The 60,948-nt window shown below is 31.7% G+C and overlaps 3 protein-coding genes across 7 annotated transcripts in view; all 3 read right to left on the minus strand.

Moving 5' to 3' along the window:
• The window catches only part of LOC134718818 (L-xylulose reductase-like), a 7,197-nt gene extending 1,596 nt beyond the window's left edge, over positions 1-5,601 (minus strand). Inside the window, exons 1-6 of one of the 2 annotated variants that reach the window (XM_063581565.1) lie at positions 5,475-5,601; positions 3,427-3,524; positions 3,107-3,261; positions 2,016-2,058; positions 1,474-1,638; positions 1-81 (exon numbers count right to left, since the gene is read on the minus strand). The exon at positions 1-81 is cut by the window's left edge and continues 37 nt beyond it. In XM_063581565.1, the coding sequence (XP_063437635.1) occupies positions 1-81; positions 1,474-1,638; positions 2,016-2,058; positions 3,107-3,261; positions 3,427-3,524; positions 5,475-5,526 (594 nt within the window). In that variant the 5' untranslated portion in view covers positions 5,527-5,601. The remainder of the gene's footprint in view (positions 82-1,473; positions 1,639-2,015; positions 2,059-3,106; positions 3,262-3,426; positions 3,525-5,474) is intronic. The other variant, XM_063581566.1, reaches the window with a different exon arrangement.
• A 4,235-nt stretch (positions 5,602-9,836) lies between these two features.
• Positions 9,837-38,855, minus strand: LOC134718819 (L-xylulose reductase-like). Of its 4 annotated transcripts, XM_063581570.1 has the most exons (8): positions 26,472-26,703; positions 22,644-22,741; positions 19,956-20,110; positions 16,165-16,207; positions 15,175-15,339; positions 14,272-14,389; positions 12,006-12,140; positions 10,964-11,076 (listed from the first exon to the last, which is right to left on the minus strand). In XM_063581570.1, the coding sequence occupies exons 1-7, from the start codon at positions 26,521-26,523 to the stop codon at positions 12,013-12,015; spliced, it is 759 nt and encodes a 252-aa protein (XP_063437640.1). In that variant the 5' UTR covers positions 26,524-26,703; the 3' UTR covers positions 10,964-11,076; positions 12,006-12,012. The 4 variants fall into 4 exon arrangements, with proteins under 4 accessions (XP_063437639.1, XP_063437638.1, XP_063437640.1 ...); XM_063581569.1 differs by lacking the exons at positions 12,006-12,140; positions 15,175-15,339; positions 16,165-16,207; ... (1 more) ...; positions 22,644-22,741; positions 26,472-26,703 and adding exons at positions 34,101-34,265; positions 34,962-35,004; positions 36,445-36,599; positions 37,424-37,521; positions 38,770-38,855 and having other exon boundaries at positions 9,837-11,076; XM_063581568.1 differs by lacking the exon at positions 12,006-12,140 and having other exon boundaries at positions 9,837-11,076; positions 26,472-26,699.
• A 2,142-nt stretch (positions 38,856-40,997) lies between these two features.
• LOC134717911 (L-xylulose reductase-like) lies at positions 40,998-49,330 on the minus strand. Its single transcript, XM_063580410.1, has 7 exons — positions 49,224-49,330; positions 47,251-47,348; positions 45,894-46,048; positions 45,264-45,306; positions 44,447-44,611; positions 43,439-43,556; positions 40,998-41,122 (listed from the first exon to the last, which is right to left on the minus strand). The coding sequence occupies exons 1-7, from the start codon at positions 49,273-49,275 to the stop codon at positions 40,998-41,000; spliced, it is 756 nt and encodes a 251-aa protein (XP_063436480.1). The 5' UTR covers positions 49,276-49,330.
• Between the last annotated feature and the right edge of the window lie 11,618 nt (positions 49,331-60,948).

Raw genomic sequence — 60,948 nt, forward strand, 5'->3', positions numbered from 1 at the left:
ATCTCTTTGTTCTTGTGAGGCCAAAATCATCGCACCCAGCGGTGTAAGTACTCCACCTGGACTACAACTGTTCACACGAATCTTGCAATATAAAAAATCCGTAGAAAATCAAATAAGAAAATAAAGCTAGTACTTCATTCATTTTTAATGCCCGGTATTAAAATTTAAATCAATAAAGCTAATAGCCAAGACACATTTAGCACTTAAATCGCTTATTGAAGCAAGGGTAGCAGAGCGGTCTAAGTAGTCGAACTAACATGTCACTAGCCAGTCAATGCAGAGTTTGTGAGGCCGAATCCCGCATAGGGCAGGTGCACTCAACTCGGAGTGTCAGTTTTTCTATCCGGCTTCCTCCACAAAAATAAACTGACTAATTAACACAATAGTGTTGAATTTAGCGTGAAACGCTAATTAATTAACGAATCAGTCTGTAAGCGCCTGTTCCAGGTCAGGAGCCTCTGGCCTTTTTTAGTCTTGTCGGATTTTTAGTGTTTTGTGTATAAGTCGGAGTTTAGTATGACGTCCAATATCACTGTAGTAGTATACATATCTGTTTGGGGGCCTGCTGAAGGACGACTCCATGTGCGTGAGTGTATTGCTGCATTGAAGACCTATTGGTGACCTTCTGCTGTTGTCTGTTATATGGTCGGGTTGGGGTCTCTTTGACACATTCCCTATTTTCATTCTCAATTTTATTTGCCTTTCAAACTGCGTTTCGGTGTTGTGTCGGTGTTATCCTCTTATATTTAATGCGTTTCCCTCGGTTTTAGTTTGTTACACCGATTTTGTGTTTTGTCCATGGATTTATGAGTTTTGAACAGCGGTATACTACTGTTGCCTTTATTTGGCACAGCTTTTTTGGAATTTTGGATCCTGGATGCTCTTCAATTTTGTACTTGTGTAGCTTTATAAATATTTCTATTTGAGCATCACTGATGAGTTTTATGTAGCCGAAACGCGCGTCTGGCGTACTAAATTATAATCCTGGTACCTTTGATAACTTTTTGACTCAAACACAATTAGTGAGTTTATCATAGAATAAATACTCGTTCTAAATCAAAAGTTTGGTATCTTTGATTTTTTTTGTTTCATACAAAGCTTCTTATGAAAACTAGACATGCGGTGGGCGTTTACTAGCTTCTTTTTGAAAACGAGGTTTTAAGAAGTTTGAAACTTGAGCAGTAACCAATTGTAGCAATTTGTAAGTATTTCAGACCCTTCACTGACATTCTACAATAAATGCAACGTTCGAATATACATTTGATAATTAGTGCACTTAGTTGTTATTTAAGAGTTCATATATTGTAGAAATCTTTAAAATTTGCAATTCAATTACTGATTCTGTAAATAACATAATAAACATATTTATAACTTTCAAAAGAAAGTAGTTAAAGTTTACCTAGTATCCAAAGTATACCTAAGTTTACATACTATCCAAAGTTTACCTAAGTTTACCTATTATCCAAAGTTTACCTTAAAAGGTACACACTCTAATGCCATAGACTTTGTAAGCATATCTATGGCTGCTTTTGTGGAACAATACATAGGGAAACCAGGCGCAGTAAGAATACCGGAGATACTTGAAATATTCACAATGGCGCCGCTTCCTTTCCGTGAAATAATTCCTTTGGCGACGATCTGTAAAGACGCAAATATTGCAACATGCATGATGAAAATTGCTCAGTAGCATAATTAATGTATGACAAAAAGTAAACCGTTGTGAAAATATTAAAATACTTAAATAACAGGTGTGTTTTACATATTTATCACATAGTAAAACGCATTCACTGTACCCACCCGAAAAATGATTGAAATGAATTAGATTTTGAATAATATGGTAACGATTTTCGTGGTTAGATATCACGTGTTTAAAGATATAAAAATCCCGATTGTAAATGATATAAAAGATAAGAAGATGTGGTAAGATTGCCAATGAAACCATCCTTCGTTATATACCAATTGGAGAAGGGTAAATTTTCAAATGTATATAACTATATTATGTATTTATGTAATACCTGAGATATGTTCAATGCTGCCTTAAAGTTGACATCAAAATGTCTGCAAATGAAAAATAAATCATGTCAAGAGATTTCACCTTATATGTTCAATGTGCTATTATATAACAGTTTATTAGGCAATAATTCTCCAATGCAAAACAAAAAATATACAATATTCCAAGTTCTAACTGTTGTTATACTAGTAGTCACATATTCTTAATCACTAACTTGTTAATCAACTTTCTTTGCTGCAACTCTCCAAGATAATTTCAAGTGGAAATAGAAAAGGGAAAAGACCAGCTAATAAGTAGATGAATATATATCTTCTCCTTCTCTGGACAAAATAATATGTCTCGATACTCATCGGTCGGTTGCAATATTTTGCATATTGAAATTATAATGATTGATGTTTGCTTCACGACCGTGGGCACATAAATATTGTTTAAGGACGAACATAAATTAATGGTAAAGAAAATGATAAGTCTTAATAGAATCCGTTCGGGCGGAAGAACGTAGAAATTTGAACTTACACTGAGAGAAAAAAATTATTGAAGGATGTTTACTTCCAACGAAGGCATTTGAATATTCCGAGCGAGAAGGAGATGTTCTAAAAGATCATTTGTCTCAGTCTTTTTAACGGTTTATATAACCATCCTAAAATGTTGCCCTGTTTGTTGTATATTTAGTAAGTCAACCTATATGTACCTATATGGATCAATACAACCACAATGAACCATGAAACATCGAGGTAAAATTTGCATAAACACGCGTTCATACATTTCTTTATAAATTACATAGAAGGACAAAAGACGCCAATCGATGAGAAAAAGTGATGCTTGTAATCTTTTAATTATAAGTACATTGCAAAATTTAAACACTGTAATTGTAAAAAGATGTGTATTGTCCTTTTGTGGAGTTTTCATTCGTTTGGTAATGTTGCTTTCTTTTTTTCGACTTTTTGTTTTTAATTGTCAAATCCCCTCCTCCTCCTTCTACATGTTCAATATAACACAGACCTTTAAGCAATAACTAAAGAAATACTCTTTGATAATGTGCCAACAATAATAAAAACAACCCGTTATATAAATTGCATACGTTTCACAACTTACTCGTCTGTGAACTCTTCTGATGCTTCAAGAACAGATTTATGCCTCACAATTCCAGCATTATTTACTAAGAGGTCTACTCGTCCTACGTCTTCAATTACTTTTCTTGTATTTTTCCAGTTTCCAATATCTAAACATCTTGTTTCAATTGCTGAATCCTTCAAAGAGAAAGGAACTAGTTTTATTGACATAAGCTGTAGACATTTGAACGTGTCAGTGCAATTTAATCTGTCGATAATTATATCTTTAAATATGGCATATAATTTAACTTAAAAAATGCATTCCAAAAAATTACTAATAGTGATTTTAGCAAGTTTTCTTACCTCTTCCTTTAAGCTGTCAAGATCTGCTTCTGTCCTGCTAACAGCAAACACTTTAGCTCCAAGCTCTGATAATTTAATAGCTATGCATCGTCCGATACCTATCATATGAAGGAGAACATAAATAGATTAATAATATGTCAAAGTTAACACGACTGATGAAAAAGCTCTTATTTTATTTTTTTGAAGATCATATCGTATGACATGTATAAAGACATATGGTCACATCGACATCCTCAGATCGCGAACAAGACGCATAGCGGTTAAACGCCCTTCTGGTGGGGTAGGATGTATTAACATTATATTTAACACAAATTAAAAACGCTCCGATTTCAGATATCCATGCTCATTCGCATTTAATAATTATTGCAATTTTTTAATTGAGGTCAATGAACGAACACAGCGTATTGTAATCAATTCAATTAGGTTCGTTGTTCAATCTTAACTTTATCTGGGTGAAAACACTTTTTTAAAAGTCAAAATATGGGTAAAGCAGTCTTCATCGTGTAACAATTTTAAAAGGATCAATTTAAGGAACATATAAACACCTATCTACAAACCACTTCATTGATTCACGTGTAGTTGAAAGAACGCGGTGTATTGTAAACAATTTAAGTAATATAATTGTACAATGTTAACTGATTCCATTTGCGACATTAGATATATGATTTTTCATGTAACGGTTTATATCTATTTAAAAAAACATGTCTGAAAGTTTGTGGTCATCAAATCGACTGCACCAGAAATTGTTTTGTTAAATAAAATTAAATTAAAACAATTATTGTGGCATTTTGGTTAAGAGAATGTCTTGTTTTCCTATATTGTGATTATATCATTTACATAAAGTATCGTTTTTTTCTACATGTGAAGTTGGTGTTGTTGAATTGATTTTAGAAAAAATAATTTGGTTCAAGGTTCTTACTTGAATTTTTTCTCGTCATTATTTCATATCATATTATAAATAAAACTTAAAAATTAGTATTTAACAAATTGTTCAATATTACCTTTAAATTTATTTTAAGGTCTAAAGTAGTAATGTGTGGTACTAAGTATTTATGTTATACTAATAAATAAAGTTAACGTAAAATAATTGGTAAATAAAGGCAATAGTAGTATACCGGTTTTCAAAAATCACAAACCATGTGTGTTAATAATTTTCTTTCAAAGATGTGTATTTAACTTATCACGCTTAACGAATGAATAATTTTGACTTCACTATTCTTTATTAATATGATGTTAATACCTTTATGATTATTGAATGAGAAATGTAGTTTATAACTTTAGCGATGTATATCTAAATGAAAGTAGTGCTGACAAAAATGTATTTATATATTTAATTATATACTGGCACGTAAAGTCCCCAGTAGTAAATATAAATACAGGTTCACATAATAGATACCCATACCCATACAGGTTCAAGTAAAGGTCAAGTCTTGCGTAAAGTGTCTATTTCAGTGAATGCAAACATTGATAATAATACATTTATAAGATAAAAATGAATTGTAATATTGCCTATTATATTTCTATATTACATAATCTGTGATACTTCGTTCTGTCTTTTTATAAAATACTTGATCATGAATAAACAAACAATGATATTCAGGTAACATTTAAGATCACAAACCTTTAAGTGTAAAGACATAAAATTGAGAATGGAAATGGGGAATGTGTCAAAGAGACAACAACCCGACCAAATAAAAAAACAACAGCAGAAGGTCACCAACAGGTCTTCAATGTAGCGAGAAATTCCCGCACCCGGAGGCGTCCTTCAGCTGGCCCCTAAACAAATATATACTAGTTCAGTGATAATGAACGACATACTAATTTCCAAATTGTACACAAGAAACTAAAATTAAAATAATACAAGACTAACAAAGGCCAGAGGCTCCTGACTTGGGACAGGCGCAAAAATGCGCCGGGGTTAAACATGTTTGTGAGAATGTTTTATTTTTTGGGTTGAAGAGTACTCAGTTATTAGTAGTATTATATCTCCTTAAACTTTATCAAAACAAACACATAGGAAATAGTGTTAAAGAATATTTGCCACATACCTTTACCAGCACCTGTAACGAGAGCAATTCTACCTGTGAAGTTGATGTTCATTTTGTTTCAAAGACGTGATCAGCTAAACTATTTGCACTTGCATAAATGCATAAACCATGACATACAGGTGATACAGTAAAGTGATCATTCATATGTGATAGATTCGCACTATTTTTTTAAATTTAGAGAGATTTTATTAACATTTTATAAACTTGTGTGCTTAATTTTACTTGTTTTTACACTCTTCTTTTACATTTAGAGAAACTAAATCTACATTTTATAAATTAGTGTGCTAAACTTTACCTTTTTTCATTAAAAGATGTCTCAATTATATAAAATAAAGTTGTCATGCTACTTTTGTTGACATTATTGCCAAATAAAATAATTTAAAAAAAGCCAATTGAAAGACAAACAATTCTTACAAAACACTTATAGAATATAAACAATTAGGCAACACTGCTAATCATGATAACCGATGTGAAGTGAAATACTTGAAGGTAGACGAAATAAAGTTTTTGATTATCTGAATGATACGGAGGAATTGTCACCATATATAACGATTCAGGAATAAGTCCAATAGTGAGTGGAAAACAAAATAAGAGGAACATTTGATAGATGAAAATGGTCAACATATGACCAGAACGTGGCAGAACAAAACAAAACATAGGCTTAATAAATTCAAAATAAACACTAAAGCGACTATTTTCCAACCTATCATATTTCTGTTAATGGAACTATTGGCCACATTCATCACCACCGGGATGAAATTGGTAACATGTGCATTAAGTTCAAAAGACGTAAGTGGCAAAGAAAAATATGTTCGTATAATGGAATGTAGCATTTACTCCTTATTCGTTCTATTAAATCGTTCATTTTAAAATACAGTCGTATTTGCTACTAGAACACGTGTGTATATCGCGTGTAAAAGGAGAGTCACGAAAAAATACATGTAAACCTAAACAAATGATTTCAAAGACATTCATCTAGACCTGTGTGCTTCAACATTGGCAATATTCTCAAATTGTAGACTAGAATAGGGGAGATGCAAAAAATAAATCATAAAAAAGGTGATTTCAGACAATAACGTCTATTTTAAAAGAATTGTCTAGCCATGTTTGTAAAGTAGTTAATTTTGACATTTCTTGACTGTTTGTGGAGTCCGGTGCTGTCGTTAAGGGAAGGTGTTCGTTGTGATTCTGCGGTTTACATGTTACTAATGTACTATTATATTATTTGTTATTACGTTTCCTTGTGCTGATTTTTCCTGCGTTTGTTTGTTTGTACTCTATTCCTGTCACGTAGTGTTGTCATTGAGCGATATTTTTTTACCTTGCCATTTAAGCGGGATGTTTGGCTTGCCATACAATCAGGTTCAATTCACCATTTTTTCAAGATACTGACTGTACCAAGTCAGAAATATGCATTCGTTTGATGTGTTTTGGCTTTCGATTTTGCCATTTCATTGGTGACTTTCCGTTTTGAATTTTCCTAGGAGTTCGATTTATTTGATATTTTACTTTTTACAACCAAAATGGGTCAACAGGTAGCCAATTTGGAAGTTAAATGTCTGCCCCGTTCCAACATTTCCTTATTTTTACATGACGAAAAATACCAAGATTTTGTCAAAATGCACTAAAGCTGCAGTTTGGTCTATTTTATTAAACATTTAAATTTTGGTTTACATAAGGGACCTGTTCGATAATACTGAGCATCTTTCACATTAATATATAAATTGGTAATTTTTGTATTCTTGTCTTTAATTTTTGCTCATGTGTTCTGTTTATATATGCCATTTTGTTTTTCTTAGTTATTTGTTTTATAGTAGTTAGAATTATAACACAGTATTGACTGATGTGCCCAAAACTTTCGATATTTTTACCTTTTAAATATTATGTTCGTTTCATTTACTAATTATTGTCAATGTAATGGAATTTTATGAACTTGTTATGCAAGCGAGAGGTTTTGTTAGCTAAAAACCAGGTTTATCTGACAATTGTTTTTTTATTAAAATTTCCTGTACCAAGGCAAGAATATGGCAGCGGTTATCAAATAGTCCATTTCTATGTATGTTGGCGTTTGTTTTTTTTTTTTGCGCTTCAGTGTTTCTGTTGTTCCGTTCTTATCCTCTTATTGTTTGAAACCCGAATTTGTTGTCTCTCAGTCGATTTATGACTTTTGAACAGCAGTTAACCACTGGTGCCTTTATTTTACGGTTTTATATTCAAGGTACTGGACAGACCTTGCATATGTTTGCCTATGTTCTGTGTTCTATGTCTAGTCATGTTCGTCATAATGGTTAGTAGGCAGGATGATGGGAAAGATAACAAACCATATACCTTCATGATGATTGTGATCAGGCTTGGTACCAGTTGACCAAGTAGTTTCAAAGTAGATGTTTAATAAAGTTACTTGACAACATATGAATACAAAGGAAGTTAGACAACGGAGGCAAAGTTGATTAAAACAGATCACAATAGCCCTATGTTAATTTCAGTCGAAAGCTCCACGTCTTTTAATGTTGAGCTATCAATAATTCTATTTAAATGCAGTTTCTTCCAATTGATGAATAATTTTTAAATATCTAATTACTTTTCCATATCATAATGGCACACACAAAAACTTTACTAAACATATGTTCACTGATAAGTTAAATAGATTATGCGCTACAAAAGTGTCTTTATCTCTAATTTGTCTTTACACTTTAATTTAGTGTTCTTATTTCTAATCTTTCTTTAAATTTAGATATGGACAAACTATCATTTTCGAGATGTTGTATCATTAATAAGTTGTTAAATATTTTTGCATTTTGAGTGTTTAATTTTGTTTAATAAAAAAAAATATATTCAAAAAATTATTTACTATTACCCGAGAAACAACGAAAAATGGTATAGTCCAGATAGCCCAATTTGGTAAAGTTACAAAATGTGTTAGGGTGGAAACTGCTGTACGCGGTTTTATAATAAATCTATCTTCTTGTGTCAAAAAAGAAAAATGTAAGTTTCAAAATATACTAACTATGAATCTTAAACGATTTAATAGGATAAGGCGAAAGATACCGAGGGTTACTAAAACTCATGCATTTGCTTTTTTTTTAACATCATACAGTCTCAAACAGACTGACAATGTGATGGCGAAAAATTAAAAACGACCATATTCTCATATAACAGGAGCATTCAAACTTTCTTGAACCTTTATTCCGGCCGGTCTCTATAAGAGGACATACCTAATGGATATATTGTTAATTTGTTTTTGTCTTTGACATGCAGGAACTATTTCAATTGGAGGTTAAACAACCAATCATCCATCAATATAATCATAAGTTTCATTTGCTGCATGTCGGCCAGGTTTTACATTTTTATTGTTTAAAGCACTTGCCAGATGCCCTTTTTGAAACTCTGCTTGAGCTCTTGAATAACATCTTGAAACTAGCCACCGTTGTGCCTGTTCTGAAGCCAACCATTCATTCGGATTCAATTAATTACCGACCAATGATTCTTCAAGTCGCGTCTGTAAAACGCTTGAACGGATGTTCAATGATTGTCTTCTTTGGTTCCTGGATTCAAATAAGCTAGTACCCAACATTCAATGCGGTTCTCTTGATAATCTGGCTCGGTTCGAATCGGAACCGTTTATTTCTAATGGTTTCAGGAAAAATGAGCATCTGGTTTCGGACTTTTCAGATTTGCAAAAACCTACGACACCACATATACGTCAAATAAGAAAACGTAGTATCAATGAAGCGTTCATTTCATAGAAGAACTAAAACGTAAGTAATATTTTATTTTTGCTGTAATTGAATACATGAATCCGGTAAGGTTACGTGTGATAACTAAAATGAATCAAATGTTTACTGTGCCAGAGTGATATTTGTGGTAATCAAATATGATTCGTATTAGTTCAATACAGTTTTAGTCATATATTTAATTATTTGCTAATCATATTTGATACAGCCATGCTTTTCACTCTTTAGTATTCAGGTTTACACTTTCCTTTATTGGACCTCAGTTATTTTCCTGTACTGAACCTTATTCAGTTTTGGAGGGAAAGTACAGGTCATTATATTGGTCACTTGTGAGTTGTTTAGGTATTCTTTATTGATTATGTTGTTTCATTTAATTTTCTAGTGACAGTGTTGTTACTTACCTGTTTTATTTGCCTTGGTGACATTTTGACAATATTGGATATTGGATATTATATATATATTTTATATTTCTGTTGGAATTTATTATTCTTTTCTACAGGTCACTTATACTATAATTTCTAACAAGAACTAATATATATTGATGGTGTAACATATTGAATAAAAGATGAATGAATGAGTTGAATGAGAGTATATGCAGATGAAGTGATGAAAATTAATAACATACATATTAAAATATTAACCTTTATTAGTCAAACATATTTGGTAAATGTCAAATAGAATAAATCATTTAAAACAGTATATAAACTTCATAATTTTATTTACACTTAAAAGTACATTAGTAAAAAGGGAGAAGGTTTGGTACCATTAAAACGTTTAATCCAGCTGCAAATATTTGCATCTGTCCTAAGTCAGGAATCTGATGTACAGAACTTGTCGTTTGTTTATGTAATTTATACGTGTTTCTCGTTTCTATTAGACCGTTGGGCTTCCCGTTTGAATGATTTAACACTAGTAATTTTGGGCCCTTTATAGTTTTCTGTTTGATGTGAGCCAAGGCTCCGTGTTGAAGGCCGTACATTGACCTATAATGGATTACTTTTATAAATTGTTATTTGGATGGAGAGTTGTCTCATGGCACTCACACCACATCTTCCTATCCTATAAGTACAGAGATCTGATACTAAGATGGAAATTTTATTGAGTACAGTGTGTTTTACTCAATGTAAGAGTAATGTCCAGGTCAGTGGTCTGATGAATGTTATGGTAATTGTATTCAGATTATGATATTGAATTGGTTACGATAGGAATCAAGTAGATGGTTCTACGCATATGGTAAGGAATGTGTAATGGTCTTCAACTTCTTACTTTATTTGGCCTTTTAAACATTTTTAGATTCGAGTGTCACTGATGATGTAGACGCGCGTCTGGCTTAAATATAAAATTTTGATCCTGGTATCTATGATGAGTTTATTTACATGTTTTACTTTGTAATTGTCTTGTATATTTGTAACTGTATAGTGTTATAGTGTTTATATGTAATTTTGGAACACTAACATTGCGATTGATAGTGCTCATGCTTATGTATAATACTTTAGAGCGCATGGTTATTTGTGCATTTCACTTTAATATAAGGACAATAATATCATTGGAATATATTTGACTTATTCCCCTTTGTCTATAAGTCTGTTTTATGTTGTTATGTGTTGTCTATGTAATGTGTATTTTATTATTGTTATATATGTTGTAGGGTTAATAATATGCAGTCAGTGTTAATAACATCACTATGAAGAACCCCACACAGTCCATTTGTAATTATTGAGCCTTTTGGACCTGCTATTTTAACTTCTGGATAGGGTTAGGTGATATATGTATCATGTTTCCTCCGTCCACGGGCACCAATGCACCATTTATCATAGATGCATAGTCACTGAGCAGGAATGCAACTGTATTTGCAACTTCATCTTGTTCTGAAAAAAAAAGATGTTCAAAATTAAAGAGGAATCACAACATGTATAAGTGTAAAGCAAAATTATATCCGGGTGAAATTTGATCCGGCGGAAAAAATGTCACAGTAGTTGTTGTTATTTTTTTATCCGGAGGAAAATATTTCCCTGGGATATTTTAGTTAACTCATTGAATAGTTATTAGAAAAAACTTATCCTTTAAAAATACTATGAAATAATAATAGTGTATTCGAAATAAAGAGAAATTGTTAAAAAAAAAATAAAAGTATTATAATGGGAAATAATTTCACAAATTATCATTGAAAACATTTCCTGAAATATTCAAGTCAATTAATCATCCTTTTAAATGAAAATTATCTCGAAACATAGGGAAGAAAACCAGAAGTAATTTCAATGATCGGAATTTTGAAAATTATATCATGATTAAATAAGGTAAGTGAAATGCATGTAAAAGTGAGTTGTTTTCAGATCTTAGTACACATATAAATTTAAAAGTAAGGTAGAAATATAGTTGCATTACTGTAGTTAACAGTAATAGAAGAATTTTATTATGATGATATTTTTAACTATATTAATAGTTTTGTCTGGGGACAGAGATGTAGTTGTTGATTATATGGAAATCAGATAAATCATAGCATAACATTATATTGGAACAAAAGCATGTTTAACAGCTGGATAGTATTTAACTGTGAAATGTTATCTGTCTTATTAAATCATGTTGTAAGTCATCTTTTTATATAAATGAATATATAAAAAATAAGATTCAAGGAAAAATTTTACTATGAAATAATTTCAGAAATATATTATATTAATATATTTAGAATATAAGTTGCTCGTAATTACCTCCCTTTGATAAATTATGCAAATTTGTTCTACCTTTGTGAAACATTTTATAATTATAGTCAGGTATATATTGATTGTGAGTAACTTACATAGTAGTTAATGGGACTCTATTTCACACAGTTCTGTGAAATAAAGTACGTCAAATATATACCGGTACATACTATCCGCATAACACAGATAGATTTTCACTCCTCTGGAAATAAATAACATGTGACATACCATGCCTGGAAAATAATTACCGGGACAAATATCCTCAGGATAAAATATCACAGAGGAAGAAATAAACCGTTACATAAGCACCCTACAAAGTTCATAGTAAAATTCCCATGTTCCTTTAAATTTACGCTATTATGATTATTTAAAAAAAATTGCCATAATTCACCACAGAGTTTTTGTTAGAATAAGTATGATCCAAGGCCATACTGGGAACAAAATTTGAACTCGCATTCACATCCGTGTATAAGATATGAGCCATTTTGTACCCTATTGGCTTTATTAACCATTTGGTACCATTCAAATTAAAGAAATATAAAAAAATGTGATATGATTGCCAATGAGACAACTCTTCAATAGAGACCAAATGACACATAAATTAAAAACTATTGAGCAAAGCTCAAACTGCATAGTAAGCTATAAAAGGCCCCGTAAAGACAAGTGTAAAACAATGCAAACGAAAAAACTGACGGCATAATTTATGAACAATAAAATGAACGGAAAACAAATATGTAACACATCAACAAACGACAACCACTGTATTACAGGTTCCTGACTTGGGACAGCACATACAAAGCAGAATGCGAAGGATTGAACATGTTAACGGGATCCCAACCATCCCCTAACCCTGGACAGTGGTGTAACGGTACAACATAAGAACGACGAACTATCAAAATCAGTTTATAAAAGTTTACCGCATAAGATGGATACAATTAGATATACATATAACAAAAAACATAATAGACGGGGCCGGATAATATTTAAATGTAACAAAACATTCATGCAAATTTCTAATATATAACTTTTAGATAAATTAATAAAGTACAGTCACTGAATTACCTAAGTTTCAATGATTGTTTACATTTCATATATCCCTGGAACTAGAGATAATTTATTCTACCAACAGAAGAAAGTCTGCTTTTTATCTGGATTTTGACCTTGATTTTTGACACAGATGGACGATTTCCATCTGGAATCTATGACAAACGTGATGATTTAAACTTTCCAATTTTCAAGTCCCAAGACTCAGCACAATCTATCTGTTCACACTAAACGAGTTTCCTTCGTTATCTAATAGATATATATACTTGTTTTATTTTGTAATGGTTATCGACTGCAAAAGGCACAACAATAAAGTTAGTCCTTTTTTTTAATTACAAGTGTACCTATTCTGCTCTTTGTGACGATCCTGCATCCATTGTGTTTGTATAGTGAAATAAGTATATAAACTCATCATAGATACCAGGACTAAATTTAGTATATAGGCCAGACGCGTGTTTCGTCTACAAAAGACTCATCAGTGACGCTCGAATAAAAAAAAGTTAAAAAGGCCAAATGAAGTACGAAGTTAAAAAGCATTGAGGACCAAAATTCCTAAAAGTTTTGCCAAATACAGATGAGCTAATCTATGCCTGAGATAGAAAAGCCTTAGTATTTAAAAAAAATCTAAAATTTGTAACAGTAAATTTATAAATATAACCATATCAATGAGAATTCGTGTCAGCACAAAAAGTACTGACTACTGGGCTTGTGATATAGTGGTGTTTTGACGTTATGAATTTGATTGGAGTTCGCAATTTTTTGTAATTTTACTTTTTAAAGATTTTATACATATAGTATTTACTTATACATATTCCAATTTTACAAAATAATTTATCTCATCGTTGACTTTACATTTAGTGAATAGCATTCGTTAGCTGTCCAGAACCTTATTTATAATACTGATTTATGTCATGCCTTTATATTTTCAGGGTAGAATATTAAAGTGTATATTAAAGATGCGAGTATTCCACATCTCTCCTTTTTGTAAAATTATATCGATCTGTATTAAAACAAAAAAATAAATGTTACCTTTAAAAAAATATTTTAGTTTGTGCTTTTTTTTTTGCATTTAAATCTTAATAATGTCAGATTTTCATAAAACAAAATGGCTATATCTGACAAAACCTTTTGGAATTTTGGTTCCTCAAATCTCTTCAGTTTCGTACTTTATTAGGCCTTTTAAACGTGTTTGATTCGAGTATCACTGATGAGTCGTTTGTTCACAAATCGTACGTCTGGAGTATAACATTTTAATCCTTGATTCTATGAGTGTGAATACCGGAAATGTTTACAGAACATATAGAGCTAAATATAAACTACCTATGAATCGTCCCATCGGTATTCTTCCTGTAACAGAATCTTTAAGTTCCTGGGAGGAAAAAATCTTCTTGTTCATGGCTGTTAATACTGCGCCTGGGCTACAGCTGTTTACTCGAATCTGTCAATATAAGAATTCCATAGAAAATCGAAGCTTCGACAAAAAAAAGTAAATTCATTATCATTCAAGCTATGACCAGAAGTAAAATATTTCAAACAAAGAAAGCTATTTGCCCAACATTAACCGATGTTTATTAATAGTTCATGCACACTTCAGTCAATAATGAAGATCTTTGGCCTCACAATTGTTTTGATTCAAGCGCTCCTAGCGATTTTTTTTATAAAGGCGCTTTCTGAATTTAAAGTCTGATATCTTTAAAGAGTTTAGTTCCTACAAAGCTGCAAATGAAAACTAGGCTTGCAATGACCATTTAATTTGGTTTTTAAAAGAGCTTTAAACTTGAAAAGCAACCAAGTGTAGCAATTGATAAATATGTCGGATCCTTCATCGAAAATTCACACTAAATGCAATCAACTTACCATAAATATCAATGACTTATCAGTGCAATAAAGAGGTTTTTCTTATAGCAGTCGTAAATTACTTTATCCGTATTTGGCACAACTTTTGGGAATTTTGGATCCTCCATGCTCTTCAACTTTGTACTTGTTTGGCTTTAAAAATATTTTGATATGAGCGTCACTGATGAGTCTTATGTAGACGAAACGTGCGTCTGGGGTACTAAATTATAATTCTGGTACCTTTGATAACTAATTATATATACCTGTATATACTAATAACCTTTAAACTTTGTACTTTAATTACTTATTTCAAAAAAAATATAGTCAACATGCTCATGGCGTACAAATGGAAGTTATTCGGGTATATACCAATTAAGCAAAGTTTACCTTGAAAGGTCCAAACTCTAATGCCATAGACTTTGTGAGCATATCAATGGCTGCCTTCGTGCTGCAATAAACAGGACAACCAGGCATAGTTATAATACCGCAGATACTTGAAATATTCACAATTGCCCCACTTCCTTTCCGTGAAATAATTCCTTTGGCGACGATCTGAAATGACGCGAATATTTTAATATGCATGGTTCAAACTTGAACAAATTGTTATATTAATTTGAATGATTAACGACAAAAAGTGTATCGTTTTAAAAATGTTGAAAGTTACATTTTTTTTAAAAATGAAGTATACGGTTAAATGCATTCACTGCACCTAACTTAAAATGTTTTAAATGAATTAGATTTTTAATTATATAGATACGGCTTTCATAGTTAAGTTTAGGGATGTTTGCTTGTCTTATTTTGGAATTTCTGTTAGATTTTCGAAATCCTCTGCTTTTATCCATTTGAATGCCTAAAAAAATGCCCATGAACCCCTATTTTAAAAAAAAAATCTTTTACATGAATAATTATGAGCCATTTGTAAAAGTCTTATAAAATCTTATTTATTTTTTTAATAGTTTTTGCGACCTCTAACTGGTCAATAAAGCTATGACAAATCAAGAGAGTACATTTTCTTGCCAACATTCCATTGGCTTATATCTTGAAAACAAGCACATTGACCCCTATATTTTCTTTGCTTTTTTACTCCTCAATTAATCTCCAATCAATATAGACTAGTTTTATGGAAAGTTATTTATTTTGAAACTAAGCAGCGAACTTCCTTAAGGCGTTCGAGATATGAAAGTCATAATGTGCAAATGATATGAAAGTCTCCTGACTTGAGACGGGAACGTACAGAATATGGCGGGTTAAACATGTTAGCAGGCGCCGAGTCCTCCCCCTTACCTGGGACAGTGGTCTTACAGTACAACATAAAAAGAGAAGAGTACATTTCCAAGTGTATAGTGCTTTAGCGAGTTAAATGTATTTATATTATACCTGAGATATGTTCAAAGCTGCCTTAACATTCACTTGAAAATGTCTACAATAAAAAAAAAGCATGTTAAAAGATTACACTTTATATGTACAATGTGCTATTTAATGAAATTTCATAAGGCAATAATTGCAATATATATGACTACACTTTACAATATGTCACATTCTATCTGAAGTTCATGTTATTTTAAAACGTTACATCCCCTTTATTATCGATCAACTTTCTAGGCTGCAACTCTTTAGGATAATTTCAATTGTAAATATGAAAGGGAAAAGAGTTAATGAGTGGATATAGTTTTGTCCTCTACTCTTACCTCCTCCCTGGCGAACAAAATGTTTGGATACCAAAATAAGGAAGGCGAATAATATCAAAGGAACATTCAAACTCATAAGTAAAAAATAAATGACAACGCCATGGCTAAAAAAGAAAAAGATCAACAGACAAAAAATAGTCAGAAATTGTTGTAGGAGTATGACACTCTCTATAAACGTGGCATTGGGTTAACCTACCTTATTCTTACCGGAAGTTGTTGCGTACTTGTACATCATGCACAGCCAAACGGACGCTACACATTGGCAAGGGTTTTACTACCGGTCAAAAGAAGAGCAAAGTGACAATATTTCTATTCTCAAGTCACCCTTCGGGAGCTAATTTGAAATAAAAGTTACCAATAATCAATTCATTCAACAAAATAACAGAAGGGTGCTGTTTCAGATCAAATGGTCAAGTTTTAGATACTTGTATATTCATCTTCCCTTTTTAGATGTAATTTGTATAATATAATATTTATCCCCTTTAAAGCAAATGTAAAAGACTACATGCTAGTCAAATTCAGAATCGCACACCTGGCAAGTATATATCGAACAATTAAGGATATTCAGTAGCGGCAGCCATCATTTTTATACACTGATTATGATTTTTGACAAGATTTCAGTCAGAACCGCAAGCATGCTATTTGTTAATATATGGTGAAGTAATTTAAGGACAAAAGCACCTCTAGGAAGTCAATTAAGGAGTTTCATCCTTTGATTATCTCACATATCTTGTCATGTCGATAATCTTCGTTCTCTTCATCTATTATACTTTCAAGATATAGCCAAAAACGTAAACGGGCTAACAATAATTTAACGCCCTATTACTTCCATATAAAATCGATTGATATTTCTGTAATGTTAACATACTTAGATATCTAATTTTGCTGATGATTTATGGTTTTCACTATTGTCACAATAGTTTGACAAAAGTTGAAACAAGTCGCCACTAAAGGACAGAAATTTATACATTGTCAAGTAGGTCATCGACAGTTTCGTACATTATGGTCATTTGTAGGTCTGTCATATTGATTATTTTGCTTGACATGCCTCTCTATATTTTTTTTTATTATTTTTGCTGTACAAGTCTTTCTATACCAATGATTATTTTTGCTTTACATGCCTCTCTATATATATTTTTTTAATTATTTTCGCTGTACAAGTCTTTCTGTATCAATGATTATTTTTGCTTTACATGCCTCTCTATTTTTTTTTATTTTTTTTTGCTGTACAAGTCTTTCTATATCAATGCCTATTTTTGCTTTACATGTCTCTCTATATTTTTTATTTTTTTTTGCTGTACAAGTCTTTATATATCAATGATTTACATGTCTCTCTTTATATTTAATTGTTTTTGCTGTATAAGTCTTTCTTTATCAATGTGGTTTTTTTTGCTTTACATGCCTCTTTATATTTGATTATTTTAGCTGTACAAGTCTTTCTATATCTATGATCATATTTGCTCTTCATGTCTGTAATCTATTTTGTTGTCCAGTTCTTTCTACATCTCTGACCCTTTTCATGATCATCGAAAAAAAGAGGAGCAAGAACTTCAAATGAGAGCAATTGACAATTCCGAGCAAATAGAAACGTTTTAAATGAGACTTTGTCTCCTTCTCTTATACATGTCCTATATAACCTACCTTAAATGTTGTCTTTTTTGTTATATATAAAAAAAAAGATGTGGCATGATCGCCAATGAGACAACTATCCACAAAAGACCAAAATGACACAAACATTAACAATTATAGGTCACCGTACGGCCTTTAACAATGAGCAAAGCCCCTATATGTTTATCAAGTATAGCCATAGTTGTTCATATGGATGAAATATAAACAGATGCGCCATAAAACATCGAGGTAAAATGTTTATATGTGACCAGCCACGACATATCAAGGCTTATTGAGGTAGAACATCATTGTGAGAAAAACGCCGTTAACTATATGTTACCAGCCACTTCCAGGCTTGGGAGGGTCTAAAATTAGTTTTTTTGTATATTTATCTAGAATATTCCGAAACAAAACTCTTTGTCATGTTTTTATGACATATTCGTTGTAATAGCAATGAAACGAGTCATTTCGAATACCGGTATGAAAATGAGACTGTTCTATGATGACTTTTATTTATTGAAGGCACTAATTTATAAAACACAAAATTATTGTATGTATTGGCTCTTAGTGATGTTTAATAGCGTGTTTGAAAAAAAAATCAAAGACTTCAATTTACTACAATACAAACAATTCCTAGCACTATTTTAGAACATGCAATTTATACTTGTTGAATGAAGTAACACTGTAGTTTAAAATTTGTCAAAGTAAGCTTTAAGAATTCTTTTTTTTAATTTAGATTTATTATGCATGTCCCTTAACATAGTATGCGATGCGTAACAGTTTATAAGTAGGTGTTCTCATATATATTTATTTGATACGGTGCATTTATTATGGATATATTTCAGACTTCATTTATAAAAGAAATTTTTAAAGCAGAGCATTTTTTGTTTGTTTGTAGCTCTATTTTAGTACATGAACTTAAACTTGTTGAAATGAAGTTCATTTAAAATTTGTCAAAGTAAGCTTTAAGAATTCCTTTTTTAATTTCGATTTATTATGCATGTCTCTAAACATAGTATGCGACGCGTAACAGTTTATAAGTAGGTGTTCTCATATATGCATTTGATACGGTGCATTTATTATGGATATATTTCAGACTTCATTTATGAATGAAATTTTTAAAAGCAAAACATTTTTTGTTTGTTTGTAGCTCTATTTTAGTACATGCACTTAAACTTGTTGAAATGAAGTTAATTTAAAATTTGTCAAAGTAAGCTTTAAGAATTTTTTTTTAATTTAGATTTATTATGTATGTATCTTTACATAGTATTCGACGCGTAAAAGTTTATAAGTAGAAGTTCTCTTGATACGGTGCATTTATTATGAATATATTTCAGACTTCATTTATGAAAGATAATATATAGAGCAGAAATTTGATTTTTGTTTTGTATTAATTTAAAATGTAGATTCAATTTCACTTCAAACGATAAAGTAAAACTTTTTCAAAACTTATAGATCTATATGATGTATAGTTCGGCGTCCGCAAAAAAGGAGCAAAGGAAAGTGTTTATTATGACTCTTCTTCACAAATACGTATTTCATTGAATCTCGATAATTATCATGTTTATAATTTTTCAAACAATGACTTTCTACCTCCTTAAGCCTGGACGAGCGATTTTAATTAATGACTTCGTAAGACGACGGACGCGAAGTGATTGAACTACAAAAAACACACATTGATATCTTTGCCCATTCTTTGATTGTTGGGTGTCCTGTCGTTGAGTCGATCTAAATTATTTTGTCAATGGTGTAGTTTTTTTGTCGACTTTTGGTCTTTGATTGTCACACCCTCCCGTTTTTAAGTTTTTAATATAAAACAGACTTTAAACAATTTATTATGGAAGACTCTATAATGATTCGTCTATAACTTACTCGTCAATGAGCTCTTCTGTTGTTTCAAGAACAGATTTGTACCTAATAATTGCAGCATTATTTACTAAGAGATCTACTTTTCCTACGTCTTCAATCACTTTCCTTGTGTTGTTCCAGTTTCCAATATCTAAACATCGTGTTTCAATCGATGGATCCTATAAAAAAAAAAATACAAGTTCTCAGTATAATAAACATGTTCTTACATTTGCTGTCGTTCATAAAATCTGTATTGACAATGTATTTCACTTGAAATTGAAAGAGTCCTAAAAATAATAGGCAAGCTCTCGACATTTGTTACGTGTCTGTTCATATTTATATCTTTAAATATGGCATATACACTTAACTTCTATATAAGAAAAAAACTTTAATTTACACATCACTAGATTGTAAGATGTAAGTACGGGACTGCAACATAGATAATGCTAATTTCTTTTTGGCATTATGAGCTGTAACAATATCAAATTAATTTTCATTGTGCCAATATTTGCCTCCATACATTTAGCAAGAATATTTAAATGACACTACCATAATAAACAAAACTACCTAGAAACAAACCACTGGCATTTTCATTTATTCAAAAAGGGTCTTAGAATGAACTTTCGGTTTGTTCATACAACGCTGTATAACTAACACAAAAAAAACTAAAAGAGAAGCGATATAAATCAATGGCACATTCAAACTCATCGAACAATAAACTGAAAACGCCACGGTAAAAATCATTAAAGACCAGAAAACAAACAACTGTATACAGAATACAACAAAGTAACTAAAGACTGAGCAACACGAACCCCACCAGAAACCGGGGGTAATATGAGGTGCTTTGGAAGGGTAACAAGGTCCTACTCCATATCTAGCGCACTTCGTATTGCTCGTCTTTTAACAAACCCGATAATAAGACTAATTCAGTAGGTCACTTTCGAGGAAAAGCAGACTGAATTGTGGTTAAGACAATTCAAATGTATTCGTCGTCATCTGTGAAACAGATCTTTCATAACAGTCAACAAACTCATAATAGCATCCTTTCACAAAAAGAAAACTTTTTCAGATAGAAGCTTTAGTACTATTGGGCCAAAATTGTGGAATGAACTAGGTACAAATGTAAGAAACTCTGAATCTTTGGATATTTTTAAATGTCGGTTGAAAACATTGTATTTCGAAAATTGTTTTGAACTTTTCTGACTTTTTTCTTGTGTATCACAGTATAAATTTTCAATTTTTGGTATTGTACATACATATTGTATTTTTGTTTAGTATTTTTGTATTTTATATGTCATTTATGTACAACGCCATTAAATACATATTGTATATGTAGAAATAGGCGTTTAATTAAGTTTTCATGCTTCAAATGGTGATTTCAACTTCGACACTTGGAACTCTTAGTTTAATAGCTTCTTTGTGAGCAGCATCCCTCTATCAAGGAAACAACGATATGAAATTCAAGCTTTGGAATATTGTATTAACTGGGAGATATATACTCCATATGCAGGCGCTGCTAGAATGTTGCTGCATAAAAATAGACAGTTCATAATTTGGAAACTCTTGACGTAAATCAAGGTATGAGGCAGACCTAACTGTATCTGTTGTATCCTTTATTCCAAGTTCAATGCGATAGATGCGTTCAACAGTCAGTAATCTGATAATTATCTAGTAAGAGGACATGATCTTTAAAGCGGAAAGTTAAGTTAAAGGATAATGCTAGCTAGCTTCTTTTCATTCTTCCTAAGAAGCTCCTTTATGAAGTCGGCCTCATAAAATTATGAATAAAGAAATAAGTCGTCAAGTAGAAGAACATATTTGGTTCGGCCAATTATTTGTTGAAAAACACGTCCTCCAAACGTAAAAAATACGTTGTCAATAAATAAATCAAGCATTTTGATAATTTCAGTTTCAGAGAATTTTTTGTTAAAATCAGAGTGATTTTTTACAAAGTACGATGTATCCCTACCTTAAGCAAAATACTTAGATCTATGTTGGCCTATTCTTTTTATTAAATGGTAGAAAAGTTGAACGTTTGTATACTATTGAAATGGAAAGAGTCTTAGATTGTATGTATTCTAAAAAGTAAAATTACAAAAATACTGAACTCCGAGGAAAATTAAAAAAGGAAAGTCCCTAATCAAATGGCAAAATCAAAAGCACAAACACATCAAAAAGAATGGATAACAACTGTTATCTTCCTGACTTGGTACAGGCATATTCTTATGTAGAAAATGGTGGAAACCTGGTTTTAAAGTAGCTAAACCTCTCACTTGTATGACAGTCGCATCAAGTTCCATTATATTGACAACGATGTGTGAACAAATCAAACAGACATTATAGGTAAAAATATCAAAAATAGGGGTACGACAGTCAACATTGTGTTATAATCTAAATCACCACAAAAACAAACAAATATCTAACAGATCTTTTGATTTTTAGAGTATCCATTTTTATTAAGTATATAAATTTATCGATAAAAAATACTTTCTTAAGTTTGTTTTATAATAGGATTTCGTCAGACATTTTCTTTTGTAAGGTTAACATTTTACAGGACCCTTTTGTCATTTTATTTTGTCATGTGATTATGGACTTTCCGTTAGATTTTTCTCTGAGTTTAGTATTTTTGTGATTTCACTTTGTAATGTCCAGTAATGGCGGACAAATAGCGATAACGTTAATAGAGTTTTATTTTGCACAAATTTTTCTCACCTCCACTTTTAAGCTGTCAAGATCTGCCTGGGTCCTGCTAACAGCATAGACTTTCGCTCCAAGCTTTGATAACCTAAGAGCGATACAGCGTCCGATACCTATTAAACGGGGAAAACATAGAGTTAACATAAATAAATTTTAATAATGCAACCACATGACTTTTGAAAAGGATCCAATTAAAATGTTTCGGAGATCATATAATATAACATGTTGTATAAAGAAATATGGTCATATTGACGCTTGGCTTTTTGGAAGACCTTCTGGCCGTATAGAATTTATATATAATACACATTCATAAGTTAAAAACAAACGTACTAGTGCTAATGGTCAGTTTTCAGAGAGTCATGCTAATTCGTCTTAAAGAATTCTTGCAATAACTCTGAGGAGGTCAGAATAATACTCATTGCAACACGGTAAGTTGTAGCCAATGCAACCAATTTCATGTTGCACTGCTTAATTCCTGCTCTTCATACCGGTCAATTCACTTTGAAAAATCCTTTTTATCAAATAGTTGGTGTGTAATTTGATCTAGTCCATCATCATGTTAATATACCAAAAAATATTTAGCATGGGTAAAATTCAATTAATTAAGGGGTAGGCCTTGGTAACACCAAAATTTTCCTCTCGTTTAATTTTTCTTATATTTACATCATTGAAAAGGTAGAGATCCATGCATCATCTGCCAAAGTCTTTAGAAAACTGACCGTTCCATTCTATGTTTGGGGTATATTGAATATGACCAGTTTTAGGGTACCCTAAAAAACGGTCGAAAATACTAGAAGGTAAAAAAAATTGAGTGTTTTTGCACATGTTGTCATTAGAAATACCCCTGACTGTTAAATTGCATAGAAGAAAAATATCTTAAAGTAAATCTGAAACATCATGGTATTTCGAATAGCCTGAACTTAAAACAAAAAAGTTTTTAATAATTGATACGGCGAAAAGTCTGGCTAGCTCAGATAAACATTTATTGGTTATTAATCTCAAAAATCACAAAATTTTATCGAATTTGAGTGTTTGAAATTTTCAAAATTTTTCAACAAGTTGGCTTCACAAGGCACACGAAAAAAGTAGAATTTTGGGAAAAAATTATTTTCCCCTTACAAAAATTCCTACAGAATGTCTGCATTATTTTAATGTGTAATAGACAAAGTAGTACTGTCCAAATAATAATTGTAATTAATTTATAAGGAACAACAGTAATATTTCAGTATGGGACGAGTATTCTTGGGACAAGTTGAGATAATTTTTTATCACAACTTTTTTACTGATTTCTCTCCCCCAGACTTCAAAATGTCCCTGTCATTATTAGCAGACGCTATCAGTAATCATTGTTTTACAGTCTGTCACTATCTAAGTACTATCTTTGATTTAATGTAGATTATCTATTAGCATAAGATTATACTAGGATTAATGTTCAGATCATATCTCTTAGAAAATAGCCTTTTTTATTGGACAAAAAACCAAACCAAACAAACACAAACAGTAAGTACACACTCTGTATCAATGACTTACAACTCAAACCATATTTCATTATTTAATTCATATGTTTAAATCGAATTTCCCAAAACTTCCAAGGTTTTTTTGCTAAATGATGCCACAAGGTCATGTAGTCAGTATGGTTGCTCCAGAACTCATCAGACTCATTTCATTGGTGTTTTTTAAGCATTCCTTGTATGAATGGTAATTTTCTACCTTTTTAACCACATCATTAAAAAAAAGATGTTCTTTAGTTTAATGTTTGGTAGTGTCAAACATGAACAGCTTACTGGATCTGTCTGCATAATTCTCACAGCCAAATGTAAACAACATAAATGCTTGATCACTCTTTAATTTACTGCTATATTGAAACGCACTAATGACTTTCAATACATGTGTAAGAGTTGTCTCCCATATACCAGGCCTACCCCGTTAAAAACTAGGGGAAATTGTGAATACATTAATGAAATAAAACAAAAACCATCTTACTATTCAGGTTGTATGGGATTATCAACAATAAATGCTATGAATTTCGAAATTATATTTAAACATTCTATTTCTATAATCATTGCGGGCAAATGAAATGTATAAAGTATTGTTTTCGTATTGAAAAGGAAGGCACTTGTGTTTTTGACGTAAACACGTTTTAAACTTTATAAACTGTTTCAGCGTGCAAAGCGGTGGCTGTAACATTTTTACTGTGAAGAAGTTGATTGATTTGTTTTGAATTTGGCACAATTTTTTGAAATTTTCGTATTTGACTTGGCATCCAACAGTTTTGTACATACAGCTCTGCGTCACTTATGAGTCTTGTGTTGACGAAACGCGCGTCTGGAGTCTTGTTCATAATTATTAGCCTGATATCATCCAATATGTTTTTGTTTTGTTTTGATATTTGCGTATTTTCGATGAGTTAACATCATGAAAGAATGAGGTTTTTTTTTAATATTCCATGTTATTACAAAAAAATATATTTGGAATTTTTCATGGGGTAAATTAGTTACCAACTTATTATTTCAGAAAGACAATTTGTAGTAAGCATGTGGAAATTATTTTGTGCATAAATAGTTTTCTTACTATGGAAAACAATAAATTAGACAGAACCAGAGGTTTTGAAAAATGCAAACAATAACATATGTATATAGTATGCGTTCCCAAATAACGCTAATTTTGAGCTCACTCTGAACTTTACTTAAGTTTACTTCACCTCAAACCGTTGACCATCATAGCTCCTGCCATTGCTAATTTATTCAATAAAAGTAAGCAACAGGATTAATCATTTGACACTTTGTTTTTGACAGATAAGAGAAGCTGAACTATATATCTGGGGGATAGGCCCGTAAATGTTGTGTTCTTGCATATTAAAAACTACCAATGCTAACTAATAAATTAATAATTATTTACCTATTTTTTAATCTTTTTTAAAGCCTGGATGGTTTTATACATTTTGAAATGTGTCCGTCATCAGTTTAAATATAATAATCACTGACTATGAATTTAACAGCCTATCTATTGTGGGAGGAAATCGAAGACCATAATGAGCCGGCAAGAGAATGGCCTTATAAAATCAGAGCCATCTTTAAACATGTGGTTGGCCTTACATAATCAGAGCCATCTTTAAACATGTGGGTGGCCTTACAAAATCGGAGCCATCTTTAAACACGTGGTTTAAATCACTAACAAGGGAAAAGATTTGCAACGGAATGCAGTATAAATAGTCTCCACCCTAACTGAGTACTGCAAACAGCTGGTGTTGCTCAGAGACAAGGCTGCTCTGAACTATATTTGAGCACATTATACTTTGTTTGAACAATTATCACCTGTATGCCTTGAACACAGGCGACATCAATGACAAAAAAAGATTACTGACTTGTGAAAGCAAAAAGACGTTAACTATGAATCAGTCATTGTTGCTTGCTTAACATCCAGTGGCAAATTGTAAACCTATGACATAGAGAAGCTGTTGGACGCGGCTGTAAATGTATAAATCCTGAACAAGCAAGAGTACGCTTATTATTAGCAAGCGTTGTATTGTTGGTCGAAAGAAGGCCGGGGATTACCATATGACTTTACTTAAGTCAGCCCTCCTGAAATGTTTCTACAGGTTAACATATGACTTTACTTAGGTCAGCCCTCCTAAAACGCTTCTACAGGTTAACATACGACTTTACGTAAGTCAGCCCTCCTAAAACGCTTCTACCGGTTAACATATGACTTCAATAATAGCCAAAGAGTAACACAATACGTATAATCACATTCCTGATCGGAATGAACAACAAAAGTAATAGATTCGAAGTAAATAGCAAGAATTTGACTAATATAAAATATGATTGTATCTTAATTACCAACCTTTACCGGCACCAGTGACAAGAGCAATTTTCTCTTCGAAGTTAATATTCATTTCTATAAGTTACTGGTTACAGTTTAGCTCCTTCGAATTAGTTAAAGGTACAGTGCAACCTGTCTTATCCGACACCCAAAGTATTCCAACATCCTGCTTAAACCGACACATTTTCATGGTCCCAAAATATGGCTATCCTTGCAGAAAATCCGTGAATATTCTGACACTCTCCTTAATCCGACTTTTTTTGCTGCCAGCCCCCCCCCCCCCCCCCCCCCCCCCCAGTGTGTCACATTATATAGGTTGCACTGTACCTACACACTCACCAACCGTAAGATTATGTAATTAGAGATATTTTAGTATAGAAATTTAAAGCACGGAATGCATTCAGCTATAGATTTTCTTTTATGTAAACAACACCTGCCAATTGAAGGTATTTAACTGTTGCGTAATATTGTTGTATTCAGTGTGGTTTAATTTATGAAATGTTCATACATTTTCTCCAATATAAAATTAGATTACGTGTTGTAACCGCATATGCCACACATGAGTGCGGACTTTACTGTATTACCTGTGTATCAAAGTTTGTTTATTTGTGTTATTGTAAATAGGTTAGCTGATCACGTCTTTGAAAAGAGACTTTACTGTATTACCTGTATGTCAAGGTTTGTTTATTTGTGTTATGTAAATAGGTTAGCTGATCACATCTTTGAAAATAAATTTACATCAATTTCCAAGTAGAATTGCCCTTGTTACAAGTGCTGGTACACGTCAACGCAGAAAGGATACATTGCAAAGAGGGCATTTTGTTAATGATTGGTGAATATCTATCAAATCAGATAAAACTTTTTTTTCTTTTATAAAAGACTAAATTCAAAAATTTAATTTTAAATTTATAAAACGAACTATACATGGACAGCATTTTAATCTTTTAATACACCTTAAATACCTGTAGAAATCATTGAATTTTTTTAATAAATTCTCACATCTTTTGGAAATGATATCACATTATAAAAATGAACAATTTCGAGCATACCCTGCATTTAATTAACATCATAAAATATTTTTCCGTTTACCAAAACCTTCTTTACATTAGAATTAAACATGTTTCACAATTTACTTGCAATCGCAATATCAGATCAAATTATATTGATATAATTATTATGAACTTTATAGCAACATCTTTCTTATTCTTTTGATTTTTGCTTCAAATCTTGATGAAATACACTGATGTTTTGATGAGAATAACAAATAATTAATATAATTCGCATGTACGTTTAATTTTTGCCCTAAACACATTAAGACTACTGCATTGGTTTATATGTGGTTAAGACTAAAGACATTAAGACTACATTGGTTCATAGGTAGTCAAGACAAAAGACATTAAGACTACATTGGTTCATAGGTGGTCAAGACAAAAGACATTAAGACTACATCGGTACATAGATGGTCAAGACAAAAGACATTAAGACAAAATCAATGATGTCATTTGCATAAAAAAATGCCACAAAATCTATTCCTACATTTCCATTATATGTTACCAATTAATATGAACATATCAGCATGGTCAAGGCTGGTGCGATGGTAACATTGTGACGTTAACATGTTGATAGCTACGCTGAAGTGGGATGGTGGTTACGCTGATGTGCGATGATGGTTACGCTTAAGTGCGGTGGTCTGCCTGTGATATTATGTCAAAAGCAAAAGTTGACCTAGTACATTTCCATTGGACAATAGCCATGACAGTTGCTTAGATTTATGTTCTTTTTATATTGATCATAAAGATTGTAACCTGTATGCATTATAAAAGTCGAATATTTACCGTATATGGATAGGTATAAGTTTGCATTCTAATGATCTCGGCAATATACATGTTTTTTTACAAAACAAGCCGTAAACATTTACTTGGTGAATTGACCAACCCAGTGAAAGGTGTTTCATTGCATGATGGACTGCTACGTTACCTGAGAACATTTCAACAGATTGCCGAAAAAACAATCATCGTACTTATTCTTCATTTGAGTAGTAGCCCACAATGCATTGTTATTCATTCGTCGATTGGTCAATTTCTCAGGTGCATGTATACATTTTGCGTTATGGAAATTAGTATTCAAATGTATTCTGACGTCAGAATTCTAGTGGTCCTGACCTGTTCTATTACTTTGTACACGACATATTTACTAACTAATGATGTATTTTCACTTCTTTATAAACATTATTTATATTTTTCACATAGATAACAAGTTCTAGTAAAGTTTCTATTCTGTTATATCGTTCTCCTCAGATCATGTAGCACAAATACGAAAGATATGCAGAAGAGTATTTTTATTAAGCAACAGTGTATTTATCACGGTATATTTAGATTGTTATGTTGTACACATACCTTTTTAAAGTCTATATTCAATAGATGGCGGCTTGTGAGAAAAAAGCCAGAAATTTGTTTCCATTTATATCAATTAATAATTTTGTATTGAGTAGGTTTTTATAAACTACAAATATGAATGAGTAAAGAATATTTGTCACATTATATATGCATATTTCTATAAATATATAATCCAAACATTTGTGATGGTATTTTTTTTTTTTATAAATATAATCCAAACATTTGTTTTGATATTTTGGGTTTCAGGACTCCAATTAATTTAGTTAGAATACCTATGAGTATGTGATGTGCCGTTAACCTTACCAGTTAAACTCACTCCATAGGTGGTAAGAGTATTTTTTTTATAGTTTGGCTGTTTTTGTATAACCGACCAACAATATTGTATAGAAAACATGAGTTGTCTCCCGTAGAATTGGAGCTTTTAACGAATCAATAATATTGACGTCACTAGTCTTTAAGATTATAATATTTGCAACTTTATGATTGTTGAATGAAAAATGAAGTTGATAATTCAAAGCATTGTATATCTTAATAAAGTTATTGTTTGTAAATGTCGTTATAGCATTAATTATATACTGGTACGTAAAGTAGCCAGTAGTAAATATAAATACAGAGATACACATTGTAGATCACATTCCAATATGGTTCAATTAATGGTCAAGCCTAGTATAAAAGGTCACGTGACACCGATGTCTATATTAGTGGATGTAAACATTGATCATGATAGATAAATAAGATAAAGAACAGATGAAATGTAATAGATCCTATTATATTTCTATTTTTTATAGTCTGTGATATTTTGTAAAAGTACAAAATGAAACACCTGTTACAAGGGCAGTTCTAACATTGAAGTTGATGTGATCAACTGACATAAATAAACAAACTTTGACATAAAGGTAACATTAAAATCACAACACATTATACCTCTGCTGGTGGACTTTCAGTACCCGAGGGTATCATCAGCCGAGTAGTCAGTACTTCGGTACTGACATGATTTATAACAAACCTTTTTAAAATTATCCGTTAATAGATTTTGAAATTATTAGAAACTGAGGTTTCAACTTCCTCAGGCAAAGTTGACCTTGGATGGATTTGGCTATTTTTAGGACCTTTTTTTTGGTAATATAACTGAACTGTTTCGGTTCTTATTCAGCCTTGGCTTTCAAATATTCGGCTTTGAGCGTTCCTGGTGAAGGTAAATCCATAAAAGCTCTTAGGACGCATGAAATTTATTACTTGGTTTTCTGTTTTATAGTGTCAGCATAAAAGTGTTTGTTGTTGTTTTTTTAGGATGAAGGGTACTCAGTTATTAGTAATAATATATCTCACTAAAGTTTATGAAGAAAAATATAATAGTCTTTTAGAGTAATTACCACATACCTTTACCAGCACCTGTAACAAGGGCAATTCTACCTGTGAAGTTGATGTTCATTTATTTTTAAAGACGTGATCAGCTAAACTATTTACAATTGAACAAATGCACAAACCCTGACATACAGTTGATACTGCAAAATGCACATTCATGTGTGACAGATGCACACTCTTTTTATTAATTTAGAGAAAATATATGAACATTTCATACATTTTGTGCTTAATTTTACCTGTTCTCATTAATTAAAAAAGTCGAGATCATTTGACATAAAATTGTCATGCTGCCTTTTTTGATATTTGTGCGATATAGGTTTTTATTTGAGGTATAAACACATTTTCAGTTTCTGCTAAACTTGCAGTCTGATCATTAGGATTTGAAGAAGAGAACCGACTTCCGAGTATGCCGGGAAAAAAGCTGTAGTAAAAATACTACTCAATGTACAACAAAGTTGTGATAACACATGAAGGAAAACAAAATAAAGGGTCTAATGGCATTCTCGGTTTTTTTGAAAAATATAAAGCTTATGATATAAATAGGTGACTTACCTTGTGAATGTATAGCAATTATTGATTGTTTAATACTTCTACTGCATACTCGGAAGTCGGATTAACGCACTTGTTTTCATATTATTTGTGTATGACTTAGTTGGATTGGTGGCCGTGTTAGTGTAAAACGCCTTTTACACCACTATTGTACAATTACATAGCTGTCAGTTTTTGTTAGTGGAGAAAGCTGGAATGACCGATCAAAACCATCGCACTTCGGTAGTACAATTTTTAGACAATTATATAAGACGAAATAGGCAAATACCCGATTGAGCAACGATAAGGGTAAAGACAGACACAAAAGAAAAAAACTCCGATAGCATTGCCAAAAACAAACATAAAAAACACGATATAAAACAACGGAAAGTCAAAATATTATTACAAAACACTAACAGAACATTACATATTGAGCAACACTGCTAATCATGATCACCAATATGAAGTGAAAAACTTAAATTTAAGTAGACAAAATTAAAAACCAAATTAATGTAACTTAAAATCTTTCGAGAACAAACATTTATTGATTATTTCGTTCTTAATGAAACACAGTCATTGTCACAATATAAACTGGTTAATAAACGTTTATTTCATATTCTTGTTTTTGACAGGTGTCCGAAAGAACTCAGACGCATATATAATTAGAAGAAGTCGGAAAGGAAAGGCTCATAGTTCGTTCAAATAGGAATAACGACAATAATTAAAGACTTTTATATTAGTGTTTGCTTTTAATGCGTAATCATACAAGATACATCCGACAAGGCTACGTGGTTAATTAAAAATGATCAATTGTTAACTACTGAACAGGGTTAGGCGACAGATGTATACTGTGTCCACCGTCGACTGGAACTAAGGCACCATTTATTATTGATGCATAGTCACTCAACAGGAATGCAACTGTATTTGCAACTTCGTCTTGTTCTGGAAAATTAAGATGAGTTAGAGTGGAGGTATAAAAGCCAATAATCCCCCCATGAAATTTGCATAGATAGAAGAATTTTCAAGTTCATTTTTATTCACGCTATTTTGATCAATAAACATACATATGTCGAATGTGACCTACCGAATTCGACTTATTACCGGGTATGTTCTTAACTTAAACTAGCAACTCGAGCAACGGATGACACATGTGAAGCAGGATTTGCTTCCCCTTCTGGAGCACATAAGGTCAGCCCCAGATGTTAGTGCGATTCGTATTACTCAGTTTTTAGTTTTTATATGTTTATTTTGAACTTTTGTTTATTAGTTTGTCTTTGTTTTTTAAGCCATAGCGTTTTCAGTTTATTTTCAATTTATTAGGTCGAACGTCCCTTTGGTATCGTTCGCTCATCTTTTACTTTTTTCACAAAAAAAATCATGCACATTTCTGTTTAACTAAGATCGATAGATTGATGTAGTTCTATTACTGAATAACCTTAATTTCAATGATTTTTTACATGTCATTTGTCCCTGGAATTTGGCCTCCCAAATGTGATAGGGGAACTGGGAAATAGAAATATGGCCACATTGGTATTCTTCCGAACGGCAGTAAAGCCTCGAAAAAGCATCTTTTTTGCTGTGCGGGATATGTCAGGAACACAGTCGCGTTTGATTCTTCGTGTAGATTGCTTCGCCACGATCCGAACTGTTGCAACAAATCTTTGAGGGGTTCTTATGTGGCCTGTGGCAATGCCAAATTTCTGTCCCTGTCCAATATATCCTTATTTTCTAGTGGTAGTAAATATTTCCGAGACCTTGTCCTAGACGGCCTTAATTACCTAATGAATATATTGTTAATTTGTTCTCGTCCTGAACATTCATGAAATATTTGTCACAGGACTTTAAGTATTCAATAATCAATTATTCCCTGGCACTAGAGATACAGAATTCTTCTAACGGTAAAAAAGTCTGCTTTTTATTTATAAATTATAGTTGTGTTTTGACAATATGAATTTTCTTTAAAAGTTCGGGTTTTTTTTTAGTTTTTGAAAGACATAATATGAAATATTAACTGTTACATCTCTTCACATTTGGCAAACACATAATGACTTCATTGTTTGATTTCCCTTCAGTTTAATGCCTTATTTAAATGTAAACAGATTTTTAATACCAATATATGTCATATCTTTATATTTGATTTGCAGTGGAGAATAGTATCTGCTTCAGGCTAAATGATATCAATCTCAATAAATGGCATGGTTGAACATCTAGATATATCAATTACCCAAAGTCAGGTACTTTTTTAAACAAATAAAGGATACTTTGAACAAAATCTCTTGTTTTGTGCAATCTGGCATTTAAAATTTTGATCTTATTGGTTGAATCACTGTTAATTTTTACAGGACATATAGGGCTTGAAAGTTATGTTTGCCTTCAGTAAACCACCTATGAATCTTTCCATCGGTATTCGTCCTGTTAAAGCATCTTTTTGTTCCTGGGAGGCAAAAATCTTCTCAGTCATTGGTGTTAATACTACACCTGGATTACAACTGTTTACTCGAATCTGGTAATATATATAAGAATTCAGAGGTTGATAGATAAAAAAAATACTTCATTATTATTCAAGGTATATCCGGAAGTAAAAACCTTTAATTACAGAAAGCTATTTGCTCATCATTAACCAATATTTGTTTAAAGCACCATGAAGACTTAAGTCAATGATTGATTTATTTGCCCCCTGGCCTGTTTTGATTCCTAACGCACCCAGTAAGTTGTGTTCATAAATGCGTGTTCTGAGTTATGTGTCTGATATCTTTAAAGAGTTTATTGCATACAAAGCTGTAACTGAATACGAAACAGGCGATGAACATTTAGTTTTGTTTTATACGAGCTATTAACTTAAAAAGCAACCATGTATAGCTATAGATCGTTGCATTTCCGTAAACAAATCTTTGTTTTTGTGAACATCATTTGTGCGATTAGGAGTAACGACTGCATTCCAATGTTGAGCGAGCTATTAAAAAATATGAAGCTATATTATATTATTCGGCAAATTCAATTCTTATAATTGATAATCAGCATTAGGGAATTGTAATAAAGTACCAACAAAAGAAACATTATTTACAGTTTATCCTGCATAATGACGATCACGAAGCGCTTTATGGACTTGAAAAAATCAGGAATACAAGATCCACTCTTTCTGGTAAACAAAGTCCATGAAAGTTCTTTGTTGTTATATATGTTCGACCCTTTACCGAATACAACGTACGATGACTATCAATGAATAGTCAGTGCAAAAAATAATCATTAAAGTGTTTATATACACTTATATACTTAAAAAAGTGTATTGATTGTAAAAATGAAATAATTAACATGCTTATAGCGTACAACGGAGAGTAGCTCAGGAGTCACACTAGTTTACCTTAAAAGGTCCGAACTCTAATGCCATAGACTTTGTGAGCATATCCATAGCTGCCTTCGTAGTGCAATAAATAGGAACACCAGGGAAGGCTAGCGTACTGGTAATACTTGAAATATTCACAATGGCGCCACTTCCTTTCCGTGAAATAATTCCTTTGGCGACGATCTGTAATGACTCAAATATTTCAATATGGATAGTGCATATTTAAACAATTGTCCTAATAGCTTGAATGATTAATAACAAAGCGTTCACGATTGGAAATTGAGAATAAATATATAAGTTTCTTGCATATCTAGTCAAGAATAAGTTTAAAAGCATTCACTGTACCTAACTGGAGTATAATTAGAATGAAATTGATTTGATCATACTAAATTAACGGCTTTCATAGTTGCACTGAAGGCGTTCAAGATATGCATGTCACAATTTGCAAATGCTACAAAGATAAGATGATGTTGTATGATTAACAATGAGATAAAAATTTACCATAGACCCAATTTCGAAGGCGTTAGCTTATAAGTGACCATACAACGGTCAACAAAGGACAAAACCCTTACCACATGGCTGGTTGTAAAAGGCCCCAGCAAAACAAACGTAAAACAACTCGAACGAGACAACTTACTGTATTTATAAACAATTAACAAAAACAAAAATATGATATTATATATAAAAACAATCGACAACCACTGAATGCCATGCGCCTGACTTGAAACAGGTATACATGTTCAGAATATGACGAGGCTTAATATGTTAGCTACAGCCGATATCTTCATCAAACCTAGGAAACTGGTCTAACATAAAACAAAAATGAGGACATTTCCAAGTGTAAAGTGTTAAAGCGAGTTAAATGTGTTTATGTTATACCTGAGATATGTTCAAAGCAGCCTTAAAATTTACATCAAAATGCCTACAATAAAAATAAGGCATGTTTAAAGATAACACCTTATATGTTCAATGTGGTATAATTGTGCGTTTATAAGGCAATAAATGTAATGTGTATGACTAAATTTAACAATATGTCACATTATAGCTCAAATGATTGTCATTTAAATGTCACCTCACCTTAATTAGTTATCAACTCCATTTTCTATAAGTCCCAAAAGGGTGGCTAGGGAATAGAAATATTGTCACTACACGTCCCCTTCCTACCGGCAAACCCTTACTTAAGCGGCCATTTGGCTGTGCGGGCTGTATAAAGTACGCAGCCACGTCCGATCTAGGACTTTAAATCCAATGCCTAGTGTAGAGAGGGTCAAGCTTATTGCACGTTAAGAACCCTTGCAACAACTCGTTGAGGGTTCTGGAGGTGGCTAGTTGGATTGCTTATTGTCTGCCTTTATCCACTATAGCCAAGTTACCCATTGATAGTCCAAATTTACCCCGACCTTTATTCCGAACGGCCTCTATTGCAGAATTTACCTATTGCATTAATTGTTAATTTGATCTCGTATTGAACATGCATGACATATTTACCACTGGACGTTAAGCAAGCAACACTCAAGCAATCGTGGTTGCAACTCTGAAAGATAACATTCAGTGGCAAATATGTTATTCATGTTCAGGACGAGATAAAATTAACGATAAACACAATAATAGGGTCTTAGACGAGTCCGTTCAAGATGAAAGATTTGGAAGTTTCAGCTGGCATTGAAAAATGAAGATATATTGGAGAGGGATAGAAAGGTTGCCTTCAACAAGCCACCGATGGACCCCTCAAATAGTTGTTGCAAGAGAGTTTACACGTGGCATCAAACGTATACATACTGCAAAGCCGAACAGACGCCACACATTGACATGGATTTCACTTCGTATACCTGTCGGAAAAAAACATTGAAGTGCTGTTACTCTAAATGAGGGCAATTAACAATTCTGAGCCAAAAGAAACGGTTCAAATGCATGATAGTTTGTCCCCGTCTTTAATACGTTTGGATATAACCATCCCTATAATATTATCCTATCTTTTATATGTTTCGCAAGGTAAAGCCATATCTGTCCATATTTGTCAAATACAAACTAGATGTGCCATGAAACATCAAGATGGAATTTGTAAATTCAATCAGCCATACATTTTAAATGGACGTGGTTTACTTCGAAGGAAAACCGACGATAAGTGATGAGAAACGATAATGTCTTTATCTTAAAAAAAAGCTAAGAATGTCCATTCTTTGATTGCTTAGGTAGTGTTTTGTCTTTGTGTCGATATTCAATTATTTTGGCAATAACGTAATCTTTTTTTTCGTCTTTTGGTTTTAGATTATGACATCCTTTCCACCTTTTTAAGTATCCAAAATACAACAGACTTTAAGCAATTAATTATGGGAGATTATATGATACGTTTATTACTTACTCGTCTATAAACTCTTCTGTTGCTTCAAGAACAGTTTTCTTCTTATTTATTCCTGCATTATTTACTAAGAGATCTACTTGTCCAATGTCTCCGATCACTTTTCTTGTGTTGTCCCAGTATGCAATGTCTAAACATCTTGTTTCAATCGATGAATCCTGTGAAACAAATAATAAGGAACATCTCAATAAAAATAAAGTAGTCGTACCCTTTTTGTCGTTAATAAAATTATTTCTTACGGCGTATTTAAGTTGACGAATCCTACAAAATCATTGGCAAGCTTATGACATTTTTAATGTGTCGGTACATTGTTTTCTGTTGATAGTTATGTCTTCAAATATGAAATGTACAGTTGATTTCAAATTTGGATAATACTTGGATTTATACATCATTAGTTTGTAAGTTGTGGTCTTGTTTTATTGTACCTCTTGAGCCGCTAAAATGTATTTATTTTGCATTGTGCCAATAGAACTATTTGCCTCTAGACTTTTAGCAGGAATATATAAACGATACTACCATAAAAGACAGAGCTACATTGAAATACACCACTTGCTTTTTCATTTATTCACAACGGTTTGTTCGAATGAACTTTCCATTTGTTCATACAAAGCTGTATAACTATAATCAAACGCAAAATTAAAAAAATAAAGATAGTTGATTGAATGGTGCTTTACGCCCCTTTCATCAATGTTTCGTTATTTCTTGACGGACAGTTGTTATTTGTGGAGGCCGCCCGAGTGCTTAAAGTGAACCAACGACCCTCGGTAGGAAAACTTAGCCATTTAAGATTATAGTCGAACGCACCTGTAGTGTGTAGCCATTTAAGATTATAGTCGAGCGCACCTGTAATACGCAGGATTTGAACTCACAACATCATTGTTGAGAGATTAATGATACAATAATTCGACTGCTTCGGTCACATTAATTAACAGGAAAAATAGTCATAACATATAGCATTTTTTGTTTGCACATGTTTACTTACCTCCTCTTTTAAGCTGTCAAGATCTGCCTCTGTCCTGCTAATAGCATAGACTTTGGCTCCAAGCTTTGATAATTTTAGAGCTATACAGCGTCCGATACCTATCAAACGGAGAAAAAGCATAGTTACAAAAAAAATGTTTAACAAAGCAACCACATGACTTTTACAAAAGTTCCAGTTTCAATATTTCGAAGATCATACAGTACAAATGTCGTATAAAGACATGTCGACGTCCTCCAGTTGGCAACAAGACGCGTTGCGTGTTGAACGACCTCCTGCTCTTGGAAAATGTATATATTATTATATTATGCACATACATCGGGTTGTTACAAACGTACTTGTATCAATGCTCAGTTTTTAGAGAGTCATGATAAATCGTTTGAAAAAATCTCACTCAATATGAATTGTCAGTCATCTTTTTGTGGATGGAAATCCAGAACCAAAATTGGCCGTCAAGAAATTTGAGTTACATTATCAGAGATTTCTTTTAACATGTGGCTAGATACTGGCAAGGAAACAATTTACAGCATTGTGCAATACAAATGGTGTCTACTCTAACGAAGTACATTTGTACTGCGTTGCTCAGAGACAAGACTGCTATGAAGTTTATTTTAGTCCTATATACTAGTACTTAGTTTAAACAGATAATCTATCACCTGTATGTCTTGTAGACCATAATCATAAGTGTGATTGTCATGCCTTGCATTTATCAATATGTAATAGATGGCGACTTGCTAGGGGAAGAGACGAAAATGTGTTTTGTATTGAACTACAAAATTAATGTGAATATGTAAAAAAAGAAATTCACAATTGATATGACATTTTTATAATTATAATCCAAATATCTTATCTATGTACACATTGTTGATTCCAGGATTCCAATAAATGTAGTTATAATAACTATAATCATGTGATGTGCCGTTAACCTTAGCAGTTAAAATATCGTCACAGGTGTTTACATGGTTTAAAAGTATCGTTATTATTGTTTGGCTTTTTTAATTGCCGAATACTTGTATTATGCATAAACAAGAGTTATCTCCCGTAAAGTTAAGATATTTGCAACTTTTTTTCTTTAGATTATGATTGTTGTATGATAAAATGTAGTTAATAATCATGATTATTATATATTTTAATGTCGTAAAAGCTGATACATTTCGTTATGGAATAAGTTGTATACTGGTACGTGTAATTTTCAGTCGTACAAGATGTGACCAGCTAAACTTTTCACAGTTACAGAAAATAAACAAGCATTGAAACATAGGTACTATTGAGTTAAAAAACCGTATAGTTTCAAACGTATTATTATATATCAGGAAAGTTTAATAATTTTAAAACTAATTACCACATACCTTTACCAGCACCTGTAACGAGAGCAATTCTGCCTGCGAAGCTGATGTTCATTTCGTTTCAAAGACGTGATCATCTAAACTATTTACAATTGAACAAATGCACAAACCTGACATACAGGTAAAGCTATAAAATGCACATTCATATGTGACAGATGCACACTTCATATTTTTTTAGAGAAAATATATAAATATTTTATAAGTTAGTGTGCTAAATCTTTTTACCGAACGTGACTTATTCCCAATTGCGCTGTTTTGTTGAGTGTGAATACGCATTTCTATAAGACGTGTCACGTTACTTTTCTACCCAAGTTCATGTATTTAGTTTTGATGTTATATTTGTTATTCACATCGCGTTTTGTCAAATGTTTTAACGTTTGTAGTTGTAAATCTTATTGTTTCCGTTGTATTCGTGTGTTATGGTAAAGATAATTAATCATCCAGTTCATTAATTAAAATTTAGTTGGGATCAACGAAATTTATACGATATATTTGAGTTACAGTTTGATTCAGAAGAAACACCGACATAGCTAGATAATACAATTAATTATTTAATTATTTACTACCACAATTTGATATTGATTAGTATTGTAATTAATAAATGTTATATAAGTCTTACAAATCTAATCTTGAATTATATCATGTTTTGTGGAAATCGTTTTAGAAAATCAAATATGACGTCACTTTGTGCGTTCAACAGATTTTAGCTAACTTGGCTGTGTATTTTTATGTGCTGGTATTAAGATTGTTGTAGTGATGTATCCGTTTTAGTACTGTAGTTAATCACCACTTCGGTTTTATCATGTTCATCTATTAGATTAGATTAGAGAAAAAAGGGTTATTTTTTAAAGATAAGAGAAAAAAAGGGGTGAAAATTAAATATTTACATAATAACAAACGCTCCCCCCCTCTCCATCCAGACCTTCGTATTGGTCACAACTGTTCTTCAACTTTGTACTTGTTTAACTTTCAAACTTTTTTCATCCGAGCATCACTGGTTAGTCTTGTGTCGTTTTGAATTTTAAACCTGGTACCTTTTGTTAGCTATTATTCGTGTGTTTCTCTGTCCTATAATTTCTCCCATTAATTTGTATTGTAGTCCTGTTATGTATTGTAGTCCTGTTATGTATTGTTGTCATTTTAATGTTATATTTAACATTGCCATTAAAGCGGGGTGATCGGCATGCTACAAAACCTGGTACAATCCAACATTTTTTTTCTTAAAATACCGAGTTAGGAAAATTATCATTTTTATATTATAGTTCGTGTCTGTGTGTGGTACATTCTAATGTTATGTTTCTGTTGTGTCGTAGTTCCTTTATATTTCATGCGTTTCCATCAGTTTTAGTTTGTAACCCAGATTTGTTTTTTTTTCTCACTCGATTTATGAGTTTTGAACGGCAGAAAACTACTGTTTCCTTTATTTACTTGTTTTCACTAAAAATTGTCTCGATCTTTTGACATAAAACTAGCTGCGTTTGTTGCAAATTTGTCGAAATAGATCTTTGTTTGAGGTATAAACACATTTTCAGACAATGTTAAACTTGTATGCATTATGATTTAACTGAACGTAAATCAATAGTACTATTGTACTATTCCATAGCTGTCAGTTCAGTTTTTTGTAGATGGAGGATGCCGGAGAGGCCGACCAGAACCACCTAACGTATATTGTAGACAATTGATGAACACGACAATAACCGGCAAATAACCGATTGAGCAACGCTGAAGATAAAGTTAAAAACCAAAGAAAACACTCAGATAGCATTACCAAAAAAGAAGAACATAAATAAGGCGAAAAAAACGACGGGAAGACAATCATTATAAAACACTAACAGAACATTACAGATTGAGCAACACTGTTCATCATGATCACCAACATTAAGTGAAATATAAAAATTTAATTAAAAATCTTTCGAGAACACACATGAATTTATTCATCAATTGATTATTTCGTTTTAAATAAACATAGTGATTGTCATTATATGAAAATGGTTGAGCAAATAGTAAAATGTTGAGTGGAAAACTTGTGTTTACTTAAAAAAGACAGAAATCGAGTAAATTCAGACTTGAATTTGAAAATAAGAACAAGTTAGACAGAACAGGCGCATAGTTCTCTCACGTAGGAATAACGACAATAATTAAAGACTCATATATTTTGTGTTTGCTTTAAATGCGTATTACAAGACACATCCGACTAGGCTACGTGGTTAATTAAAAAACATCAATGTCATCTACTGGACCGGGTTAGGTGATATATGTATCATGTTTCCACCGTCGACTGGAACTAAGGCACCATTTATCATTGATGCATAGTCACTCAACAGGAATGCAACTGTATTGGCAACCTCGTCTTGTTCTGGAAAAGAAGGTATACAAGTACATAATTCCTCCCCTGAAAATTACATAGATAGAAGAGTTCTCAAGTTTTTTTAATTCACACTATTTTGATCAATAAAGATACAACAAAAATACCATAGTTCACCACATATTACACTTTTTGATCTTAGTACGTATCAGCAAAGTCCATTCCGGAAAATACATATTACTTGCATTCATATCCGTATATATGATACGTGCCATTTTTCTATGGGCTTATATTTGCACAAATTGGTATCATCCAAACTAAGTACATGTTTATCATTAAACTTGACTTCTTGCTATATAGAAGATGTTCCATCACATCGAACTTAAAGTAAAAGATACAACATATACTGTTAAGTCTGCCTCTTATCTTGACTAACATATGTATTTTTATCAAGATTTCTTTTCAAAAGGAGGCTACAAAACAAAAAGTCTCAAGTGGTGAAGTTAAAATAACCCCTTCCTATACATTTTCTTACCTCATCACAAGTTTATAGACCATTATGAAATATCTGTTTCGCTGATGACGACGGATATGTTCGTTAGTACAATCTACGAATGTGACCTACCGAGTAAGACTTATAACCGGGTTAGTACGTAAACGATCAACACGAAGGATACCACAGGTGGAGCATGGTCTACTTCCCCTTCCGTACTACCTGAGGTCACCCCCAGTTTTTATTGAGATTCTTGTTACTCAGTCTTTAGTTTTTATGTTTATTGTGTACTTTTGTTTACCAGTTTTTATTTGTCTTTTTAGCCATAGCGTTTGCAGATTATATTCGACTTATATAGTTCGAACGTCCATGAAGTATAGTTCGCCCATCTTTTACTTTTTTTTCAAAAAGATTTCATCCACAATTCTGAAGTTTGACTAAGATCGATAGATTAATGAAGTTCTATTACTGATTAACCTTAATTTTAATTCTTTTACGTATCATTTGTCCTTGGAACCTGGCACCAAAGGTGATTGGGGAACTGAGAAAGGTAATTATGGCCACTCTGGTATTCTTCAGACCCGCAGTAAATCTTTGAAAAAGCGTGTTTTTTTTTGCTGAGTGGAATATGTCAGGTACACAGACACGTCCGGTCGGAATTGGGTTGTTAAGTCTGATGGTTATAGATGATTGCCACGTTCTCTGCAGATTCCAACTGCTGTAACAACTCTTTAAGGTGTCCTTAGGTGGTCTGTTGCAATATCAAAGGACAAGGTACGATCAAGTCTGTTTTTGGCCACCCTATTTTCCCATTTTTCAAATTCTGTTTCGGAATGCTACTTATAATGTAAAAATATTCCCTAAGGTTTAAATTTGTTTGGATGAACTTCAAAGCTACTTATTTAAGCAACTGGGTGAGCGAGGAGTCTAAACTTTCTGTTATTATTCAAATATTGTAATTATTATTCATTTTACAACGAATTAATAATTTTTTAGTGCTAGACCCAGTATTTTTTTTTATTCCAATGTCATGATAATTGTTCTTGCTGCTGTCTAAATCGCAATAATTTTCTCCGGGTCACGTAGGAGCACGCTTTGATTATTTGAAATAATGGCCAAACATCGTAATTTGACCTTCCTTTGGTATTTTTTCTATGCCCTTTTACCCCCCTCGACTCTCCATTTTTCTGAACTAAATAAGTTCATCAAAAACAAAGTCTCAACCAAAGGTGATATTTTAACGTGATAAGTAGCTGATCAAGACAACATTTCTATTATGAATTGGTTGAACGTATAGATACATCTGTAACCCAAAGTCACGTACTATGTTGAAACAAACAAAAAATACTTTCAACACAATCGCTTGTTGTACGCTATCTTGAATTTTTTTAAATACTAAGGTTTTCCTATCTCCGGAATAGATTACCTTAGCTTTACTTGGCAAAACTTTTAGAAGTTTTGATCCTCAATGATAATCAACTTCTGACTTTATTTGGCTCTTTTAACATTTTTGGATTCGATCGTCTATGGTGAGTCTTTTGTGGACGAAACGCGCGTTTGGTGTTAATTCACAAATTTTATTCTAGTATCTATAATGAGTTTATTTGCGTTTAAATCAAAATAATGTCATATTTTCAGGGGAAAAAATAATATGGCTATATCTGACCAAACCTTTTTGAATTTTGGGTCTTCCATTCTCTTTATCGTCTTTACTTTATAAGCAATTTTAAATTTTTGATTCAAACGTCACGGATGAATCTATTGTAGATAAAACAAGTGTCAGGAGTGTTAAATTTAATCTGATGAGTTGAATCACTGTTAATTTTTAAAGGACATATAGAGCTTTAAAATTATGTTGGCCTTCAGTAAACTACCTATGAATCGTCCCATCGGTATTCGTCCTGTAAAAGCATCTTTTTGTTCCTGGGAGACCAAAACCTGCTCACTCATTGGTGTTAATACTCCACCTGGATTACAGCTGTTGACTCGGATCTGGCAATATAAGAATTTAGAGCTTTGATAGAAAAAAAACTTACTTCATTATAATAAGAGCTACGTCCGGATAATAAATATTTTTAACAAAGACAGCTTTTTGCTAAAAAATAATCGATATTTATTTTAAGCGTCATGTCCACATAGTCCAATGATTGAACTATTTTATCTCATACCTGTTTTAATTCAAGCGCACCTAGGCAGTTAGTTTATAAATGCACGTTCAGAGTTATGTGTCTGACCTCATGCAAAAATGTAATAAAAACTAGTCAGGTGGTTGATATTTAGTTTTGTGTTAAACGAGCTAAAAACTTATAAAGCAACAATGTATAGTAATAGACCGATTTCGAGATAGTTGGATTGTCGTAAAAAAAACTTAGTGAACATCATTCGTGCCTTTAGAGGCATCGTCAGTTCCCATGTTGAGCGACCGATTAAATAAGTATGACGCTATATTGTATTGCACGATTTGTTCGGCCAAATCTATTCTTATAATTGATAATCAGCATTAGAGAATTGTAATAAAGTACTAACAGAACAAACATTATTTCTAGTGTATCCTGCATATTGACGATCCTGATTCGTTTGCAGGGCTTGAATATTGTAGTAATACAAGAACCCCTCTTTATAGTAAATAAAGTCATAAAAGCGCGCATATTTGACGAACTTTTACGTAAAGGACATATCTTGAAAGTTCTTTGTTGATAAACATGTTGGACTTTATCGAATACAACGTAGGATTATTATTAATGAATAATCAGTGCAATAAGTTATTATTTAAGTGTTCATATTCACACATAAGCCTAAACATTTGTACTGATTGTAAAAATAATATAATTAACATGCTTAAGGCGTACAAGGGGCGTAACTCAGGAGTCACAATAGTTTACCTTTAAAGGTCCAAACTCTAATGCCATAGACTTTGTGAGCATATCCATAGCTGCCTTCGTAGTGCAATAAACAGGAAAACCCGGTGCAGCTAGCATACCGGTAATACTTGAAATATTCACTATGGCACCACTTCCTTTCCGTGAAATAATTCCTTTGGCGACGATCTGTCATAACGCAAATATTTCAACATAGATGGTGCATATTTGAACAATTGTCATGAGAGCTTGAATAATTAATGAGAAAGCGTTCACGATTGAAAATTGAAAAAATATTTAACAGTTTCTTGCATATTTGAAATGATGTTAAAAGCATTCACTGTACCTTACTGGAGAATGATTAAAATAAAATTGATATGTTTGTACTAAATTAACGGCTGTCATAGTTGCACTGAAGGCGTTAAATATATGCGTGTCACAGTTGTTTGCAAATGATACAAAGATAAGTGGATGTTGTATGATTGACAACGAGATATCAATTTACCATAGACCCAATGACGAAGGTGTTAGCTTATAAGTCACCATACAACCGTCAACAAGGGACAAAACCCTTACCACATGGCTGGTTGTAAAACAACTCAAACGAGACAACCGACTGTATTTACAAAACAATAAACAAAACAAAAATATTATATAATATATAGCAATAATCGACAACCACTAAATGACTTGAAACAGGTATGTACAGAATATGGTAAGAGTAAATATGTTAGCTAGAGTCGAGATCTTCATTTAACCTAGGAAACTTGTATAACATAAACAAATGAGTACATTTCCAAGTGTATAGTGTTAAAGCGAGTTAAATGTATTTATCTTATACCTGAGATATGTTCAAAGCTGCCTTAAAATTTACATCAAAATGTCTACAATAAAATAAAGCATGTTTAGAGATTACACCTTTATGTTAATGTGGTATTATTGTGTTTTTATAAGGCAATAATTGTAATATGTACGACTACTTTGAACAATATGTCACATTCTAGCTGAAAAGATTGTCATTTTAAATGTCACCTACCCTAGTGAAGCGCAAAAACTGCAAACTATGGCAATGTTACCACTTCCGAACAAAAAGAAACAATTTAAGTGAAAGTTTGTCCTTGTCTTTTATACCGTTGGATATAAGGACCTCTAGAATATTGCCCTATTTGTTACATGTCTTCCAAGGTTAAGCCTTATTTGTCCATATGTATTAAATACAAACAATATATATGCTCTGCAACATCGAGGTGAACTTTGTATATTTACTCGGCCATACATTTTCAAATGAGGTTTAATAATACATCACTTCGCAGGATATCAAAAAGTAAGTGATGAGAAAGGATAGTATAAATAAGATGACGTGGTATGATTAACAACGAGACGACTCTTCACAAGAGACCAAATAACACAGCAATTAACATCCATAGGCTACCGTGCGGCCTTCAAAAACATGGAAGTCTCTATAACTTACTCGTCTATAAACTCTTCTGTTGCTTCAAGAACATATTTCATCTTACTTATTCCTGCATTATTTACTAAGAGATCTACTTGTCCAATGTCTTTAATCACTTTTCTTGTGTCGTTCCAGTTTCCAATATCTAAACATCGTGTTTCAATCGATGAATCCTACAACAATTTAGGAAAATTCTCATTTAAAAAAACGTACTTTTTGTCGTTAATAAAAATCTGTACATGCAATGTATTTCAATTGACGAATCCTACAAAACCATAAGCAAGCTCTTGACATTTTTAACATTTATGTAAATTTTCTTCTGTGGATAATTATGTCTTTAAATATGGCATATACACTTAATTTCTATTTGGAACACTACTTTTATTTATACATCACTAGATTTCGATTATAAACTGTTGTCTCATTGATACGCAAAACCAATAATTTTACATATTTTTTTTTTATTTTTTAGATACATGATTGCTTCATAGATAATAAATCCTAAAAGTCTAGACCTTAATCAGGAATATTTAAATGATATCCCCATAATAGACAAAGCTACATGGAGACAAATCACTTGGTTTTTTTTATTTATTCAAAGTGGTTTGTCGTTGTATAACTGTCATCAAACGCAAAATTAAAAGAGAATCCAAATATAATATCCTAGATTAAGCAGGTGCTGTTTCACATCTAGTACAAGTTGAATTGCCGTACTATGTACAAACCCGATAATAAGTTTAATGCAGTAGGCCATATTGGAGGCAAATATGACGGAATGTGGTTTTAACTGGAATATACGAATCGTCATCTTTGAACCAGATAATCCGTCAAGGTCAACCGTCTCGTGATAGCGTCCGTAAAATTTTGGAAGGGATGATTTCAACTTCGTTTATATTGGGGCAACATTCCAAATATATGTCCTTCATTAACTAGTATTTAAAAAGAAATGTATTGTGCACCACCGTACAGAGATATTTACGGTCATTAAACACTGCTCTCAAACGATTTATTAAATGGCATGAATGTAACAAGTATCACTACACCAACTAGCAGTATCGGTTAACCGGAAATTGATTTATTGATTGAATGGTGCTTTATGGCACTTTCAGCAATATTGAGTAATTTCGATGTTATTTGTGGTTAAATTGTGGAGGTAGCCTGAGAGTCTAAGTTTGACCAACGACCATTGGTAGGAAAACTGGCAATCCTAGCCAATTAAAATCATAGTTCCGAACACCGGTAATATGCAGGATTCAAAGTCACAATAATATTGATGAGAAACTAATGATACGGAGGTTTAACTGCTGCGGCCAACATGGTCTTTTAGTTTACATGAAACATAAGTCATAGTATAAAAAATTGTTGGCTTTCTTACCTCCACTTTTAAGCTGTCAAGATCTGCTTCTGTTCTGCTTATAGGAAAGACTTTGGCCCCAAGCTTTGATAATTTTAGAGCAATACAGCGTCCGATACCTATCAAACATAAAGTTAACAGAAACCTATCTTTAACAATGCAGCTACATGACTTTTGAAAACATTCCAATTACAATATTTCGAAGATCATATAGTACAACATGTCGTGTAAAGAAATATGATCTTGTTGCCGTGATCCGAGTGGAAACAAGACGCGTTGTATCTTAAACGACCTTGTTAATTTGTAGAATTAATATACAATACACATCCATCAAAACATATTTACCTTTATCAATGCTTAATGCTACGTTTGAAGAATATTAATACTCTATATGAATTAATCAATCTGGTGTTTTTTGTCAGAAATCCAAGACCATGATTTGCTGGAAAGAGAATTGCTTAACATATTCGGAGCCATCTTTAAACACGTGGGTTAAACCACTGACAAGGCAAACAATTTGATGCACTATCGTAAGTGTGCTGGCGATTGTGAACATTGTGTATCGAAAGGACAACTAAATATTTTCTCAGACAGTCATCTTGTAGATCAAATTGACACGATTAAGACGTCAACATTTATCTGGGTAATTCACCAATCCTGTTAATGTGTTGCATTGCACGAAGGACTTCTACATGTATACAACATATGTTTTCTATACACACAATACACATTATACAATCTATTGTCAGAAAAACAATTAACTTTTTCCCGTCTTTTGAGTAAGTAGTAGCTCACAATGCATTATGGTTCAATGGTCAATTACTCAGGTGTATGTTTTCATCATTTGTTTTAAAGTAGATTTTCACATCTATTCTGACGTCATAATTTTAGTGTTCCTGATCTCTAATATAACTTTGTACACGACATATTTATCAACTGATGATGTAGTTTAACTTTTTTCTAATCATTCTTTATATTTTCCATTTAGATATAACAATTTCTAGTAAAGATTTTTTTATAGCGTTCTCCTCATATCGCATGTATGTAGAAAGGATGTGCATAATAGTACTTTTATAAAGCTACTAGCATATATAGGATGTTATAATCTACAGTGTGTTTGTCACTGTAGATATAGATTGTTAATTTGCATACATTTCTTGTTGAAATCTGTATTTAATAAATGGCGGCTTGCTAGAATAAAAGCACGAAATGTGTTTCCATCTATATAAATTATTACTTCTATACTGAGAAGGTTTTATAAACTATAAAAATAGATGAGTAAAGAATATTTGTCACATTGGATATAGAATTTTTATAAATATAATCCGAATATTTATGTTCATATTTTGGGTTTCAGGATTCTAATTAAAAAAGAGGGACGAAAAATACCAGATGAACAGACAAATATATAGATTGAAAATAAACTGACAACGTCATGGCCATTAATTCAGTTTAGTTAGAATACCTATGATTATATGATGTGCCGTTAACCTTACCAGTTAAACTCCCTTCCCTTTTGGTGAGAGTATCTTTATTATAGTTTGGCATAATTTAATTGTATTGTATGAAAATAAACATGAGTTATCTCCCGTATAGTTAAGATATTTGCTTAATGATTGTTGTGTGATATAATTTAGTTTATATTTACGAGTACTACATATCTTGATGTTGCAATAGCTGATACATGCATTAGTCCTATACTGGTACTTAAAAACCATTAGTAAATAAAGGCTACAGTAGTATAAAGGTGTTCAAAAATCATAAATCGATTGAAAACAAAAATCTGAACAGCTAATTTCTACATAAACAAACATTAAAAAACCTTGACATACAGTTTACATGAAGTTCACAAAGCCTTATAGTGTCAGACTTAAAGTGTGTGTTGTTGTTTTGTTATGTCGTTTGACGATAGAACTTAGTTATGTGTATTATTATATCTGATGAAATTTTATCAATAGAAAATATAATAGTTTTTAAGAGTAATTTCTACATACCTTTCCCAGCACCTGTAACGAGGGCAATTCTACCATTAAAATTGATGTTCATTTCTTTAAAAAGATGTGATCAGATAAACTATTTACAGTAACATAGATAAACAAACCTTGACATACAGGTAACATTATTCATGTTGCAACTAGTTGTGTGTATGTCCTAAATATAGTTACACATCTATATTTTGAGCAATGTCAATTTCATCATTAAACACTTTCTCGACAATCAGGGATTCATTAAGGGATTTAAAAAATTTCGCACTTTATGATATTGCAAGAAATCTATTTATAAATATGAGCACTTTTTCTTAACTAATGAAAAACAAAATTAATGAAATGCAGTGTAATAGTAAGTCGACTATGTCTATCTTTATTTTCCTCAATGGAGTTAAACAATATTAAAGGTTGTTTATACGTTGATAATGTTCTTATGTATTAAGTTAATATATGAGTAATACAAAACGCCTATAACAACTATGCATTGGAAAATTGAAAATGTTTTCTTCCCAAAAAACCAACAGAAAGCACTTTTGAACCAAACAAAAATCATATTTTCACCCTGAGCTTGGCTTATATACGGAATACAGATTTAAATGGTTTTATGAACCTTTTTTGGTATGATTTTTGACAGGATATTACCCTTTCCCCTTATATCAAATTGTAACATTCACGATGTAGAATAGCTTTTGGATGGCTCTAACTGAGGTTCCGGTTACAACCAGTTTTAGGTGAGTTTCGTGTTGCTGTTGTATCCCTATTTGTGACATTGTTATCTAATGTGTTTGTTTTGTTCGTACAAGGCATTAAAAAAGCAAACTTAACCAAAATATGTTCCTATTTGGATAAAGATCATCTTTGTCGTTATATAAAAAAAAGTTTTCAAATGATACTTGTTATTGACAAATGAAGATCAGAAAACTAAAGTTGCCTGAATTTAACAGTTGGTGATTAGTACATTGACCGTTTAATGTTTATGTTAAAAGTTGATTCGTGTGACGAGTGATTTACACAAAGTAGGAGACACTCACTATATCTGAGCAAGCCATTTCCCACCTCTCGTATTTTAAAATTAATTTGTATGAAAATAGAATTAACGACATTGGAACATCAGTTGCCTATAATGCCTTTCAGCAAAGGATATCTTACTAAGAAACTAAACTTCAAGATATTTCATCAATGACCTGAATAATCTGGTTGTAAAAGTTTAAACTGCTACAACAATTTCAATTCAATGGATCACAAATGGCTCTCAAACTATACTGAAAGGGCCTGATGAATTTTATTCAAACACACTCTATAATAGGATTTTTGTGGTGGTATTTGTCATACCTTAACACATTTTCTAATTAAGGTCGACTGCATTTAGAGCATTAACTTTTGAAATGTATGTTAACCTCATAATTAGTAAGGGGATGTTATAGGCTCTTAAGGGTCTATGTCGTTCACCTGTATCGACTGTTGTTCTGGAAATCATGAAAATTATGTTTAAATCATAATTAATAGTATTATATCCCCTAATTATGATTGAGGCAGTGTCTGTTTAAAGCAGATCATCTAATGTAGTATTACACTAGTTACTAAAGACCCCTTATTTTTATTTAAATTAGTTTTCAAGTTGTGACCATTTAAAATTGGTTTTCCTTACAGTTTTCCCTTATACTTCTAAAGTAAACCGCTCACTAGTTATTCTTTTCAGACAAGAAATCTATTGAGAATTGTGGCTTCGTTTGATTTTTTTTTGGCTCAGAAGATTAAGCGGAGAGTATTTTTTGTAAAAGATTACAAAACATTTAGGAAAAAATAACTCTAAGAGCAATAACTCCTTATTTATAAATCATACTTTACTTTTAAAACATTATTGATGTTTACAGTTTATCTCTATCTATATAATATTTACAATAACCACAAACGGCAAAAGGTCCTAAAAGTTGCCAGTTCCGGGGCAGCAAACCAACAAAAGGTTGTCTGATGCGTCTACAAATGTCAGGGCAGATAAATCTTGACCTTAGAAACATTGTTATACATGTCAGTTTTTCTCTCAAGGCTTTAATTTTAGAGATATGAGCCGGAAAGTGCATTTTATTCCCTGTTCTATTCTTAAGCATTGTCCCATCTTTGTATTTGACCCATTAGTTTCAGAGGTGGAGACTTTTGTAATAAGCAACGGACGACGACGGACGCCTTATGATGAGAAAAGTCTACTTGGCTTTTTTTGTGCCATGTGAGCTGAAATTATACCAAGTTTGCAGAAAGGCCAAAGGACTGATCTGATATAACTGATTGAGTGATGGATTGATTAACCGATTCGTTTTATCTAATTATAACAAAATAAGCTCGCTTTTTCGCCTTTTTGGAACAAAGATATACTCTACCGATTGAATGCAAAAATCTTGGTATAAAACCGAGGTGAGTACTTTTCAAAGTTACAGTTTAATAGTGCCTGTCAGTCAATGGTACAAATTCCAGCAACTTTATTATCATACGGCACGTGTTTCCTGTTTATAATGTCCTACAAGAACAGTTTTGTAACAATAGAAGTCTAAGTTTTAATGGTAGTCGTCATACGTTTTATTTTTATTGTGTGTTATGATAGCTTTGTTTATATTTGAATGAAATAGATATAGACTACTATGTGCACAAATTTCTTTGACTTGTCTCTCTTTGATAGAGAATGAATGTACGCTAGTTCAACGAACATCATACTTTGCCCTCTTCATTGTGTTAAACATATTTAAAAAAAGCAATAATTTGAAAACGTGAACTTGACATTTAAAGTTTGAAACATAGCGGAAATCTTTAGATATATAGTATATCAAAAACTCGTCATGACACAAAAAATGAAAAAAACAAACAATGTCATATAACCGTCCAACTTAGTGTATATCTGGTATTTTTCAGATTTAAATGTGATATGAAGAAAAGAATATTCACAAATAGACTTTATTGTGTGTTTAAAAATATTATTGACAATGTAAACCGTTTTAATCCATAATATGTAAAATTTTAAATTGTTCCTGTTCGGTGAAATGATTTTTTCAATATATATCAGGTCTGTGTGCATATGCTATGACAAGAAATCGAATATATATAATAAAACCATGCTAGCATTTAAACGTTTTAATCGTTTATCTATTTTAGTTATTATTGAACAAGTAATAACGGCTCAAATGTTGAAATAGCCAGATTTCAATATTGATATATACTATTCATTTTATATGTTTAAACTTTTTCAAAATGTTAAATCATAAAGTACTTAGAATTCTATTTTCTTTTTTATCTTTTCAAATTCGTCGAATTTTTATAATTTCCATGCAACAGTATTTTATGACAAATGACAATTTTTTCTAAATTTCAATTTATTTATGGTTTGAATGGCTCAACAAAAATTATTTGTTGAACAACCTAGTCAGACTTCAAATGTTTTGATTTTGTATACCACTATGTATGTGAGATTAAACAATTATATTGTTAAGTGTATTTTTTGTTTCCAAGCAAACACTAAAAACACCCTAACTAGTATATCCTTTATCCAGATATACTCAGAATGCATTTAAGAATAACCAATAGGTACCGAAGATCTCTTTGAATTTCTTTCTAAAGTATTAAAATTATTCAACATGTTAAAGGTGAAAAATGTTCGCACTATTCCAAGGAATCTCATTGCTTTTGAGTCTTTCGATCATTTAGCTCTTCAAGAAATTCTATTTACATTATAAGCTTTCAAATATTGAACTTAAAGGGTCAATGAGGACGGTTATATAATGAATTATATTGCTTTCATCCACTAGACAATTTCTATTAGAGCTTGTTGTTATAACGGAATAACTTTCAAACACATAATATGAATAACTTGTTTTTGTCATTTAAAAAATCTGTGAAAACAAAAGAAACGAATGTTACATTTTTCAAAATATACAAAAAAAATGACATTGCTATGGCGCTTCAAGAAAAAGGTGATGACCACTTATAACATTTCGTTAGTAGTATACTCTATAATGCTTTTAACTTGAAAGAAAAAAAAAATACTGACAATTGTTTTGTTGTAAAAATGTATATAATATCATTTAGTTAAGAAATATCAAGTAGAACTTAGGTTATTATATAAAAGTATGATAAAAACGGTTGGTGATGTGGAAGCGATTGAACTAGACAATATAGAAAAATATCAGTGGTCTCTTGAAGGACAACAAAAGGTGAAATTCGTAGTTTAAGAAGGAGATTTTATTTTACATCGTATGGTGATTGCCTTATAAAGATAAGTTGTGTGAATGTTAAAGAAGACGATAACGCTGTTTTAATTTGTCGTGTCTGGCTTTATCTGGTTACAAGAGAGGCGAAAGATACCAGAGGAACAGTCTAACTCATAAATCGAAATAAACTGACAAGGCTTTGGCTAAAAATGAAAACGACAAACAGACAAATAACAGAACACAAGAAACAACATAAAACACGTTTTTATTTTGTCCTTTTAATATTGTGATTTCCCATTAAAACTCTGATATGTAAGTTAAGTTTTGAACATTTTGTCGATTTGATTTAAAGATTTAAGAAAAAATATCCTACTAGCTACATAAATATATTGTAACGTTTTAGTTTTTACTGTGCTTTGAGATATTTGTTTAAATTTGAATAAAAGTGCAATATTAAGCGCACTCAATTTATGTATTTCATTTCTTTGACTTATCTATCACGTATGTATGGATGTTAGCTCTACGAACGATAAAAAGTACCAACTTCATTTTTTAATATATATTATATTTAAAAAAAAATATGATATAAAAATGCAGACCACTTTAAATTAGAGTAACTTGAAAATAAAACTAATAGTCGACTAAAAAATGGAAAACAAACTTAGGTATTACAAAACAATTTCAACATGTCTTCTAGAAACATTGTCTCATCGTGACACAGAAATTATGTAAGCAATGATAAGGTTATGCCAAATTTAGTTCATTTGAACATATTGAAAAACAGCTGTATTCGGTTTTAAAAATGATAACAACAGGTTTTTTTTAATTTATTGTATATAAGGTTTAATAGTATTGATTTTTCCAAATTGTTCTAGATCGATACTGTGATTTTTGCAATAAATCCTGTCATGTCTGTTTACGTATTCTATGCAAATGAATATAATAGATATAGACACTCGATGCGTACATTAAAAGGACGTTTAAATCTTTTATAAATGTTTATTATTGAACAGGTAAAGCGGTTAACATTTCGATTTTGAAACAGGCCAAGGTTGATATGTAGACTTTATTTGTATCTAATGAAACGTCATATTGTTTTAATTTTATCAGAAAGACAAAAACCACGAATAACCTGTTAAATCATAACTTATAACTACATTAATTTTTCAAAAGTAAATAATGAGGGTTTGTTTTCAAAATAGTTGATTATTCACAATTAGTTTTTATTGCTATTTGTCAATTTTTGCTTCATTAAACTTATCAATGTTTTGAATCGCGTAAGTAGCGGAAACTTTTTAAAGGTTGTCGCTTCTCAACGAGCACTAAGGCGTACGGCGTTATCAACCAAAAACAACAGAACACCACGCTATAGCAAAAAGTACTGTGATATGCAGTAAACAGCTCCACACCACCAAATATCTCTCCTGTGCCGATTGATTGATAAATGATATAATTGTACTGCTGTTTAATTTATGTGTATCATATTTATGGAAATCAACATAATTTGATTAATTTACATTTTTGAGTAATAAGCTGTTTTTGTCTTCGAACTTTGATACCCGAAGGGTGAGTGGGGGAGTACAAATATGGTAACTTGGTCTTCTTCCAACCAGCAGAAAAAACGCTTGCTAAAGTTGGGCGTTCGTTTAGCTGTGCGGGATGTATCAAGTTTGCAGCCACAGCCGGTCAGAATGGGGACGTTAAATCCGATGACTCGTGTAAAGAGAGTGCCACGCTCTTTTCACATTGAGCACCCTTGCAACAACTATGTGAGAGGTCCGTAGGTGGCCTGTTACAAGGCAAAATTTCTATCCCTATCCAATAAACCCTCATTTTCCAGTGGCAGTCCAAATTTCTCCGACCATCATCCCGGAATGCCTCTATCATTACAAGACCTACCTATTGTTTTTTTTGTTGACTTGTTTTGGTCCTGAATATGCATGAAATATTTGCAAATGGACGTTAACTAATGAGTCTTTTGAAGACGAAACCTGCGTTTGAATCTAAATCCCGGTATTTATGAGTATATGTGTGACTTTTTTGGGCATTGCAAAAATCATGATAAAAACGTTGTTGTGTTAAGTCTTCAAGAAGCCATCAAATTTGTAAAGTTTGAAATTATATTTAAGACTTAAGTGCTATTTCCTGAATGGGCTTCGGTTATGTGTATTTTGTATTAAGCTTTAGTTATTTCTTTGACTTGCGTTTCAGCTATTGGTTAGTATAGTTCATCTGCATCATGTTTTCCCCCGCTGAGCTACAACCTTTAATCTGATTAAAAATAAATTGCGCTATTTATCTCTCAAGCCTTGTCTAATGTGAAGACATTTTAATAAATATATCATATATTGAAAGTATTACAAATCGACAATACAACAAAGTTAGTTTCACTTGTCATAGGAACCAGATTTCATGGTTTAAACTGGTCGGGAATTAACAATGTGCATAATCACGGGTAGTAAGGTCGTCATATCACAAACATGTTTAACTCCGTAATAGTTTGTATATACTATCTCAAGTTAAGTGTCTGTAATGCCGTGAATATCGTTTGTTACTGTATATCATATTTTGCTATTTATTTTGAACAGAAATTAGACTGGTGGTTTTCTTATTGGAATTCTTATACATTGAATTTTGTCACAGCCTTTTATAAGTTGCTAAGAAGTATGGTTTTGCTCATTGTTGAATTTTGAAGGCCTTTTGGTGACATATAGGTGCTAACATCTACGTCTTTTGATCTAATGTGGCTAGTTGTCTCATTCGCAATCATATAGCATCTACTTATAACATATGACTACATTGCATGTGCGTTATAATGCCCTTTTGAGTTTCAAATGAAACAATTGTTCTTAATTTTGATAGTAACTTTTCATTATACACGACAAAAATTACATTACTGAACCATGTTAAATATGAACTTAACCATAACACGAATGAACCAAGCCATGTCACATATATTTTAATAATTTAGATTGAGTGCAAAAGAAGGTATTTTTCAGAATAATTGACGGCAGTATTATATCACGAAGAAGTATGTGATGTAACAGACAAAAAGATAATAGCTTTTTTTATGCACGTTAAACCAATTTACAATTTTTAAGTTTTCAAATACGCAAGCTTTATTCTGTGTTACATCATTAACTATATGATACAACTTGTGATGTACTAACATATTTACTTTATACAAAGGTACATACCAGCTTGAATTATTGATAACATGTTTCTTTTACAAAATATCCGAATGTTTACATTTTTGCATTGATTGTCATCATTAACACTTAACACCGTCATGTCAAACTTATCCAAACTATGACAAAATCACTGTACTAAACGCTCCTCGATCTAACGACCTTACTACCCGTGATAGTATATCGCACTTTGTAACTTTACCAGAGATTGTTACAGTCACTTGATAAGTTAATCAACAAATTGATATGGAACGAGATGCGTAAGAGCATGATTTTAAATGTTTGCTATTGTGTAATTTGAAAATATACACATACGAAATAAATAATTGATAGTTATGGATTTGAATATAGATATTCTTTTTTCATTGAATTCTGTGCCACATTGAACGTAATACTTAACTAGAAATAGACATTAAATTTAAGGAGGCTTTTGAATTTGAATTGATGTTTGTTGGCAACGTCACAACAGAATAGGTTCCAACTGATTTTCAACCCAAATATTTTATATTTAAGATATATCGCACGCCATATACTTCTAATATGAGAGAGATATTAAAAAATAAATCATTCGAAAACTAGTTAAATAGGATTCAGAAAGTTATGGAATTTCACAAACTGATTTGCTTTTTCTTGGAATATAAAATATCGCATAAGCTTTGAACAAAGTGATAAGACTTGTTTTGTGTTGCAATCTTTGCAAGTAAGAAATGCTAGGAAATTTAGACAATTCTCTATGCATTTATAACAACTGAATATATCATAATTCTATTACAGTTTATGATAGAAAACACATTTTGTGAAATCATGGAATTACACATTGGTTGAAAGGTAAGAAAATCAAAGATTTAATATTCACAAAATTAATTTTTGTTTTGTGTATTCATATTGCAGACTTGTGAAAACACAGACTCAAGTGATAATGTAACTTTATTCCTCATGCTCATATTCCAAAAAACCGACAAACAAATGAATATTATGTACTCGTAGTTTCACTGCAGTTGCAAAGAAAGCCTTTAGAAAAAATTCTGTATAAATTTTATGTTCTTTTTTATACTTTGCCCTAGCCTGTGTCAGCTTTAATTCAAATTAATCTTCAACCATTTATATTTGATTGGTTTACATTTCAAATGGTCACAAAAATAAACCTGTGTATATTTTATAATAAAAAAATAAAAAAAGTAATAATTTCACAGTGATGGTGTCTGGAAATTTTTTCTTAGATACACACATAGCAAATTAATACTGTTATATTGTACAAAGTTAAAAGACGCAAATATTGAAAAGTCTAGAACGTTATTAAAGAGTATGACCAGTCAAAATTCTTTCTATCTTCTTTGCTCATGTATTAATAGTTTAGGATTTTTCAAATCTTTGAACCATAAGAATCATTTTACGAAGTAGAAAAAAAACAAACTTGAAAATCATTTTTGGCTTTCAATTTTTATTTCAGGAAATTTGAGCGATTTAAATAATTCGATATGTGCAATGACCCGATGTTGATTTACTAACTTCGCGTATTAATCCTCAAATTCCTCACAATCAAGTACAAATTAGTTTTAGCTTAAAATGGTTTACAAATATTTCTGTCACCAACAAAAATCATTGCAGTGAATGTGTTTTTAGAGTAATGACATAAACGGTACCAATTCGACATCAAAGGCGCTATTTTTGTCAGGAAAGTACTACTTTTTTATTGACGTAGATATATTGATTGTGACCAACTTGTAAGATAGGAAGACCGCAGCGCTTTTGTAAAGTTTGTGCATCTGTATCTGTTTAAATAAGCACAACCTAACAGTGCATTTTATGTATAATGTATTGAAATGAATTATTGTCATTGGTGTGCTTCTGTTCTATCCAATAATTGAGAGGTCTTGGTCTTTCCGTTACGCCATTTTTTTAAAAACAAAACCAAAAGTAGACCACCTGTTCCTATCCCCTATATATTCAACCAAATTTTGCAATTTTCTACACTTTCTTGATGTTTTACCTTATGTTGAACATCTTAGAAACCGATATATACTGATTTCTACATGTCAATTTTCAATCCATTTTAAACACCTAGCATTAAATCTTTGTTTATTCCACCCTCATTCCTATTTTTAAACCCATTTTCTTCTATTTGTTTTCTTTCTCTTGTTTGACCATTTGTATATAGTTTGTTATCACTATCAACATCTCCATAAAGAAAGCATTTAACTAATAGGTGCCATATAAGTCGGTATTCCTGACTTAAAATCAGTACAAACACAACACAACAAAACACAATAAAACACAAAAAAGCAAAGGAACAGGGCTAGTATTGCTGTACTTCATATCAAGTTACAGTGAGGCCTTCAATACATAACAAAAATAAACTCTCACCTCACTACCAGATTAAGAAGGCCCCCTTCACCAGATTGCTATGTATGTAATTTTAAAATGTTACTGCTCAATTTTGTAAAGAAAAATGATTAATAGAAAATAAAATCTTAGTAAAAAAAGCAGTGAATTAAAATACAAATCTTACCAATGGAACCATAACTAATATATTTCTAGTGTTTTATTTTTTTAAACTTATCATAGTTTATTGAAATCTGTACATTTGTTGGTCTAAAACATCAAGTACCGGTAGCTTATCTCTGCCTCGTAAATATTAGTAAATAAACATATTTATTAGACTAAACAGAAGATATATAATATATTTGATAGACACAGCTGTTTGATACATTGCAGAAAATGATTTTAAAACATAGGCTGTTTGGATATGAAATATATATACATTATATGTGGAGTCTATTTGTTTTCTGTTTTTTTTGTTTTTATGAAAGTAAAGGATTCAAGGGGTTCCAGCAGTTTTCTGCTCTACTGGGTAATTTATTTTTATAGAATATATTTTTTTCTATTTATAAGTTTTCTTTTAAATATTTGTTAGTGCTATTATATTGGTTTGTTCCATTAGATAGCTTGCTTCTATAAATGTAGAATTTTGTTAACAGAAGTATTAAGTTTCTTATATCATTTTCATCTGTTTTTGTTAGAATACCAAATGAAACCAAATCAATATTTAAAGTTAGTTCTATTTCTGTCTTCTAAAATATCCAGGAATTAAGGTCTTCCCACAGTTTTAATATATATGGACACGTCCAGAATATAGTCTATTGTTCCAACCCCGCCGTACCCAAAACTACAAATATTTGTATCTTTAATTTTTTAGGAGAATTTCATTCGTGCCTAAGATTCGATGTATTATTCTGTATTGAAACCACTGATTTTTTATTTATTTTTTTATATAAAAGGGCAATACATGGATATTTTTCCAATTGAAATTTTCATTGAGATTTAATAACCATTTTTGTTCACGTTTATGTTTAGAATTTGACTTTTTATCGTTCAAAATATTATACATATCTTTTGAACCTTTCTGAGATTTCCAAAAAAACCTTTAACACTGAGGGCAAAACTTGTCCGTTTTCTCTCTTTTAGTCATTTGAACATACTTGATATTTTTTTAAATACTTTTTTATTGACGAAATTAGACCTTGATATGTGAGAAAATTAGTTTTAATATTGTATACATTATTAAAGTGATCAAAAGTCATAAAATTTCTTCCTTCCTAAAACAAGTCATTGATCAGCCAAACCCCTTTTTTAGCCCAATCTTTATACAAAATTGAATGGTTACCAATCTTTATTCCATCATTCTTCCATAAAGGGCATGTATTAACTTTAGAGTTATTTTGTACATTTTTAAGATCTTGCCAAGCATCAAATACTTCTTTTCAAAATGGATTTTTAACTTTTTTAAGGACCAAGAAACTGCATTTCCAAAAAAATCAACTTTTCTGAAAAGAGGAAAAGTTTCACTAGTTTTGAATTATTTCTTTTAATTCTTATCCAGGTTAACTTAAGACCTTTTATGTAGTTTTTAATATTTATCATTTTAAGTTCTCCTAAACAGTGTGGTTTGGTTAAGGTGTCTCTATTGCCTTTATTTGGTTTGTTATCACAGATAAAGGAAAATATTTTATCAGTAAAATTTTAGCTTTGTGCTATTTGGACTAGGTATGGACAGGCATAGATGGTTTAATTTTGATATTATAAGTGTTTTTATCACTGTTATTTTTCCAATTGGTGAGAGTATTTGATAAGTCCAAGTTTTTACAATGTTTTCGATTTCTTTCAACCTGGGGTTATAGTTTAAATTTTCAATTTCACTAATATCCACCGAGAAATTTGTAAATCTGCTGGAACCCCACTCCAATCCCAACTTAACATACATAGTTTCTTGGCTAAACTTTTCCTTCCCAATCCAAACAACCTTGGTCTTGTCTAAGTTTATTTTAAGACCTGATAATTCTGCATGTTTAT

Source organism: Mytilus trossulus, chromosome 5 (assembly GCF_036588685.1).
Source record: "Mytilus trossulus isolate FHL-02 chromosome 5, PNRI_Mtr1.1.1.hap1, whole genome shotgun sequence".
NCBI lineage: Eukaryota > Metazoa > Mollusca > Bivalvia > Mytilida > Mytilidae > Mytilus > Mytilus trossulus.

What these genes read in the sequence shown, in the direction of transcription:
- LOC134718819 (XM_063581569.1), bottom strand. Translation starts at nt 38,821, where the DNA reads ATGAACATCAGCTTCGCAGGCAGAATTGCTCTCGTTACAGGTGCTGGT. An exon ending in TTGACAGCTTAAAAGAGGAG is followed by an intron (nt 36,600 to 37,423) that starts GTAAGTAAACAT and finishes TTTGTTTCACAG; the next exon opens with GATTCATCGATTGAAACAAG. An exon ending in CTGCTTTGAACATATCTCAG is followed by an intron (nt 34,266 to 34,961) that starts GTATAACATAAA and finishes GAGTCATTACAG; the next exon opens with ATCGTCGCCAAAGGAATTAT.
- LOC134717911 (XM_063580410.1), bottom strand. Translation starts at nt 49,275, where the DNA reads ATGAACATCAATTTTAATGGTAGAATTGCCCTCGTTACAGGTGCTGGG. An exon ending in TTGACAGCTTAAAAGTGGAG is followed by an intron (nt 46,049 to 47,250) that starts GTAAGAAAGCCA and finishes AAATTGTTGTAG; the next exon opens with GATTCATCGATTGAAACACG. An exon ending in CAGCTTTGAACATATCTCAG is followed by an intron (nt 44,612 to 45,263) that starts GTATAAGATAAA and finishes GCGTTATGACAG; the next exon opens with ATCGTCGCCAAAGGAATTAT.